We start from the raw sequence: 60,948 nt of genomic DNA, 5'->3' as shown, positions 1-60,948 counted from the left end.
CATCCCGGATGTGCTGGTTAAACAGTATATAGTTAGTTTGGGAATGAGTGCTGTCCCCTTAAGGGAATGTCTCATGGGAAATGCAGTTAATGCCTCATGGGAGATGTAGTTCATGTCATGTGGTCACATCTGTAATCCTGATTGGTCACTGAATTGACCTCTGGTTGGGTTGGAGGGAGTTTTGGTCATTCTTGCCTGGACCCAGCATTGTGCTGGAGTCTTCCCTTGCTGTATCATTATGGGATGAAGATAACTATCTTTTCACACTATGAAGTCGACAATGCAAAGATTGGACATTAGATGAATCTCAGCATAACTGTGAGTTATACCTTGAGGATGCCTGATATAATCCAATAAAGTATCTTTGTATGGAAGGCTTTGTAGAGTTGGACTGCCTGTCTCTATATTCAGCCAGAAAATTAGAGACTTGACACCAGACATAAACTTTTTCAACTCCTACCCTCAAAATGATGCTATAGAGCACTGCACACAGAACAAGGACAGTTTTTCCCTGAACACCATCACTCTGCTAAACAAATAATTCTCTCAACACTATCCAATGATTTACAAAGTCTGCGCTACTATTACTATTCATCTTCTCATCACTCCTTATCACCCCTCCTCTCCCACTTATGACTATGACTGTAACTTTGTTGCTTGTATCCTTATGATTTGCATTGACTGTTTCCTAGTATGATTTGATTGCTTATTGTACCCAGTGACTATTATTAAATGTTGTACCTTATGATTCTTGACTCTTGATGAATGTATCTTTTCTTTTATGTACACTGAGAGCATTTGCACCAAGACAAATTCCTTGTGTGTCCAATCACACCTGACCAATAAAGAATTCTATTCTATTCTATTTCCACATGTTTCTATTTTGCACTACTACTTTGAGTATTTCTAGATCTGTCTGGTGCCAGCTTTGAAGGTGTCCAGCCACCGTGTTCTTTGTTGGCCTGTTTTCCTTTTACCATTAACTCTTCCAAACATAAATGCTTTATCCATGAGGTGCACTAATGAGTAAATGCACCAATTCCAGTTTGACCTTCATCACTGAGTGAAACCTATCATAGAGGGTAATTCAATTTTGACCATTGAAAAGCAATACCTTTGTGGGAGAACTTGGTAGGGTATGATATATGTACTATAAGTCATTTCGTGCACTTAGATTATCATTATCATTGATGCAAAGCAGGGAGGAGCAACAATTCATGTACACATGTTTTCCTCTTTACCTACTGGATTACTGCCTCAACACTCCTCCTTAGTTATTCAGAAAAGTAATCCTAGAACATTCGTGTATAAGAGAGCATTAGATTATAGGAAACTAGCAATTCAAGATGTGGTATTCAAGAAGGTATTCCTTTTGCTGTAACCTCATGGGATTTAGGGAGGCGGAAAATCTTGAAGACAGGTGGACTTCGTCCCAGCCAGTTCTAGCCTGACACCAAGGTTGTTGCATTCTGGGGATGAATTGTTATGAAGCTAATGCATCAAAGTTCTCAAATCACCTATGCAACACTGATATTGCACAAGCTGCACAAGGTTGCCAGTTTGCTTCCTGATCCAGTTCAAGGTTATCACCTTTAAACTCTTCACGGCATGGGTCCATATCTGAGGAACTGTCTCCCCAGAATGGGATTGGCTGACCCAATCCACACTGATAGAAGGTCCATGTTGCAGACCTGTTTGATCAAGGACTTCTAGCTGGCAGGATCCAGGAGAAGAGACTTCTTTGCTGTGTCTCTCACCCTCTGCAACATTGTGCCTCCTGAGGGGAGAACTGCACCCACCTTTTAGCCTTCCAAAAGGGCCTGAAGACCTGGTTCTTCCAATTGAATTGAGCTAGGCATCTTTTCAAGAAGATTTGGGTTTCAGAACATCACCTTCCAAAATTAGTTAATAGGTGTATTGCATCCATGTTATATGCAAATGATAAAGCATTTTTATCAGAAATGCAAATTAGACTTGGATGAGCTCTGAACATTTGGCTAGTTATTACTCAGAAGAAATTTTTGAAATCAAGGATAGTAAAATTGCAATGCCTTGCAATACAGTATACAAGCAGCACTCCCATCTGATCTCTATGGCTCACCTTTACAGATAGGATCTTATGTTTATTCATTTGTGGAACAGTGCCCTGTAAGGCACCTGAGATTCTAGCCTGGGCAATAGTTATATGTTATGTCTCCCCTTTAATTGCAGGTGAGCAAAACGAAACAAAGCAGTTCCAGAAATATCACAAACCAAAAAGCAAACTCTCACAAGAGGACTGCTGAAGTATTTTCAGTCCTCAGCAATAAATCCAAACTCTGTCCGGCAAACCTGACGTGGCTATAAATCCCAATGCCTCAAACAGTTCTCTTCATGTGTTCACTCCCACAAATCACTTTGCTTCTGGCAAAGCTCGCCAGCCAAGCTGTTTCCTTTTATCCTCTAAAGGGCGTGTTAATCTCCTTAATTAGTCACTGGCTCGATGCCTCCTTCCCAATTGAGATAGACGTCTCATTCTCCGTCTATTTCTTACATCTAACCAGGATCTTTCCAAATTCTCTTCTTTGCTGGAAAACTCTCGCATGTGTTCCTGGTTAGCTATTCCCGGCTATTGCTCAGCCAGAGGAGAAGAATCAGAGGAGGTTGAAGGTCCTGACATCTCTATTAAATCAGGTTTGTCTCTCCTAGTTAAATCCATTTCCTCATCCTGACTACTATCCAAATCACTCAGCAGTGCTGGCTCATAATTCACTGCCATATCCTCTTCACTCAGGCTCACATCTGCCAACGGAACAGATTCCAACTCCAGAGTCACAACAGTTATAGATACATCCTGCCCTGGAATATGAACTGACAACCTACCCAGGTGGTTCACATTTCTAGGAGTGCTCCAGTCCCACAACATAAACCCCCAACCAGTTCTCAATAATGCATGCATCAGGTCAGCCTGATTACATATTAAACTGGCATTGGGAATCAGCAAGAAAACATGGGGAAGCTAGGATGTAAAGTTTTGGGAGGAAGCAGAAGGGGCTGGAATGCAACAATGATACCAAATACCAAGGCAGCCTTCCTCAAGAATGACCTGCTGCTGTGTCTGACTATATCTTCCCATGTTTGTCATCACCATGATGTCACTGTGTGCCTTCTTCCCCTTAGAATACCCACTACCCCAAACCCTTGTCCTCACTCTCCCAATGCATCTATCGTTATTGTTCATGTATCTCTTGGAACCAACCCAGTCTCATCAATCTCTGCAGTTTATTTAGAAAAACATTTAGTGTTTTTGTGGTAAAGACTTTATTATCCAGAATATGTAATCAGATGGGTCACAATGCTAATTGACAAGTTGGGTCGTTCCTCCTGTTAGACAGCAATTACAACTGCTTTCCAAGAAAAAGGAAGTATTTGAATATTGCTGAATCTCATTTGTTACCTGAGTTAATATTTTGACCAGAATTTTCTGATTATATTCTTTCATATAATTTATAGGTTATTACCATTCATCTTCTAAACAACACATGAAATGAAGACAATACTGGATTCATTATTAAATTGTGCTTCTAAAAATGAAGGGAATTCAAGACTGAGAAAACAACTTCTTATAATTTTTTTGTGACAGATCAGCGTAACACAGCACAAGTCTTGTACAGCATGGGAGTGGAGGTAAGTCCAACAACAGGGGTCAGGTCCAGGTCATCTTTAGAAGTTCCTGGGGGTGGATGAAAGGTAAATTTCTGCAGAAGGCCAGTAAAGAAGAGGAAGAGCTCCATTTTGGCAAGGTTCTCACCTGCGCATACTCTCCGACCTGGAAGAAAGCATAGATGGCAAAAATGGAGAATTGTGTTTATTGGTTTCTTAAACTATTTCACAGGGTTTCCCAATATCCTATGGTCATGGCAAGACCAGTATATAGGCAAACAATAACAGACCAAAGATATGGAAAGCAGTAATAATGCAGTAAAGAAATGGAGACAGAGAATTTTTCCAACTAATAAATGGCAGCAGATTTCTGAATCAAAATAAAATCAAAAAATGAATGCCAACACCAGTAACGCCCTTCCTTTAACTATCTAAGTATCACACTTCATTAGCCCTGCAGATGGAAAACAGGTGCATGTATTATCCTTAAGATTTCTGATTCCAGAAGAGAACAAATAAAATATTGTAAGGCAGGGTGCTAGCTCAGATATTTATGGAGCCAAGATATGTGTTGGGATGAGTGGGTTATTACTCAATTGGACATAATCCAAAAATAACTTCATGGGGAAGATTTTAGGCCTCTCCAGGACAACCCTTCTACTAAACTAATTGTCTGCTCTTTGGGGGGGGGGGATTTATTCTTGGAATAGAACACAGAAAGGCTTTTTGAAAAGGATTCTAATAAATATCCAATTGTGGTACAGTCATCTATATTTTCATCCTGGTGCCATTGCTGGTAATCTCCAATTTACAAAAGTTCATTAAGTGACCCTTCGATTTACAATGTTAGTGAAAATATTGACTCATGACCACTTTTCACACTTAACAATTGTTGCAGCACCTCCATGGTCATGTGATCAAAATTCAAATGCTTGGCAATTGACTCATATTTATGATGGTTGCAGTGTCCTTGTGTCACCTTTTGAGACCTTGTGACAAAGAAAGGCAACAGGGAAGCCAGATTCACTTAACAACCAGTTCTAACTTAACAACTGCAATGATTCACTTAACAACTTGGCAAGAAAAGTTGCAAAATGGGGCAAAATTCACTTAAATAAATGTATCAATTAGGAACAGAAATTTTGGGCTCAATTGAAGTTGGAAGTCAAGGACTACCTATAGTATAAAAACTCTGAAGCCTCTCCTAGAATCTTATGAATATCATCAATGCCACACTGTGCAGTTTGCTGACGCCTCATTGGCAGGAGAGCATGGCTTTGGCATTGCTTGAAGGGAGGTTTGGTAAGGGCCCTGTTGAGCAGCATCTCTGTCCCTCTGTAGTCTGTCAAGTCATTACTTCCTCTGTCCTCTACTGCACAGCTTACAATGAAATCAGGGCCAACCTACAGTCAATAGGGGAGCTCAGGGGCTTCTTTCTCAAATGACTGGATTTGATTCTTATGGTGTATTTGAAAGCATTAGAAATCAAGATGCTAATTTTGCTTTGTTGTCATTTAAACTTAGAAATAAAAATTTAAATGTACTTAATTGAAGCCCTAGTTTAATTTTAATCCAGTCCCTTCTCTCTAATATTTTTTAATTTTTTTAATAAAAAAATATTAATTTTCAATAAACAAACATACACAAACAAAACACAAAACATGAAAACATAAAACTTCTTTTTGGAAAGCGGCTTAGTCCGGGGTTACATCTTTTTGTATAGACATAAATCAAATTCATGCTCACTTTGTATACCATTTCGTATCTTATTTACCATTCTATATTTTCTATATGGCTTCTCCCCTCTTTTCACTCTCTTAATTCTATTTTATATATTTCATCTCAATTTAAATCATTATTCTTGTATCTTTTGTCCGTTCTATAATTAGCTACTTATCTCTTCTCTTTAACACTTAATTTCTCCTGCAATCACTGATTGAAGTATGACGCTTTTATATCTTTCCCCTAAATTTAACACTTAAAATAATATATAATTTTCATTCTGATTCTGCTTAGTACATTCTAAAGCTACATACTACATTTTAAAATAAGAAAATAGTAAGTTTATAATATAATTAAAACAATAATCCATAGCAAATTAAACTCTATCATTAAATCTTAAGCATTTTACACATTCCCTTTAATATTTTATTAAATCATATAATATTCCAGTTTTCTAACTTTATTTCAAATACAAATACAACAATACAGTTATGTACTTTTGCAGAATCTCTTTTTTAATTATGTTTTTACCCTTTATCTCTGAAAAAAAACTGTTTCTTTACATCTTGTTTCAAACCTTTGTAACTTCTCTTCCCTTTTTCCCTTCCTTTCTTCTCCAATCTGGCCTTTTTACACACACACACCCGTCTCTTGATCTCCACCCTCTTAATCTCCATCCTCTTCTGTATTCCTCTTTTCTGTTGCTTTCTGACATTATATCAATTTTTCACCTTATTTTTCCCTTTTTTGGTTGTTCTTTTAAGTCTTAAATTCTCCATTCTCCATTCTCTTTCCCCTCTTTCCTTTCCCAGCTAAAGTTGTTTGTTCATTAAAGATAGCTTCTTCTTCTTCATCCCAGTCTTCTTGTTCTTGTAATTCCTGGTAGGTAGAAATTGCCATTTCTAAGAAGTGAAAAACAGATCCAGAAGAGCCCTTCCCTTCTTGTTCCTCTTTTTTTAGCTTTTAAATTCCATTTTCAATTCTTCAACAGATAATGCCATTGTGAACATTTTTTAAACAACCCAAATGTTTTTAATCTTTCAAATAATAATTTTCAAAAGTCCCAAAGTTACCAAGTAATCCAAATAAACACAAGCTGTTTTAGCACTTTCTTCTTTTTGTACTTTCTCTTCCTGGGGTACAGTTCTATTGCAAAAGTTCCAAAATGTATCTTTTAGAAGTCTTGTTACAGTTTAACTCTGATCTTATAAGCTCCAAGCAGCCTCCTCCAGCAAGGTATTTAATTCTTTACCTCTCCCTTCCCACTTATAGCAAAAAAAAGAATTTTTTTTAATACCAATGTTCAGAAATCTTTAATGTCCCCTTGGCTTTTAGTTTACAAATTTAATTACATGTTGATGCCAAAACGGGTTTTTCAGAAAGCTTCTTTGTGGCGGCCATTGCTGACTGCCACTCCACCGCTTTTGGAAAAGGGAGTTAAACCAGCTGAGGAGGGGGGTTGCGTTTCCCCCGGACCCCTGCTGAATCTCCCCTGTCTTCAGTCACCTCTATGGGGTAACTATTAGCCCCCAAATCTAGCTGGATTGGGGCACTCCAGCAGCAAGCGCAACAGGAACCGTGCACGATCGCGGATTCCTGCTGCTGCCGAAGCTTGCAAACTGGAAGTGGCCCCTTCTCTCTAATATTTTTAACCATTTTATTGTATTTTGCTTTTTTGCATTTTATGCTCTGCTACATTGCTGTAACCTAAGAAGAAAAGCTTAAGAAAAGCTAATAAAAGTTTGTTAGAGCAGGGTTACTAGTTTAATTTTAATCCAGTCCCTTCTCTCTAATATTTTTAACCATTTTATTGTATTTTGCTTTTTTGCATTTTATGCTCTGCTACATTGCTGTGACCTAAGAAGAAAAGCTTAAGAAAAGCTAATAAAAGTTTGTTAGAGCAGGGTTACAAGAAACTAGAGAAAGAACTACAAAGATATCCACAAAAAAAGCATATTAAAAGTCAAATGGAAATAGTCAACCACAAAATGGGGTTCATGGAAAATTGGTACAAAAAATCAGGAGAGCTAAACAGAACTTTTTCAAAAATGCAAACAAACCAGGTAGATGGTTAACATATAAATTGAAAATGGAGAGAGAAACAAAAAGGATAACACAATTAATAGATGAACATGGAACAATTTGTTATGGAAATGAAGAAGAAGAAAAAGAAATAGTACAGAAGTACTATGAGAAATTATATGATCAAGAGAATATTGAAGAAGGAAAAGTTAAACAAATTTGCAAAAAGCAGAACTACCACAAATATCTGAGGAAACTAAGATAATGTTAGGAGGGAAAATAACAAAGATGGAACTCGATAAATAGACAAAATACTGGAAAGGCCCCAGGCCCAGATGGACTACCAATAGAATTCTATAAAACTTTGCAGGAATCTCTAAACATTACAATGCTTGAAGTAATGAATGAGGTTTTGTCAAAAACCAAAATACTTAATTCATGGACAGAGGCTTACATTACTCTTATACCAAAAGAGGATACTGACTTACAACAAATAAAAAACTATAGACTTATATCCCTGCTGAATGCAGACTACAAAATATTTGCCTCAATAATAGCAGAAAGACTTAAATGATATTTGAATCACTTTATACATTCTGATCAAAATGGTTTTCTTCCTAAGAGGCAATAAAAAATAATATGAGAATAATTTTGAATACCTTGGAATATTATGAAACACACCCAGAGAAGCAAATGGCCTTGGTATTTTTAGATGCGCAAAAAGCCTTTGACAATGTAACTTGGCAATTTATGTTATTGCAAATGGAAGAGATGGACTTTGGAGAAAGATTCATTAAAGTAATTGAGGCAATATATCATAAACAATCTGCAAAAGTAATGATAAATGGAGATATGACAGGCAATATTAATATTAAAAAAGGAACTAGATAAGGATGCCCTCTGTTGCCATTGTTATTTGTACTGACTTTGGAAGTATCAAACAGAAATATTAGGGAAAATAGAGAAATAAAGGGAATGAAAATAAAAAGAAGGAATATAAATTACAAGCATTTGCAGATTATTTGGTCTTCATATTGGAAGACCCATTGGAGACAGAGTCCAAACTGATAGAAAAGATCGAAGAATATGGATAGGTGGCAGGATTGAAAATAAATAAAGACAAAACTAAAATCTTAGTTAAGAATACGATGTAAAAACAAAGAAAAGAATTGACAAACAGATTGAATATCCAGATCACAAACCAAGTAAATTACTTGGGAATACAACTAACAGCAAGATGTGGAACATTAAAGGAAGATAATTATTATAAATTAAAATAACAGATTGCAACAGATTGAAAAAATGGGAAAATCTACAACTATCTGTAGTAGAGAGAATATCTACAATCAAAATGAACATACTACCAAGGATATTATAATTGTTTCAGATGATTCCAATTAAATTAGGTAAAGAATATTTTGAGGACTTGAACAAAATAATGTTAATATATATATAGCAGGGAAAGAAGACAAGAATTAAATTAAAATTCTTACAGGATACTAGATTGAGGGGAAGTTTTGGGCTACCCAATTGAGAATTATATTACCAGGCTGTAACATGGATGTAGGTGAAAGAATGGATTGTTTTGAGAAATACTAGGTTGTTAACATTGGAAGGCCATGATTTACAATTGGGATGGCATGCATTTTTATGATATAAGGAAAGTAAAGCACATGGGTATTTTAGGAGACACTATATTCAAATGCTTTATTATCAACATGGGAGAAAATAAGGAAACAACATTATATGAAAATACCAGTCTGGCTATCAACTATAGAGGCATTCATGTATCCAATTCTTTTTAAAATGGAACACATAGTTAGATATAGTGAAATCTTAAATGAAAAGGGTGAACACAAAACAAAGCAAGAATTAGATGAACAAGAGAAAAAGATGAATTGGTATAGATATATGCAAATACATTCTAGATATGTTAAAGACAGTAAAATGGAAGGGTTTTATAAAGAACTTCAAGAATTAGATAAAATCTTAACGGGTACTGGTGAGAGAATGATTAAAAAATTATATGGTTATATATTAGGAATGAAATTAGTACAAGAACAAGTTAAAGAAACAATGATTGCATGGGGGGGCGATTTTGGATATGGAATAGATCTAGATAAATAGCAGAAACTATGGACTACAAACTATAAATAACAATGTGAACAGCATATAAAGAGAATTTGTGTAAGATGTTTTACAGCTGACATTTACCTCCAGCAAGAATAGCAAGAATGTTCAAGGATAAATCGGCGAAGTGTTGGAAATGTCATCAGATACCTGGATCACATTACCATATGTGATGGATGTGTGCGGAAGCCAAAAGATACTGGACTAAAATACACACATGACTGGAAAAAATGACAAAACAGCATATAGATTTGGAACCAGAGATATTTTTATTGGGAATTTTACCTGAAGGTTATAATAGAGAATTGACATATTTGATTATTAATGTTTTAACTGCAGGTAGAATTGTATTTGCTGAAAATTGGAAAAATGAGAAAATTCCGATAGAAGAAGGGGCGATTAAGAAAATAATGAAATGTGTAAAAATGAGTAGATTAACATTAGCAATTAGAGAGCAAGAAGAAAAAGAATATTTTAAGATATTGGATTTATTTACCAACGGCTTTACCATTTACCAATAGAAAAGTGGAAAATTGAAGTTAGCAGTAATGGTATGTTATAACTGATTATTATAGAATGACTTTTAATATGAATTAAAACTGGTAAGAACTGAGATATATTCTAAAGGATACTGTGGATTTGAAAGTAAAATCTAATAATGGTGTAATAATAATATAATATGACATGGAAATTTGATCAATGTAATATGAAAGTAAATTTAAATTCAAGAGGGAAAGACTATACATATTGTGCACAAAAATTATGTACCAACCAACACACTATACAATTGAACGATGGTTTTTTGTTTTGTTTTATGTTTGTATTTGTCTATGTTTGTTGTTAAAAATAAAAAAACTTTTTATAAATAAAAATTTAAATGTACTTAATTGAAGCCCCAGTTTAATTTTAATCCAGTCCCTTCTCTCTAATACTTTTTTTAACTATCTTATTGTATTTTGCTTTTTTGCATTTTATGCTCTGCTACATTGCTGTGACCTAAGAATAAAAGCTTAAGAAAAGCTAATAAACGTTTTGTATTTCTTTTCTTTTAAGAAAACCCAAAGTCTGTGTGTGTCTGAAGGCTCCAATCAGCCAAGAAGGCTGAAAGACAAGAATCATCCTGGATTGCCAAAATGCAGAGGTGCTGATACTGAGTGCAGCAGGAATAACAGTAACTCATGCACACGGTTGATGATTGTCCAGACAGACTTTGGAATCAACTAAATCCCTGAATGAGCCTGGCCACACATGTTGTCCATGAGGCCTAAACTCTGTCAAAATAAGATTTCTGAGATCAAACTTTTATCAGTTCAAAAAAGATAATTAAGGGTTGCCTTTTATAGAACATAATCTATGACGTCAGAGAAACTCACCTGCAGAAAATGGCATGAATGCATCCCTCTTCACAAATTTTCCTTTAGAATCAAGAAAATGCTCAGGATAGAATTCATGAGGTTTCTCCCACTGAGATTCATCACGGAGCACAGAAGTCAGCAAGGGAAGTACGTACATGCCCTAAAAATTGAAAGGATTAAAGAAAACTATATGAAAAGGAGTATGTCCTCTTAGTACATGGCTATATTATATATCATTACGGTGATTTTTAAAATATTATTGGGTCTGGAGCAACATTCAATTTTAAAATATTAAAATTATATTTTAAAAATTGTATTGCAAATATATATACTGATTTAATTATTGTGTTTGGACATGTTCAAAAAATTTAAACATCAGGCAAATTATCTTAAGCTGTATTTTACTATATTGAAACATTGTACCTTGAACTTGTGGACTTAGAATGCAGGATCCAAAACAAATAATAAAGGCTTACTGAAAGGAAGCAGTGGATATAAAGCAAGCAACCAACAGGAGGGCAAAACAAAAACAAAACAAGAGGGGAAACATACTCCATAAATCAAGAGGTGGGGGCAGTTTGGGAATGCCACATACCAAAGAAAAACATTGCCTTTGGCACTTTGAGAGAAGCATCTATGAGGGTAAGAGGCTATGTGGCTTTTTAGCTCTATAGATCAACTTGATTTAGTCCATTTCATTCATTTAAGGACTGATTCTTCTACCACACTGTACATTATAAATTAGATCTTATGCAATGCAGTGATTTTAGACTGGTTACTTTGGGGATGAGGAAGCCTTTGAAAGTTATGTCCATGGTTGTTGCATGTGACAAATCAGATGGAGCAATGTCAGTAAACCTTTGAACTTCATCACTGTAAGCAGGGGTGGGATTCTACCAGTTCGGAATGGTTTGGGCGAACCCCTTGCTCCAAAGATCAGCTGGCAGAGAACTGGTTTGCGGTGACTGGCATGGGGCCTGTCCACTCCTGCTCTTTCCTATGCTATATTCTCTTTTGTGAGAGCACAGCTGATTCGCAGGGCAGAGTGGTTTGCCATGCCTCAGCTATTCTAGTCACAGGGACTGCAGAAGAAGGTAAGTATGAAAGCTTTTTTGAAATGCGGAGCACTCACGTGGAGTGTGTGTTTGGCACGAACATGCACGATGACCAAACCGGTTGTTATACCGGTGGAATCCCACCCTTGAATGTAAGGCATTTTGTTTGGTGGTCTGTCTACAGCTGAGAAACTCCAATTTCTGTTGCAATTATTTTTTTCTGTTGTATTTTTTCACTTACTTTTTTAACCTCTTGTGTATTTTTATATTGCATGTTTTTCTTTTGTTATTTTTCTTTTTCTCTTATTATTTTAAAAAATAAAAATAAGTAATAAAAAGCTATACTTTATTGTACTAGAATTCTATCTTGTATATTTTAAAAAAGCTAGGCCTTGTCTAATGCAGTGATTTCAGACTAATCACCTTGGGAATGAAGAAGCCTTTGAAAGTTACATCCATGGTGGTTGCATGGGGCAAATTGGTGGGGACAACATCAGCAAACCTTTGAACTTCATGAATTACGGCATCAGTATAAGGCATTTTTGCTCGAAAGTCAGTCCTTGGCTCACGATCACCAATCTCTTTTGCAATTTCCTCTTGGACTTTACCTGTGAGAACAAAATGACAAATATGACTCCTTGTTTAAATTTTGTTTTAAATGGGAGTTTATACATTCTAAATTTTGAATGATACAGTAGTCACTGACTGTGATGCATGTATCATGGTCCTTCAGATAGTCTCTCATGTATCAGTCATTTCATGAATGGACTATTGTAATCTGTTATACATGTGACTTTCTTGAAGGTCACTCAGAGATTATACCTAGCCCAGTATATGGCAGCAAAGATAATGTTTGGGCGCCTCATTGTACCCATGTGAGCCTATTGGACTAGCTGTAGTAGACTTCAGAGTGCAATTAAACTACTGGTAAATTTGGGTAAATAGACACAGTTTGGGTCCATAAATGGTAGGACTCTAGGAAACGTGCCTTCTCAGAACCAGTGCCTGACTTTGGAAGGATATCCACTCAGGGATCCAGACAGTTGGCATTCTGATGACATTCAGAAAACTATTAAAGACCTGGCTATTCCCCTAGATTTGTGATAGGTTGAAGCTGGAGCCCTGGTTAGATGGTTTTTGTAGATCTTAAAGCCATTTATAAATGTATGTAACTGTAAGCAACTTAGAATCACCAGGAATCAAGTGGTCTCCAAATTGATAAATAAAAGCAAATTTAAAAATAAATCTTTGGAGAACTGGTACTAAAGCATGAAGGAATTTTATCACACATTGGAAAACCAAAAGAAATCCATATGAGGGAAATAATTTTAAAAGTGATATTATTTGTGGTGTTCATAATTTGCTTAGGTACATCCAGAAATATTTCATCTGCACTATTAGAAGATAAGGTCATGAAGCCAACTATGCCTGTTCTGCAAAACTTATGATATTAATCTGTGATCTCATGTGTTAGCACTTTTCCACTTCTTTCTCCTTCTTTTAATAATATTTCCATTTAGAGAAGAGATAAAGTAATGATGGTATGTCATGGATAATGATGGTATGTGATGGTGATAGGAGACTCACTACTCAAAGTGACTGAATCAGCAACTTGTAAACCAGACAATCTATCTAGGGAGGTTTCCTGTCTCCCAGGAGCAAAGATCAAAGATGTCATAGAAAGGATTACTTAAATAATTAAGCCCACAAATTGTTATTACCTTCTCCTCTTTCATATGGGGATGAATATAATAAAGAGCCTGAAAACAACATCAAGAGACCAGGAGCAACTAGGCAAGAAAGCAAAAGTGATGGGTGCACAGGTGAGGTTTTCATCTGTACACCCAATAAAAGATAAACATCTAATGAGTAAATGGTGAATTTTTGAACTAAATCACTTCTTTAAAGGATAGTGCTATGAAGAGAACTTTAAATTCCTAGACCATAACTGGATTCCTGTTAAACAGGCAACAAGTGGTAAAAATTGAGAGCATCCTATCAAATTCTGTATCTGTCAACAGTAGTGTCCCCCAAGGCAGCGTTCTAGGGCCAACTCTCTTCATACTCTACATAAATGACCTCTGTGATCATATTAAGAGCAACTGTGTTCTCTTTGCTGATGATGTAAAGCTATTCAACACCACCAGGGTAGCAGTATTGCTACCCTTCAAAAAGACCTTGACTATGTATCAGAATGGTCAAACAAATGGCAACTTCAAATCTCAACAAATAAATGCTCTGTCTTACATATTGACAAAAAGAATCAGAAAATAAAATACTAGCTGAATAGTCAAGACCTTGTTGATGATCCAAACTCTGTCAAGGACCTTAGAGTACTCATCTCTAATGATCTAAGTGCTAGAGCCCACTGTAAATACATAGCCAAAAAAGCATTAAGAGTTGTTAACTTAATCTTGCATAGCTTTTTCTCTGGTAATATCACACTACTAACTAGAGCATACAAAACATTTGCTAGACCAATACTTGAATATAACTGGAACCCACATTATATATCTGATATTAATACAGTTGAGAAAGTCCAGAAATATTTCACAAGAAGAGTTCTCCACTCTTCTACTGGTTGCAGAATACCTTATGCCACCAGACTTGAAATTCTAGAACTAGAAAGCCTAGAACTATGCCGCCATCGGTCTGATCTAAGTATAGTACATAAAATTATATGTTGCAATATCCTACCTGTCAATGAATACTTCAGCTTCAACCATAACAATACAAGAGCTCGCAATAGATACAAACTCAAGGTTAATCACACCAAACTTAATTGCAGGACTCTGTGGTTTCTTCCCCAAACTTCAAAAACTTTAACCTTAGACTGTCTACTATTGACCTCACTCCTTTCCTAAGAGGTCTGTAGGGGGTGTGCATAAGTGTACCAACATGCCTACCATCCATTTCCTATTGTTTCTTTTTTATTTTTCTTATATGTATCCATTTCATGTGTTCATAACTATGTTTATATTTATACCTGTTACCTTATAATCACTTGACAAAATAAAATAAATAAATAAATAAAATACCTATCTGAAGGATTACTGGCTGGGGATAGACTACACAGAAACTGGGAAGAAGGTTTTTTGAAAAACAGCTGGGTTGGATTATCTGAAGGGCTTTAAACTAAAACTGGAGGAGGGAGAAAGACAATTTTTAGGACTTCCGGTTTGAAGGGCTTTGGCAACAGACAGAAATCCACGATCGTGCACGGTTTCTGTCTGGGCTCGCCGCTGGAGCGCCCCGAGCCGGCTAAGCCACCCCATAGAGGTGGTGAAGAAGGGGGAGACTGCCAGCAGGGTCGAGGAGAGCTGCATATCTCCTCCTCCATGACTTTGAATTGGAAGCTCCCTAGGAGGCAGTTGAGTGCTGTATTCCATTCATGTCCCTCTCTGATGTGGATTTGATTGTATGCTTCTCTGTGGTCTAATTTGGTAAAGACCTTCCCTTTGGCCAGGTGGGATAGCATGTCCTTCATGAGTGGGAGGGGATACAGATTGTGTACACACAGTCCAGTGATCCCTCTAAAGTCCACACATAACCTCATAGTCCCATCTTTTTTTTCTTTGAATAGGACTGGGGCTGTGACCCATGGTGTGGTGGCTTGTCGGCAGCCAGTGCAGCCAACAGTGGAGTTGGACAGTGAGGAAGAAAGGAGACCAGTGAGGGAGTCTGGAGAGGACTTGGATGAGGGTCCTGCGTCTAATGCAGGGATGGTGCCAGGACCGTCTGGGAATGGAATGCTGCCTTTGGAGCCTTCGGAGTCTGGTAGCAGCGAAGCAGAGGACCCATGGGAGCCTGTTCCCAGTGCGCATGTGCACAGAGCGGCTAGGCAAAAGCAGCTGAAGCAGGAGGGGTGACTCGGGAGTAAGGCTGGGAGGTGATTGCCCCTCCCATAAGGGATAAAAGTCAGACTTCAATGATGAAACCTTTGCAGGAAGCAAAGTAATTTGATAGATTCTGAGTCCTTCTTGAAACTCTGTGAACTCTGGTTGGTTTCTTCTGGTACTTCAGTTGGTTTCTGTTATAATTAATTGGATACTTCTGTTTTTGGCAGCATTTAAAGCCCTTCATGGCTTGGGTCCAGGTTATCTAAGGAAACATCTCTTGGCAGTCACATCCACCTGACCCATTAGAGCGAGGAGGCAGGGAATGTTGCAGGTCTCACCCCTGAGGGAGATACACCTGGTGGGACCCAGAAGAAGGGCCTTCTCCATGGTAGCTCCGTCTCTCTGGAACATCTTTCCCCCAGAGATTAGAATGGCCCCCTCACTAATACTCTTCCAAAAGGCACTGAAGACCTGGTTTTGCCAGCAGGCCTGGGGAACCCAGAGAGGGATGGAGGCCATCAGGTGACTAGTGTGATCTGCTGTCATCAGGGAGGGGGATCAAAGTTGCTTTTTGCTTTTGGGTTTTTTTTAAATTTTGTTCTGTTTTGTTTTTCTGTTTTTCCAAATTTTGTTCTGTTGTACTTTACTACTTTATTTGATTCTTTTTGTTAGTTTTTATTGTTTTTATTTTTATTTTTTTTGTTTTAAATATGGTTTTACATTGTGAAAGCTGCCATGGGCAAATAGGCAGCAATATAAATTAAATAAATAAATAAGTAAGTAAGTAAGTGTGTGTTTAATTATGTTTGATGAACCCGGGGTCAGAGCATGTGGCTTGCCGGCTCGATGAACCCTCTTGCTAGGTTTTTGTCTATATATTTGCACATTTCTTGCATTTCTCAGGGTGTCGTGGCATACATTTGGAGCTTTGGTAATTTTGTCCCAGGAATGATTTCTATGGTGCATCCTGTCTCATGATGGGCGGGTAGGATGTCACACACAATCTCACTGAATACTTCAGCAAGGGTCCTGATATTCTCTTGGGATCTGTTTGGCCTCTGGGGTTCTGTCGGAGGTGGCTGACAGTTGTTCTGGTGAACTCTCGGAGGGAGATCTCTGCATTGGTGATGCTTCTATTCAATGGTGAGGAAAGGATTGAGGTCCCTTTGCTATCCTCAATCTGTCACTGCCCTCCTGCCACCAAATGGTTGGGCCCTACTTGTCTACCCAGGAAAGTCCCAGTATGACTGCATCAGTCATTTTGGGAGCCACTACAAATTGAATTATCTCCCAGTGTTCCGCTAGCTCTAGTCTCCCTGGTTTGGTTAAGTGAGTGGCATAGGCTCCTCCCAGCAGGGAGCCATCTACTTGTTCAAACTGGATCAGGTGGGCTAGCTTTTTCTCTCTGATTCCCAGGTCTAGGACCATGCTCAGATTTTTTTCCTGACCTGCACATTTATTTATTATTTTATTTTATTTTATTTTATTTTATTTTATTTTATTTTATTTTATTTTATTTTATTTTATTTTATTTTATTTTATTTTATTTTATTTTATTTATCAATTGCTTACAAGGTATAAGTAAAAACATAGTTATGAATACATGGAGACATATAAGAAAAATAAAAGAAACAATAGGACAGGGACGGTAGGCACGTTGGTGCACTTATGCACGCCCCCTATAGACCTCTTAGGAAAGAGGTGAGGTCAATAGTAGACAGTCTAAGGTTAAAGTTTTTGGGGTTTGGGGAAAAAAACCACAGAGTCAGGTAGAGTATTCCAGACATTGACCACTCTGTTGCTGAAGTCATATTTCCTGCAATTAAGTTTGGTGTGATTAACCTTGAGTTTGTATCTACTGTGAGCTCTTGTGTTGTTATGGCTGAAGCTGAAGTATTCATTGACAGGTAGGACATTGCAACATATATATTTCTAGACTTTCTCAACTGTGTTAATATCAGATACATAATGTGGGTTCCAGACTGATGAGCTGTATTCAAGTATTGGTCTACCAAATGTTTTGTATGCTCTAGTTATTAGTGTAATATTACCAGAGAAAAAGCTACGTATGATTATGTTAACAACTCTTAACGCCTTTTTGGCTATGTAGTTACAGTGGGCTCTAGCACTTAGATCATTTGAGATGAGTACTCCAAGATTCTTGATCATCAACAAGGTCTTGACTATTCAGCCTGTGTTTTATTTTCTGATTTATTCTTTTTGCCTATATGTAGGACAGAGCAGTTGTTTGTTGAGATTTGAAGTTGCCATTTGCTGGACCATTCTGACACATAGTCGAGGTCTTTTTGTTTTGTTTTTTTTTAAACAAACTTTATTGATTATAGAAATAAAATATCAAACAAACACATACACAACACAGAGAAAAAAGAAAGAAAGAAAAAGGAAAAAAGAAAATGATTAAAAACTAACAATTCTACTATCGACAATCTATGGTTCCTTGTTTGTTATCAATATTGGTGATATATTTACAAATACATCTTATTGCAAATATATAATTACTAACTCTTTTACATTTTATGTTGTTTACTAATATATTTTCTATTTTTGTTCTATCCAATCATACCAGCATTCCCAGCTTCTATAATATTCTGATGTTTCTTTTTCCTTAAGTGCTAAGGTTAACTTATCCATCTCTGCACAGGCTGTTATCTTCTGAATAACCATTTCCTCTGTTGGAATATCTTGCCTTTAAGTTTCCCATCTCTTCTTTTAGTTCATTTGTGTCAGCTCCTGTTTCGGTTCACCATTATTTCCTGAAGCTTCAGCATGGACTCTTGTAAAGTAAGAAGGGTCGATTGAACATTGGCATTTGTGATGGTAGGTTGTTTTTCTCCAGGTAGAGTTTCTTCAATTGTCTTTTGTGCCATCACTGAGGTTGATGGCATTGGAGTTGTTTGTATTGAAGAAGTCTTCTTTCCAGTTTTAAGCGTTGTGTTAGTGACAGAGGTCATTTCTTGTAAAATTTGTTTTTGTTTTTGTATTATATTAAATATGTTGTCTCAAATTAACATTCACTATTGAGAAGTATCAACTATAAATGGCTACTACACTAATTAATATGATATGTTACAGGATTAACCTCTCTTATCAATATATATATTCTCCAAAACACTTTTACAGCTAATTTCTAAATCAAATATCTGGATTTGTAGATCTTAATAATATATAAAATTTCTCTATTTAAATTTAAATACTATTGGCCTGTATATCTATAAGTGCTACAGAATCCCAAATCTCAAAATAGTGTTATGAAATAATATTTCAAATACTTACCAATCTAAATAAAGATATATCAACCTTACTATACAATAATTAATTAGTTAATCTATAGTAATCACAATTAATCACAATTAATTATTTAATTCAATCTAATCAATGTCTATAATCAAATATCTATACCTAAATAATTAATTAATTATCACCTCCCTTTTTTGTGTGTGTTATAACCAAATATAAACTTCAAAATTCACTAATGTATCAATTAAATAATATATAAATTACATTTACCACATTCAAAAATCAGTTGGGTTGATGTCAAGAAATAATTATTGCAATCCGCAAATTTAAAAGCTTAAAGTGTCTTAATATAATTGTTCAGTTCTTCAAGATTCCTTCATCGAGTGCGCTGGAAGCACAGAATTGCGGAGTAATGTCTCTGATTTCACTATCTCACCACACTTTTTGCTGTAGCCATTTCTCCTTTCGTTTAAAAGTTTTTCAAGTCAATTTTTAGATTCAAATAGTCTCTTTCTTTAATAAATCTTCTCCACTTACTACAGCTCCTGTCCAATAATCCAAAAGGAGACCAGTAAACTATACAGTTTCATTCGTGGAATATTTAAAGTTGTAATTTAATTCCTTACTTCAAGTCTCCCCCCATCTCAAGATCGTCCTTCCAATTTCCCCCAAAGTCCACAATTCAAATCCTTCAAGGTTCCCTTAAATTAAATTGTTGTTCTTTCTTTTTCTTTTTTTTCTCCCCCAATTATTATCAGTCTCTCAGATCCCTCAGATTCTTTTTACCCATTATCTCTGAATAAATCCTGTTTCTTTACATCTTGTTTCAAACCTTTGTAACTTCTCTTCCCTTTTTCCCTTCCTTCTCCAATCTGGCCTTTTTACAACCCCCCCCCCCCGGCTCTTGATCTCCACCCTCTTAATCTCCATCCTCCTCTGTATTCCTCTTTTCTGTTGCTTTCTGACATTGTATCGATTTTTCACCTTATTTTCCCCCTTTTTAGTTGTTTTTTTAAGTCTTAAATTCTCCATTCTCTTTCCCCTCTTTCCCTTTTCTTCCCCAGCTAAAGTTGTTTGTTCATTAAAGATGGCTTCTTCTTCTTCATCCCAACCTTCTTGTTCTTGTAATTTCTGATAGGTAGAATTCGCCATTTCTAAAAAATGAAAAACAGATCCAGAAGAGCCCTTCCCTCCTTGTTCCTCTTCTTTTAGCTTTTTGAATTCCATTTCAGTTCATATATAAATAATGCCATTGTGAAAAAAAAAATTAAACAACCCAAATGTTTTTAGTCTTTCAAATAATAATTTCCAAAGGTCCCAAAGTCACCAAGCAAGCCAAATAGACACAAATTGTTCCATTTAGCACTTTCTTCTTTTTATACTTTCTCTTCCTGGGGTACAGTTCAATTGCAAAGTTCCAAAGTATATCTTTTAGAAGTCTTGTTACAATTTAACTCTTTAAGTTCGAAGCAGCCTCCTCCAGCAAAATCTTATTATTAATTCTTTTCCTCTCCCTTCCCACTTATAGCAAAAAAAATAATAATAATAATTCCAATGTTCAGAAAGCTTTAATGTCCCCTTAATTTTCAAATTTAATTACCTGCTGGTGCCAAAGCAGGTTTTTCTGATTTCCATCTGCTATCACCGTAAGGAAGGAGAGTGAGAAAAAACAAACTTTCCCTTTTAACTTTCATCCACCGCTTTTTGCGATCTTCGTTGGGAACAAAGTATCTTTAATGAAATTAAAATTCCAGGGTATTTAAATGTTACTTGTTATCCCGGTTCAGCCAAAAACTTTTACTTTCTCAGCTTCCTCCTGCACATTCTTGTCTGGATGAAAGCTTCTTTGTGGCGGCCACTGCTGACCGCCACTCCACCACTTTTGGAAAAGGGAGTTGAGCCAGCTGAGGAGGGGGGTTGCAATTCCCCTGGACCCCTGCTGGGTCTCCCCTGTCTTCAGTTACCTCTACGGGGTAACTATTAGCCCCCAAATCTGGCTGGATCGGGGGCACTCCAGCGGTGAGCGCAGCAAGAACCACGCACAATTGCGGATTCCTGCCACCGCTGAAGCCTTGCAAACCGGAAGTCCCAGGCCCAGTATTCTTCAATATCTTAATTAACGACTTAGATGAGGGAATAGAAAGGGAACTTACCAAATTTGCAGATGATACAAAGCTGGCAGGAATAGTTAACACCCAAGAAGATAGGCTCAAGATCCAGATGGACCTTGACAGACTAGAACACTATCTAATAAAATGAAATTCAATATAGAGAAAAGTCCTACACTTAGGCAAGAAAAACCAAAAGTATACATATAGACTGGGTGAAACCAGGCTCAATAGCAGTAACTGTGAGAGGGATCTTGGAGTCTTAGTGGATAACCAGCTAAATATGAGCCAGCAGTGTGTAGCAGCAGCCCAAAAAGCTAATGCAATCCTAAGTTGTATTAACAGAGGGATACAGTCAAGATCAAGGGAAGTACTAATACCACTCTATCAAGCCTTAGTAAGACCACACCTAGACTACTGTATCCAGTTTTGGTCACCACATTATAAAAAGGATGTTGAGACTCTAGAAAAAGTATAGAGAAGAGCAACCAGAATGATTAGGGGACTGGAGGCTAAAACATACAATGAACAGTTGCAGGAACTGGGTTTGGTTAGTCTAGTAAAGAGAAGGACCAGGGGAGACATGAAAGCAGTCTTCCAATATCTGAGGGGCTGCCACAAGGAGAAAGGGGTCAAGCTATTTTCTAAAGCTCCTGTAGGCCAGACAAGGAATAATGGATGGAAACTGAACAAGGAGAGATTTAACCTGGAAACAAGGAGAAACTTTCTGACAGTGAGAACAATCAACCAATGGAACAGCTTGCCCTTGGAAGTTGTGGGAGCACCATCAGTTGAGACTTTCAAGAAGAGATTGGACTGCCATTGGTCAGAAATGGTGTAGGGTCTCCCGCTTGGGCGGGCGGTTGGACTAGATGACCTACAAGGTCTCTTCCAACTCTGATTATCTGAATCTGTATCTTCAATGGGACACATCCATAGCCAAGAGTCATCAATCATGCTCTATAGTAATAATCTTCCGCACCAACAGCTTAGGCTGCCGAGCAATTATCTGAAGCATTTGAGGAAAGTACTTCTTTCCCCTCTCCCTTTCTGTTGGCAACTACAAAGACCAAAGAAGTGTTTTTTAGTTGACACAGTTATTTAAGGAAGCACATACAATAGTAATGGGAGAATTTAACTACCTGGACATCAACCGGGAGATAAACTGTGCATCAAGTGACAAACTTGAACACTGGGCCCTATCCAACAGTGTGGTGAGAAAAGTAAAGTTTTATACTTAGGCAAGAAAAGTAGTGAGCATGAAACGAGGATGACCCTCATCTTCCCTGCTGTTTATATGGGTGCTAGAACTTTCGAATTAGGCAAGATGAGAAAATAACAGAAAGCTTATAAATTGAGAGCATTTGTTGACATTTTAATTGTCTTTTTACAAGACCCTAAACTAATGTAGCATATTTGATGAAAAAAATTAATGTGTTTGGAGTTTTAGCAGGCTTTAAAATAAATAAACAGAAAACAACAATGCTTGTTAAAAATATGACTTCTCAGGATTATGAAATATTGACTAAAAAGTTGGTTTAAGATGGAGAAAAAAGTAAAAGTAACCTGGGAGTTATATTAGTACATACAAATGCTAAACTGTTTCAAAATAACTTTATGTCTCTTTGGAATGATATTAAAAAAAGACTTATTAAGATGTGATAGATTGCAACTATCATTATTGATAGAATCTCTGTAATTAAGATAAATGCTTGACCAAATACGCCTTTTCTGTTTCAGACTTTATGAATATTAATAACTGATACTCCATTTAAACAATGGCAGATGGACACCCCTAAGTTTATATAGCGGGAGGGGGGGAACAAGAATTAAATGTAAATTACTCCAAGAGGCTAAAAAAAAGGAGGTTTGGGTTTACCAGATTTGAAATTGTACATTGATACCTATTGTTTGGTCTGGCTAAAAAAGTGGGTGACTCTCCAAAGTAAGAGGTCGCTTGAACTGGAGGATTGTGAATTAAGATTTGGATGGCATTGCTATTTATGCTATGATTAGGTTAAAGTAAGTGTTGGTTTCAATAATTACTTTATGCCAGCCTAAGAGTTTGGAATAGGTTCTCTGAGAAGATGCCTGTTTGGATGTTGCTCCAGGAAAGTTTTTTTCAGAAAAGAAATGGTAGGAGGGAAGTTTGGTGGATTTCTCTTAGACTTTAATGGATAAAGAACTTGGGGGTTGGGGGGAGAAGTTTGATGTTATATATGTTGTACAGAGAATAGTTTATGCACAAAAATGAAAGGATACTTTGATTCTTACAATGGATGAATGGCTGCAAAAATTAGGAAGTTGGCAAATATGGCTGAATTGACTGCTTTGGTTAAAGAAAAGAACATAATTTTGTTTCTACTTGAAAACTGCTTTTGGACTTTGAGTAGAAAAAACGCTTGAGGTAGAAAAAAATGAAACTTTGATTTAGGGTTTTGCTGATTAGATAGTTATATCTAATTGTTATATAAATGGTTAGTGTTTATTGCTATATATGGGGTGGCTTTGGGGGATGGGAGTGGGAGGCCTTGTGCTGTCCTGGTTCACTTCCTTCTGTCCTGGAGGGGAGAGATCCAGCCCTCACCCATCGCTTTATGGAGTTCCGCAGGGCTCAGTACTCTCTCCACTCCTGTTCAACATTTATATGAAGCCACTGGGTGAGATCATCCGTCACCATGGACTGAGGTATCACCAATATGCTGATGATACTCAGCTGTATGTGTCGGCCTGTGGTGAGTTAAGTGATGCCGTGTCCTCCCTCTTGCAGTGCCTGGAGGTTGTTAGGGGCTGGATGCAGAGCAATGGGTTGAAACTAAACCCTTGCAAGACTGAGTAGCTCTGGGTTTGGGGTTCATTGGCTCGGGGAGAATTGCTACCTTTGGTCTTGGATGGAATGGCATTATCCCAAACAGACCCTGTGCATAATCTAGTCATTTCCTGGACTCACGACTCCTGCTCAAAGTGCGGGTGGCAGTCATGGCCAGGAGGGCCTTTGCACACCAGTTGGGGCCTTTGTGGGTTGTGCACCAGTTACACCCTTTTCTGGACCAACAGGTCCTACTCACAGTCACTCACGCCTTGGTCACTTCCCGTCTTGACTATTGCTGCACACTCTACATGGGGCTGCCCTTGAAGTGCATCTGGAAGCTCCAGTTGGTGCAGACTGCAGTGGCCCACATGGTTTTGCGCAGACCCCAACGTGCACATGTATCATCTCTCATGCGGCAGCTTCATTGGTTGCTGGTTTGCTTCCAGATTTGCTTTTGTCAATTCAAGGTGCTGGTTGTCACCTTTAAAGCCCTTCGTGGCTTGGGACCAGGTTATCTGAGGGACTGTCTCTTGCTGGTCCCATACCCGAGGGAGATACATACACCTGGTGGGACCCAGAAGAAGGGCCTTCTCTGTAATGGCTCCCTCTCTCTGGAACATCCCCTAGAGATTAGAAAGGCCCCCACTCTATTATGCTTCTGGAAGGTGCTGAAGAACTGGTTCTGCCAGTGAGCCTGGGGAACCCAGATCAGGACGGAGCCCATTAAATGGTTTGTGTGATCTGCTGCCACCGGGGTGGGGGTTGGGAGTAGGGGAGTGATTTTGTTATATTGTACTATATTAATTGATTTGATTATTTTTGTTAGTTTTTATTGTTTTAAATGTGGTTTTATATTCTGTAAGCCGCCTTGAGTCTCCATGGGTCAATAGGGAGCAATATTAAATAAATAAATAAATAAATATAAAAGTAAACAGTTGAGGTTTTATGTTATTAATTTGTTCTTCTACACCAGGGGTGTCCAACCTTTCACCTTCCCTGGGCCACATTAGAAGATGAAAATTTGGTTTGGGCCGCACATAAAATAAAATAACAGTAACGATACCTGATCATCCCAAAAAACCATAGAAAACATAGTTAACATATTAAATTTATTTGGAAATGAAGTTAGTGAGATGTTTTTATTATTTATTATTTATTATTTATTAAAAATTATTTATTTTTATCACGGTTTTTTATCACAGTTTTTTGTCACGGTTTATTTTCCAGCCAAATTTTGCGGGGGGAGCTCGCCGCCTCCGCCTACCTCTCCTCCTGCAAATGGCCTGGCTGGATGAGGCAGGACTGGAAGGCAGAAGCCTTCCCCGCCTCCGCTGCTGCTTCTGCCCCCGCCGCTGCCCCCCACCGCCACCGCTTCTTCCCCGCCACCTCTGCTGCTTCTGCCCCGCTGCCGCTGCCCCCCGTCGCTGCCGCTTCTTCCCCCCACCACCGCTGCTGCTTCTGCCCCGCCGCTGCTGCCCCGCCACCGCCACTTCTTCCGGTGGCAGTGGAAGCGGCGGCGGGTGGCGGGGCAGAAGCGGCAGCGATGGCGGGAGAAGAAGCGTGTGGTGGCGGGGGCAGCAGCAGCAGCGACATCGGGGGCAGAAGCGGCAGCAGGGGCAGAAGCGGCGGAGGGGAAGAAGCGGCAGCGGCGGGGAAGAAGTGGCGGGGGCAGCGCTGCAGCGGCGGCAGGAAAAAAGCGGCGGTGGGGGCAGAAGCAGCAGCGGTGGGGGCAGAAGCAGCAGCGGGGCAGAAGCAGCAGCGGTGGCGGGGAAGAAGCGGCGGCGACGGCGGCAGGGGCAGCAGTGGCAGTGACAGCAGGGGCAGAAGCGGCAGCAGGGCGGCACCGGCAACAGCAGGAGGTGGCGCTCTGACGGCACCCGCCTTTTCTCTTGCTGCTTGGCCTGGCGCTCACCTCGCCCCGCCTCGCGCCTGCCTCTCCTCCTCCTCCTCGCTGGCTCTGGCACGAAGGTTGGGGTGGGCACTGGGCCGCATTACGAGGCGACCTGGGACGCATGCGGCCCATGGGCCGCAGGTTGGACAAGCCTGTTCTACACCGAAAGGAGTCAGAAGTCAATGCTTTTCTTTTTCTTTTCCCCTTTACCCTACTTTTTTTTCTCTATTACCTTTCCACCCTTATTTTTCCATTATTTTCATTTTTCTTTATACTTCTATATTTTACATTTTGATAACCTAATAAAATATTTGAATGGATAAAAAGAAAAGCAGGGACCATGTGAGAGAACTAGGTCTCCCAGTGAACTACCACTTAAGAATGAGTCAGCTGTATGCTGCAGCTGCCAAAAAAGCCAATACAGTCAATAGAGGGACAGTATGAAGGCCACATGAATTGTTAGTACTACTTTATAATGCACTGGTAAGACCATACTTGAAATACTACATCCAGTTTTGGTCACCAAAATACAAAAAATATATTGACACTCTAGAGCACAGGTGTCAAACTCGCCGCATCAGGTTGCCACTATGTGATGTTTCACATGTTTTTCTCCTTCGTGGAGCTGGGATGGGCGTAGCCTGTAGTATTCTACCAGTTTGGCCCAGTTCGGCCTAACTAGAAGTTATGAAGATCATCTGTGAGTGAACCGTTCGCTCCGACAATCAGCTGCTGGGCCCTCCCACCCACCCCGTCTCTATACCGACCTTTATTTCCTGCTTTTTAACCTCAGTTGCTTCGTGCAGCACAGCCAATTGCCACATATCAGCTCTTTTACACACAGGGCTTGCAGCAGAAGGTGAATTGCAAATGCTGCGCGCACGTAACTCACACCGAACCAGTAGGAAAAGGTTTTAAAACCAACCACTGGCTGCGCATGACTCATCCGGCCCACAGGCCATCAGTTTGATACCCCTGTTCTAGAGAAAATGCAGAGAAGAGCAACAAAGGGGATTAGGAGTCTAGAGTCTAAAGCAGGCTTGTCCAACCTGCGGCCCATGGGCCGCATGCGTCCCAGGTCGCCTCGTAATGCGGCGCAGTGCCCACCCCAACCTTCGTGCCAGAGCCAGCGAGGAGGAGGAGGAGAGGCAGGCGCGAGGCGGGGCGAGGCGAGCGCCAGGCCAAGCAGCAAGAGAAAAGGCGGGTGCCGTCAGAGCGCCACCTCCTGCTGTTGCCGCTGCCGCCCCTGCTGCCGCTTCTGCCCCTGCTGTCACTGCCACTGCTGCCCCCGCCGCCGTCGCCGCCGCTTCTTCCCCCGCCACTGCTGCTGCTTCTGCCCCCGCTGCCGCTTCTGCCCCCTCTACCGCTGCTGCTTCTGCCCCCGCCACCGCTTCTTCCCCTGCCGCCGCTGCCGCGCTGCCCCGCCACTTCTTCCCCGCCGCTGCCGCTTCTTCCCGCCGCCGCTTCTGCCCCTGCCACCACTGCTGCTTCTGCCCCTGCCGCTTCTGCCCCAATGTCGCTGCGCTGCTGCCCCGCCACCGCCACTTCTTCTCCGCCATCACTGCCGCTTCTGCGCCCTTGCCACCCGCCACTGCTTCTTCCACTGCCATCGGAAGAAGTGGCGGTGGCGGGGCAACAGCGGCGGGGCAGAAGCAGCAGCGGTGGGGGAAGAAGCGGCAGCGACGGGGGCAGCAGCAGCGGGGCAGAAGCAGCAGCAGTGGCAGGGGAAGAAGCGATGGCGACGGGGGCAGTGGCGGCGGGGCAGAAGCAACAGCGGAGGCGGGGAAGGCTTCTGCCTTCCAGTCCTGCCTCATCCAGCCAGGCCATTTGCAGGAGGAGAGGTAGGCGTGAGGCGGCGAGCCCCCGCAAAATTTGGCTGGAAAATAAACCGTGACAAAAAAACTGTGATAAAAAAAACCGTGATAAAAAATAAATAATTTTTAATAAATAATTAATAATAATTAATAAAAACATCTCACTAACGTCATTTCCAAATAAATTTAATATGTTAACTATGTTTTCTATGGTTTTTTGGGATGATCAGGTATCGTTACTGTTATTTTATTTTATGTGCGGCCCAAACCAAATTTTCATCTTCTAATGTGGCCCAGGGAAGGTGAAAGGTTGGACACCCCTGGTCTAAAGCATACACTGAATGGTTGCAAGTTTTTCAGTTATTACATTCTGTTAATCTTGGATGTAAGAGTTTGCTCCATTACTGTTTGCTGTTATCATTTTTCCTTTTGTTCTTTTTCCTGATATGATGTCATAAAATTCTCTGTTTTGTTTGGATTTCCAAACTGATTTTGTTTTACACATATTCATCTTCTTTTTGAAATAATATGCCCATATCACAGAGGAAATCTGTACTTCTTTGACAGATGGTGTGACAGCCTTAGAGATCAAACACATATGAATTCTTGAGTGTACTTTGTGTTTACAGGAACATAATCTCTATCAGAGCTTCCAATATTTTTCCCTAGTGGATTTTCAAATTCCAGACATTGGTCAAATATCCATATCATGAAAATACTTTCTTGGAAACTATTTTTTTCTTCTTCTACAAATGATGTGACCAAGCTCAGGTCTAGCACTTCACCCATATTTCTATGATAACTTACTTCTCTGCAATTCATTATTAACATCTGGAAGGAGCGTCCCTACAATTGTTCCATATCAATATTGGGAGCATTCATGGATGGCAGTGTCAAAAATTTTCCTTCTTTTTTTAATTTCAAGATTAATGTTCTTCCTTCTTTATCTTTTAATTGTTAATAAACTACTATTTCATTTGTTGTTTTGTTTTTCCTAATGTTATACGTTCCTTGCCTAATTTTCAATGTTTCAGCAAGATGACAGGGTTTTCTTTTTTTGTGTTGTTTCTTGTAGATTAATACGCTCAGCTTTAAATGTCTTGAGTTTATTAAAGCTCATTTTCATTTGGGAGGTAAGTTTAGTCTGTTTGCCTTTAATGAGACCAATGTTGCCTGGTCTATTTGAAAGGCAACTTAATTCTTGGTTCATCTCTTTCACTTCGTTCAAGTAACATTCCAAATGCCAACAATTCTTCTTCAATTCTTTTTATAGTTTTATTGGAAGTCAATAAAATGAAAGTACTTACTCTGAATTTCTGGATACTTCATCATTAGGAGTATGGCCCAGCACAGAGTGTTTGCCATTGTTTCTGTTCCAGCACCAAATAAGTCATCCACAAGACCTAGAAGGTTTTCATTATGGAAATATCCATCATTTTTTGTATTCTTATTCTCCTGAAGTATATAAACAAAATTCAAGTAAGGAAACAGAACCTACTCACATGAACAACATTCCTAAAAAAATAATTACACACACATATAAAATAACTAGCTCAATACCTGTGCTTTGCTATGAAATCATGTGGTTGGGCTTAGTTTTGGGGGGAGGAAAATAAGGAGGAAAAATTTTTGCCTCTGCCTACCAACATCCATTGGTATTCATCCGGCTAGTGTCCTGTCAGTGTGTGAGAGAGTTGAGGGCTGTTTGGAAACCGAAACAGTATTTGCTGTGTGAGCAAGAAGGAGAGCCTGGGCATGGCTTAGCTCAACTGTTCTGTACTAAAGCTGGTTGCTGATGTGAAAGTAAAACTAAAACTGAAACTCATCTTCTCTACTTGTGTCTTACATTTGGAACAGATTTATTTTCAAGTGGGGAGGGGGAGTAAAACTCCTTAGCATCAGTTCCGGCAATCTGGTAGCAAGAAGGGTGGTGGAGCAGGTAGCGACTTCTGGCTGGCCACGCCCCCAAACCGGTACGGTCACCCGATGGTCGCTTGCCCCTTTTGGATGCTCGATCATCTTTTCCGGCCGTTCAATGCTCGTCCCACCCCTCCACCCCCCACCCTATATATATATCTTGCCTTCGCCACATGGCCCAGCTAATTGCCTCGCCAGTTGCCTTGTTGATGCCTGGTCAGCTTAGCTCACCAAAGATAAGCAATGCATGCCCCACGCAGAGCCTTCTCCTTGGGTCGGGGGCAGGAGCCCCAGGGATGTGTGCTATTCCCTGAGGCCCTGGAACCGCCAGCTGCCTTGGCTGGGTCAGGGAATGTGTGATTCCCCGGCTCCAGTCTTGCCCCGGAGCCACCGCCCACTTGCCACCCACTCTCCCTTAGGTGCATTGTGTCACCTATTTTCCCCTTCTTCAGAGGTCCTGGCCTGGCCCTTAACCTCCTCACTTCCTCCTCTACGACTGCCTCTTTCATCATCCATGGCCGCGACCTTGCCTTCTCCTAGCGGCTGGCTGCCAGGGAAGGCAAGCCAGGACTGAAAGCTGCTGGGCTCCCCGCCAGCAGCTGCTGCCTCTTTTTTTTTGGTGCAAGAAGTCTCCCAATTGATGCCTCTTTGCTAGCCAGAACTGAGCCGGTAGTCCACATGCTGTCCCCTAGCAGAAAGTCTTGGGACCTCACATTTGCACACATGAGGCTGGGACTTTCTGCAAAGAGAAGGCACATGGGCAAGTCCCTCTGGTGCAGCGGGCTCAATGGGGTGGACCTGCATGCTGGGCTGGCACTTCTGTTCCCCTTAATCTCTTCTAGGTTCCAGTGCATCAGCCAGCCTGCCACCACTGCAGCAGTTCACACATGCAGCCGTGCCTCTCCAAAAGAGCAGCAGCGAGAGATGGGTGAGAACTGCTCTTGGTAGTGGCAGGAGCATCTGGCAGGACAGCGTTTGTTGGTGGGGCATCAAATGCCCCGTATCCAAGCTGGCCAGTGTGCCGGAACCTGTAATAGCAAGGAGAGCAGAGCTGCTAGCCAGAACGGGCAACCTGGAGCTTTCCTTCCTCCCCATCCAAGCAAGCTATTTGCTGCTCTTCTGGGAAGGCAGGGCTGTGCAGGAGCTGACTCCACGTGGGAGGAATATCTGTTTGACCCTGTGGTAAGAGGTGCTCCAAAAGGGAGGGTGGGGACTCCCGGGGCTGCCTCCTGTAGCAGCACCGCCACACCTGTAGCTGCTTGCTTTCTGCCTTCTCTCAGGGTACAAAATGAACAAAGCGACCATCCATGGGGGCTGCATGCACTGGCCGCTTTCTGCCTCTTCCCAGGGGATGCTCCACTTCCATCTCATCCTGGCCAGCAGGTGGGAGTGTGGCCCTTGAGGGGCATCTCCACTGCACTGAGGCTGAGGGGGCAGTGGAGGTGCACACATGCAGCAGTGGCAGCCCCGGTACATCTTCCAGCCCCACCCCCTCTCGGAATACTGCCAGTGCCACCACTGCCGTAACTGCTGAGAAACGAAATAAACAAAGTGACTCCAGCTGCTGCCCCACCGCTCACTTTCTGCCTTTTTGCACCATCCCAGTCCGACCAGGTGTGTGTGCATGTGTGAGAGCAAGGGAGAGAAAGAGAGAGAGAGATAGAGAGAGGAAGGGAGAGAAAGAAAAAGAAAAATCAGAAAGAAAGAGAGAGAGAGAAAGAAATGAAAGAAAGAAAAAATAGGAAGAGAATGAGGTGTGTGCGTGTGTGAGAGAGTGGGGGGGCTGGAGTGGGGCAGCAGAGATCTTTGAGAGAGCGCGCCGCCCCACTGCTGACTAGAGTTGCTTGTGAGTTTATTCAGTTCTTCCCAGAGTGGATTGTTTATAGTTGCTTTTGAAGGATGGTCTGTTTGGAATTGCTCCAAGGAAAAAATGTTTGAAAGGGTTTTTCTTTTGTGCAGCTTCATTCTATTTCAGTGGAGCAATTCTTTAAGGAAGACGGTGCTCTCAGACTGCTCTGCCACTTAACATGCAAGCTGATTGGGGTTGGAAGCTCTTGGAGCATTTGTAGAAACTCTTATTCTTGCAATAAGGCAAAAGGCTGTCTCCACAGGTCACATGGCAGAAGAGATCCAAATAACAGTTCAATAAGCCCCGTCCTCCCCCTCGCGACGAAAACCCTGTCCTCTGTGGAGCTGCTTCCCCTCCATCCTCTGCGCACGGCGAGGGGAGATTACCTGCATGGCCTCGCCTGACTGATCAGAGGGATTTGTGTGCTCCCTGTGAATCTTAGACTGACCTTTGTCTGATCCATCAGATCTTTTCTTATCTCCTTAAAATAGAATTTGCAAAGAGATACTATTTGCAATTAGGAGCTGTTGTAGAGCGATGGTAAGGAAGAGGCATGAGACCAGAGCGTACAACTAACAGGCTTTATTGCAAAGAATAAAGGGTTGTTAAGGCGTCTGCTTGCTAACTTGCAGACCAGCGGGCGACACGGCTGGCTCTGCTCGACAGCCGGCTTATATAGCCGACTGTCAAACGGAGCCAACCAATGGGAGCTGCTGGTGCTCCGCTCAAACAGCGGACCTGGTTGGGGACCCCAACCAGTTCCACAGACATAACACCCCTTTCCCCAGCTGGGGACATGCGTAGTCCTGTAGATATGAGGGTTGTCTTCGCTCAATGACCAGAACGTCGCAGTTCGGGTGAACTGTCGGCCGGTGTCAAGTCCTGGTCTTTGAACGTGCCTCAGCGGTCGCCGGGCGTGGGTTTGCCCGGCGTAGTGTCCTGTGGTGCTGATGAAAACCCCTGCTCTGGTTGGCTCGGCTGAGTCTCGAGGTCCGGCTGGTCAACTGGGTCGCTCGGTGGCTGGAGTGGTGACTCTGGCCGAAACTCGTGTTCTCCCGCCAGTCCTCTCGCTCGTCAGGGAAGACCAGGTTCCGCAGGGGATCCGCCAGGCACTGGTGAGGCGTCGTTGGCGCTGGCAGGTTGGCATGGGTTGGTATCTGTCGCGCCCTTCCGCCGCCTTCTGAGTTGATCTATGTGTCTCCGCCACAAACGTCCATCCTCTAGGAGGATCCTGTAGGACCTGGGACCTGTGACTGACACGACTTGTCCTGGCACCCACAACGGATCCCCGCGTGAAGTTCCTGGCGTATACCAGGTCTTGTGGGGCAAAGTCTCTGACCAGACTGTCGGACCCTAAGGGGTGTCTGGGCAGTAGTGGGGGTGTAGCCTGTCCAGGGTGGTTCTACATGCGTCTCCCCATTAGAAGTTCGGCAGGAGATTTGTTGGTGGTGGTGCACGCTGACCCCGAATTGGAGGTGCCTACACTTGAATGCCCCCCTGTGCGTGACTATGGTTTGTAATTCCGCTGTCTGCTCATCGACAGGGAACTGTTGGTATGCCTGTGACATGTCTAACTTGGCGAAAATGGTGCCGGGTTCGAAAGTGTGTAACAGATGCTGAATAACGGGGACAGGGTATGCGCTGACCTGCAGATAGCGGTTGAGCGTGGTTTTGTAATCCGCACAGATTCTCAAACTGCCATCTTTCTTAAGTGGGGTGACTATGGGGGTCTCCCATTTAGCGAAATCAGTGGGTTCTAGCACCCCTTGCTTAAGTAGTTTGTCTAGTTCTGCGTCTAATTTGGGACGGATGGCAAAAGGTACCCTATGTGGTTTTAAACGAAGAGGGGTTGCCTGGGGGGTCTACTGAAAATGATATGGGGTGCCCGAATAGCAACCCAGCTCATTGCTAAATACATCGGAAAAATCAAAAAATAGTGTATCTACATCAGAAGTTGAGACAGCATGGATCCCGGTTACACTAAGGCCGAGAGAAGGAAACCAATCAAGTCCCAATAGACTAGGGAGGGTACCATTAACAACCACTAGAGGCAGATGGCCCTTAAAGGCTTGGAATTGAACAAGGAACTTGCCTTTCCCGAGGACAGGAATGTTCTTGCCCTGGTAGTCCCGCAGCGTCAAGTGGCATCTTTGTAGCTGTTTCCTTGACAGTCTGGGCTGGATCCTCTTCAGGGTATCCCAGGAGATGATTGAGAGCGCGGATCCCGTGTCCACCTCCATCCTGCAGGGTTTACCTTCTAGGAAAACAGAAATTTTAATTTTATCAGGGGTTTGAGAAGTATGGTTAGCGTGGTAGCAGGTATAGCAGTCCTCCACTTGCCTTTGGGAGTTAGGAGGTGGTGGAGGCCTTTGAGGTAAAGATCGCCCTGCTTGGCAGACTCTAGCGATGTGACCCTTCTTTTGGCAGTTCAGGCAGATGGCGTTTCTGAACCTGCAGGATGCCCTAGGGTGGGAGCCTCCACAGGTTAGGCACATGGGAGGTTGTTTGGGGTGAAGCTGTTTCTTTGCCCCGCTCCTACCTGTGAAGGCTTCTGATGTTTAAGGCGGTTAATGTCAGATGCGTCTGTGGGGTCATCTTCGCTGATTACTTCTTCAGAATGGACAGTTGGCGTGCTGGGTTTAGATTGAGTGCCCTGAATTTCAGCTGCTGACTGGGCCGAGAGCTCAGCAGCCAGGGCTTCCTCCATGGCTAAGGCTAGAGTCAAGTCCTTTTTGCCAGTAAACGCCTCTGGAGTCTTAGGTCTCTCACCCCACAGACGATCTGGTCCAACAGCATGTCTTCCAAATATTCTTTGAATCCGCACTGTAAAGCGGCTGTTCTCAGGGTGGCCATGTATTCATTGATCGACTCCCCTCTGCCTGTTTCCTAACCCTGAAGGCATACCTTCTGGCTATTTGGGATGGTTTGGGCGAATAGTGATTTGAAAGTATTTCCTGTAGCTCGTCCCATGGGACGCTCTGATGGCGCGGGGTGCAACTAACGCTGTAGCGGTGTCGAAGACTGCGGCTCCGCAGTAACTCAGGAAATAGGACTTCTTCCTATGCTCTGCAGCGTCGGCTAAACCGATGTCGTCAAGAAAATGGCTGAGTCGATTTTTGTAGGAGTCCCATGTTTCCTCGTTTGGTTTGAATGGAGGGAATGCTGAATTAGTACTCATCGTGGAGAAAAGAACAGGTTCGTCTTCTTCAATCGCTATTTGAATTTGCGCCTTAAAAGAACGCGGCTGTGGCTGTCTCTCTGGGCTGCGTAGCTCTTTTTGAAAATCGCGCTCTTGGTGAGCGTGGCGGCCTCGCTGCGGCGCCTGTGGCTCATTTCAGCGAATCAGCTCAAACAATATCAGTTTGAATTTCGCGCTCTTTGCAGCGTGGGCGGCTGCAGCTACAGCGCCCGTGGCTTCTCTCCGTGACTTACAGCTCTTTGAATAAACGCGTCTGGTTAGCCTTCACCATCCCATCCTTGCCGCCAGTGTTGTAGAGCGATGGTAAGGAAGAGGCATGAGACCAGAGCGTATAACTAACAGGCTTTATTGCAAAGAATAAAGGGTTGTCGCGCCTGCTTGCTAACTTGCAGACCAGCGGGGCGACAACGGCTGGCTCTGCTCGACAGCCGGCTTATATAGCCGACTGTCAAACGGAGCCAACCAATGGGAGCTGCTGGTGCTCCCGCTCAAACAGCGGACCTGGTTGGGGACCCCAACCAGTTCCACAGACATAACAGGAGCCATTCTTGACACCTAAACACTGATGACCAATTGATCAGCAATCGGTGTGGTTGGAGAGTAGAGCAGCTTCCTGGGGTGCCTCTTCCTAGAAACCTAGAAGTCCGTCCCCCCACTTATTCACCCCATTCCTGGGCCTGGATGAACAGGGGTGTGTGTGTGAGTGTGTGTGTGTGTGTGTGTGTGAGAGAGAGAGAGAGAGAGAGAGAGAGAGAGAGAGAGAGAGAGAGAGAGAGAGAGAGAAGAAACAGAAATAGGAAGGTAGAGAAAGAGGGAAAACTCTGTGCTATTATTTTCAATTGTTCCATTATTTATCATGTATTAATATTTTACACTGTCCCTACATCTAGAGTGATTTTACTGCCTTTTTTTGCCCAGGGCTACCACATATTTTTTCAGGGATTTACATGCATTTAATGTCTAGTCCAGAGCATAAATATGTGTTTGTTTATTTTATACATCAGGTTGCATAAGTCCAGCTTAATATGCTCCTCCTAGTATGTGATGTTTTGTATTGAAGGGAATAGTAATAATAAATAAAGAAGCATGTGAGCCATTTCCTCCTTCCAGTGGCCCATGAAAATATATCTGTAGTATGTAGATAATAAGGTCAAAACAGGTGAACAATATTTTTACAGAAGTATAGATACGTTGAGGCTGGGTGTGACAAGGAATGGCTGAGAGGGGAGGGGCCAGGCAAGGCACCCTTTGATGTGAGTGACATTGAGTTGACCACGCCCACCCAGTCACAAGACCACCAAGCCACACCCACCCAGTCACATGACCACCAAGCTATGCCCACCAAATAAGCCACACCCACAGAACCAGTAGTGTGTGTGTGTGTGTGTGTGTGTGTGTGTGTGTGTGTGTATTTACCTCTCTTTGCCGAACAAGAAATGATTCGATCAAATTCCTCTGGTCATTTTCATCAAGGTCTTGGGAATATTCCATCAAGATTGTCTGTATGAAATCATGGATCTCACTTTGATTCTTTTTCATTAATATAGGAGTGAGCAAAAGGAACCACAACTTGGGAAACATATTGTATAGCTGAAAGAATGATAGAGGAAAACACATATTACGGAATACTTAGAATTTCTCAGGTGGACATCTTAAACATGTTAATGTTCCCCAAGTCTACAAAAAAAAGGAATACCCAGACTTCCGGTTTGGGCTTCTTCAGCATCGGACCGAAATCGTGATCATCCGCGGTTTTGATCCGTGCTCACTGCTGGAGCACCTCGAGCTGCCCGGATTCAGGGCTGAAGCCACCCCATAGGGGTGGTGAAGAAGGGGGAGCCATCAGCGGGGTTGAGGAGAGCTGCATCTCTCCTCCTCGGCTGCCATTACTTCCTTTCCAAAAGGCGGTTGCAGCAGTTGTCAGAAATGGCCATCTCAAAGAAGAACCCGACCAGACAAGATTGTGCAGGAGGAAGTTTAAAGAAGAAAGTTTGACTGACTGGGTTGAATGGAGAACATCTATTTAAGGTACCTGGAACCTGATTTTTAAAGACTAATACTACTCCTAAAAAAGATTTTAAACTGCGAAAGAGAAAGGGAAAGAAAACAGAACTGGCTTTTTTTCCTCTAACAGTATCAACAGTTTTCACTGACTTGGAACATAAAGAAGAGATTTGAATAAAAAATTGATACTAATCCACTTTGACATTAATAGGCTATTTCTAGCTGAAATAAAGTGTCAAAGGGATAAAGATTCTTGGATAATTTAAAAACTTTCTTTTAAAAAAAAGAAAGAAAGCAGCAGAGGGAAAAAGGAAAAAAGAGGGTGGAATCTGGAAAATGGAGGAGGCCACCTGGAACTTAAAAAAAATTGATAGTGGAATTTTAACAAGGCTTGCAAAAGATACATTGTAGCTGAAACTTTGTTACAAGAGAACAAAGCCCCTGGAAAGAGAAAGTGAGAAAAGAAGGAAGAAACAGTTTTGGATTATTGGATGATTCCTGGAACTTTGGATAGAGGATCCTAATGAAATAAAATAAAATCTATTGGGGGTTGTTTAAATTTTTTTAAAATGGCATCACTCCTTGAAGAGTTAAAAATGAGACTTAAAGAACAAAAAGAAGAAGAACAAGATGGAAGAGGATCTTTTGGCTTCATATTTCAATTTTTAGAAATGGAGATCTTGAACTATGAAAAACAACAAGAAATGCTGGCAGAACAAGAAGAGCGGGACAACGACGAAGCCATCTTCAATGACCAAGTAATTTTAAGTGGGGTAAAAAAGGGAAAGGGGGGAAAGGGAGTTAAAAACTTAAGTACTGAAGCAACAACCAAAAAAAAGAGTAATTTGAAAAGTAATCATAATATCGGGAAGAAGCAAAAGGGAGGATCACAGAGGAAGAATCAGATAGAAAAGGGAATAAAAAGGGGAGAGAGAAGAAGAGAGGGAAGAGGGAAAGGAAAAGAAGCTACAAAAGACAGAAACAAGATATAGAGGTACAGGAAAAATGTACAAGAATTAAAGGTATAAACCTGTTTAAAAGACACAGAGACAATGGTTAAAATTTAACTTAAGGAGAGGATTCTGCAAAGATGCATGGGATAGCATTGTTCTATAATATGTTTAAATGATTAAAGTGATTTTAGAAAAAATTTCTATTGATGTGTAATGGAATATTTGTTTGTAAAGAGAATAAATCTCTCAATGATTTAAAAAGAACGTTTAAAAAAATGAAAAGAAACATGGAAGATTTTTATCAGTTGATAAGGTGAACCTGAATAATAATAATAACTTTATTGACTACTGTTAATAACTATTGTTTGGTTTTTTATTTAAAGACAGTAATAAATAAAACATGAAATATAGATGATTAAAGTTAAAGACAACTGATATTACTAGGAAATGTTTGTTAAAACAAATAGAAATGTAAAAGATTGTTATTAATATTAATGGCAGAGCTGTACTTTAATAGAATAATTATTAATTTACTATTGTTATACATATATACACAGATATATGTACATATATACCTTTTTCTTTTAAGAATTTAGTGTGTATTTTAAGGGAGTGTACCAAGCAGAATTCGGTTGAAAATAGGTATGTGTTATAAATAGAGGTTAGAAAATGAACGTTATAACTGTAAGGATGTAACTTAAATTTTTAAATAAGATTTGAAAAAAGATACAAAGTTGTTGCACTCCAGTCTCGTAATTACAGGGGGAAATTTGTTTTATGAGAAAAGATAATATGAAATTGTAAACAGGGCAGACAAAAGTATAAAAACATTCATTAGAAAGATTTTAAAAATTAGAAAAAGATATGTAATTAAATTAAGAAAGAAATGAGTTAATTTAAAATAAGGCTATCGGAAGTAAAGAAAGGGAAAAGCTATTGAAAAAAATGTGAAAATAGTTATAAAATATGGATTAGAATGTATAAGATAAATATGTATTGAGTTTATGTCTGTATGGAGAAGTGATAACCTGGGGCCACGCTGTTCTCAAAAAAAGATATTTTATTTGTATTTGTATGTTCTGTGAAAACTTAAATAAAACTTTTATTAAAAAAAAGAACACCCAATAATAAGCAAGATCACATAACTGAATGAGCTTTGGATAGTCAATATTGCCAATTCACTAAGCCCCAAATTCTATGGCCTAAACCTCCACACTCTTTTGGAAGAGGGTGTGCTTATTTTCTACTATATTATTGAATGAGTTCCTGTGGTCACATTTTATTGATTTCCAAACAAGCAATGTGTTCTCCACTCCTCTACTCGTTGCAGAATACCTTATGCCACCAGACTCGAAATTCTAGATCTAGAAAATCTAGAACTATGTCACCTTCGGTCCAATCTAAGTATAGTATATTAAATCATACATTGCAATGTCCTACCTGTCAATGAATATTTCAGCTTCAACCATAACAACACAAGAGCAAACAATAGATACAAATTCAAGGTTAATTGCACAAAACTTGATTGCAAGAAATACGACTTCAGCAACAGAGTGGTCAGTGTCTGGAATACTCTACCTGACTGTGATTTCTTCCCCAAACCCCAAATACTTTAACCTTAGACTGTCTACTATTGACCTCACCCCTTTTCTAAGAGGTCTGTAGTGGGTGTTCATAAGCGCATCAATTTGCCTACCGTCCCTGTCCTATTGTTTCTTTTATTTTTCTTATATGTATCCATGTATTCATAGCTGTGTTTTTACTTATACCTATTATCTTGTAAGTAATTGACAAAACTAAATAAAAATAAATAAAAAGTCCTAGTCAAGGGAGCAGATTAGTACATGCATAAAGTACTGTATAAAGAAAAGGAAAGATGGAAAGATATTTGCAATGAAGGCTCTTGCTTTTCACAAATCTTTGCAAGGAAGGGAGAGGAAATCATGAAATTTATGATGTTAAAAAGGATTTTCCAGACTTGCATGAAACTACATGAGGTTAGGATTGAAATTCCAATATCATCATCTTGCTATAGATACACAGGAGAAGCAACATGCTTTTGCTTCTCAATAAAGCTTGAGAATCAATCAATCAATCAGAATAGAGCTAGAAGAGATTTTGGAGGTCATCTAGTTCAACCCCCTGCTCAGGCAAGAGACTTTATGTTAGGAATGTAAGTGAATACACAGTACTGTATACAGACAGCTGTTTACTATTTAATTGTGGTTTACTATCCTGGTAAAGATGGCACAAGACACTTCAACAAGTCTATCACTGATAACCCGGTTGGATGGAACAAACTATGTTTCCTGGTCTATGAAGTGCAGTCTACTTCTGCGTAGAGAAGGTTTATGGAATGTAGTTCAAAATCTACTGGATGTAAATGCTTGGGATGATGCCAAGAAGCTAGTTGACTTTAAAAAGAACAATGAACGAGCTCTTTGTATAATTGGACTAACACTGACTGACCAGCAGCTAGTCCATATTCATGGAGAAGAGTCTGCTGCTAAGTGTTGGGAGAATTTGAAGAGGATTTATGTTCATGACAGTGTAGGTGCACACATACATCTTACACATAAACTGTTTAGAGTATGTCTTCTGAAAGGTGATATGTTAGCTCATTTGAATTTCATGAAAATAATTTTTCAAGAGCTACATGAAAAAAAACCTGATATTTTCAGAGCTGCATCAAGTTTACATCATTCTTTCCTCATTGGATGAAAGTTATGATGATTATGTATCTTCACTGGAAGTCCTGCCCAGAGATAAACTGACATTGACTGACATAACTGGAAGGTTGTTAGAAGAAGCCAGAAGATGACTGAATAGAGACCAACTGAGAAGGAACAACCAGAAGAAGAGGATTTATCTTCAACTGCCTATACTGTTAGGAAATGTTTTTCTTGTGGGGCTAGGGGGCATATAGCTAGATTCTGTAAGAAGGGAAAACAGAATACTGATAATCACCAGAAGGCCAAGAAGAATGTTAGTTTAGCTATGTCTAGCAATTCAACTGTAAACCATGATTTGTGGGTTGTTGATAGTGGAGCATCATAATGCATTACTAAAGATAGAGAAAGGTTTGTAAAGTTGTCTATGAGTAAACAACATGTATCATTGGCAAATGGATGGAAGATTAAGGCATCAGGTGAAGGTACTGCATATTGTTCTTGTATAAATGAACATTTAACTATGTTATATGTACCTAAAACTGAAATTTAATTTGCTATCAGTAAGGGCTTTAATTAATATTGGTTATATAGTAACCTTTAGGGGAGATAACTTTATAATAGAGAAAGAGGGTAAAAGTGTTACTGCTAATCTAGAGAATGATTTATATGTGATACATGATGACAAGTTGAAGATGGCTAACTCAGTTTATAACAATGTTAAGCCACATGATGAATGTATACATTTATTACATAGATGTCTGGGGCACATAAATTTCAAATTGCTCAAACAAACCGTTAAATTGTCAGAGGGAGTAAAATGGAAACCCTGTAGCAAGTATTTAAACTGTAATGCTTGTAGCCAGGAGAAAAGTAAGGTTACTCCAGCAAACAGACTTAATGGGTTTAAGACTAAAGAACCTTTAGAGGTTGTGTTTGCTGATATAATTGGTCCTAAGAAACCAAGTTTAGGAGGTGCCTGCTATATTTTGAGTATTATGGACCATTATTCATGATACGGTTTGTACTATCTTATGAAAAATAAAACAGAAACATTCCAACATTTCTTTAATTGGCTAAGGTTTGCTGGGAAAAAAATGAAAAGTAAAGTAATTACATTAGTTACTGATAATGAGACTGAGTTTGTTAACAAAAGATTCCAAACAATGTTGAAATTGGCTTGTTTTGAGCACCTTACAGACCACAATATAACTCATTTGTAGAACTAAGAAGGCAAACATTACAAGCCATGGCTCACACTATGTTATCTGACTCAGGTTTACCTGAAACACTGTGGGGTGAAGCCATAATGTGTAGTAATCATGTTTTAAACAATGTAGTAAATACAACAACTGGAGAATTGCCATTCACTCATTGGCATGGCAGAAAGCCAAATTTAAGTTACCTACACACATTTGGAGCTCCAGCATGGGTGAATATTCCCTCACAAGTAAGAATGAAAGGGCAACATAGAGCTAAGAAGTTATTTTTTGTGGGTTATGAGGCCAACCGTAGATCATTTAGTTCTGGGATCAAGGCATAGCTCATGTTTATTGTAGTGCTAGTGCAAAATTTCTTGAGCACGTTGGGTGGGATAGACTGGAACAGGAATCCAGAAATGATATCATTATTCACACCCAAATAGTCCCTAAAGATAAAATCAGTAAACCACAAATAGCCATTAAAGAGGAAGAACAGGAAGAAATAGGGGAACAGGAGCAGGTGGCACAGGTGAGTCCACCAGTAAGCCCTGTATTACCAAGATGTTCAACATGAGTAACATGACCACCTGATAGATATCAGGCTAGTGTTGTATGCCAAGTGAATACAGTTCCAAGTAATTATAGTGAACTAAAACTGTATCCTGCTAAGGATCAGGCTTCTTGGCAGAAAGCAATGGATAAGGAACTGGAATCATTAAAAAAAAACTGGAGGTATATGAAAATGTTAAGTTACCACCAGGTAAACATGACATAGCATGTAAATGGGTTTATAAACTAAAGACAGGTTAGATGGGACTGTTACCCCTAAAGCCAGGTTAATAGCACAAGGATTCAATCAGACAGCAAATAACTACAATGAGATGTTTGCACCTTGTCTGAATTAGTGTGGGCAGCTAAGGAGAAATACATTATAAATCATTTGGATGTAGAGACAGCATATCTGCATGCACCATTGCAACATATATATTTAAAGAAACCTTTAGGTCTCAAAAATGATAATACAACTGATTTCTGGAGATTGAAAAAGAGTCTTTATGGTTTGAAGCAATCAGAATATGAGTGGAACCAGTGTATAGTTAAAGAATTAACTAAAATAGGTTTTGTAGCTGGCATGGCTGATCCATGTTTGTTTAAAAGATGAAGTAATGGTGTAACTTCATTGTTGTTATTATTTACTGATGACATAGCATTAATCACCAAAACTGAACAAGAAGCTACTAAAATAATCTCACTGTTAGAGAAGAAATTTAAAATAAAACAATTAGGAGAAGTCAAACAATATCTTGGTTTAAAGATAGATAGAACTAGGGGAGGATACAAGATCTCACAGGCAGATAAAATTAACCAATTACTATTTTTTAAAAAAATGGAACTTTGTAAACTGGCTAAAACACTGATGAGCCAGGAGTTTAGCCGTAGTGATGTTCAAAGTCCTATTTGATAAGAACATTTATCAGTCCTTTACTGGTAGTTTATCTTATCTCAGTAATTGGTCAAGGCCAGATATTGCATACTGTATTAATCAATTAGTGATATTTAATGCTGAGCCAACTGAAAGGCACTAGCAAGCTGCTAAATGTGTGTTAAGATATCTAAAACAAACAATGCATTATGCATTGTATTTGGAGCCTAAAGATGAACTGAATTTAACTGCATATGCTGATGCAAGTTTTGCTACAGACATAAATACACGAAAATCTACATTGGGTACTGTAGTATTATTGGGAAAAGCATTGATTGGATGGAGGTCTATTAGACAGAAACATCTAAATTTGCCAACAATGGAGGCTGAATTCTCATGTTTATCTTTATTATGAACAGATTTAGTTTTGTATAAGCAACTACTAATTGACATGGGAATTGATGTAACAGATTCTATTGTTGTTTACGAAGATAACCAATCAACAATACAGATGGCTTCAAACATTTCTGTTAAGACAAGAACAAAACATAGAGATTTAAGATATTTAAATGTGAGACAATGTATGTAAAGTAAAATGATTAAGCTGGAATACCATATGTCAGAAAATAACATAGCAGATCATTTTACAAAAGCCCAAGGCTCTGTAAAGCATAAAGCTTACTGTGAGGATTATGGACTTAGAATGTATGGTTGTATATATTGTTCTACCCAAAGGGGAGAATGTTAGGAATGTAAGTCACCTAACAGCTATTTGGGTTGGAAATATATAAACCAGGATAGACATTTTAATACTGTCTCTTTAAGAATGCAAAAAATTGTAATTGGGTGTGGTTTCTCAAACAGCCATAGGATGGAGCCAGAAACCTATCTTAGTCTCAGAAGAAGTCTCAGTGAGTCTCTGTTTCCTTCTGTTGGAGAGTTTTTGCCGTTCCTCCTAATTGACTGATATTCCTGGATTTGATATAAGTCTGATACTGAACTGTTTTTGACACTGGACTTTGTTATTGGATTATCCCTGCACTGATCTTTTCTGTGAATGACTTTGGACTGCTTATTTTGAACTTTGCTTAAACCTTTATGGAAAGTAAAAACCTACATTTACTGTAGAGTGTATCTGTGTGCTGTGTGTGTATTATTCAAACACTACTCTCAATACGTCTCCCTGTATGTGCTCATTTTCCTAATGGGGAATTACCTCAACACTTTATACCATTTCAGAAAAGTGGCTGTCATCTTAAAAACCTCCTGTAATGAAGCACTTACAACTTCTGAAGGCAAGCTGTTCCACTGGTCAATTGTTCTCACTGTTGGAAAGTTTCCCCTTAATTCCAGATTCCTTCGCTCCTTAATTAATTTCCATCCATCGTTTCTTGCCTTGCCTTCAGATGCTTTGGAAAATAAATTGACCCCCCTTTTCTTTGTGCCAACTGCTCAAATACTGCTATCATGTCACTCCCTATTACATTTTTTCTCTAGACTAGCCATAACCAATTCTTGCAACCGTCCTCCATATGTTTTTCTCTTCAGGTCTTTAATCCTGTTAGTTGCTCTTCTTTGTACTTTTTCCAAAGTCTCAGCAACTTTTTTTGTAATGTAATGACCAAAACTGAATGCAGTATTCCAGGTGTGGTCTTACTATGGTTTAAAAAGTGGTACTAATACTTCATTTGATTTTGATTCTGTGCCTCTGTTTATGCAACCAAGAATTGTATTCACTTTTTTGGCTGCTGCCACACACTGCTGGCTCATATTTAAGTGATTATCTACTAGGACTCCAAGATCCCTCTCACAGTTACCATTTCTGAGTCAGGTTTCACCTAATCTTACTTGTACCTTTGGTTTTTTCTGCCTAGGTGTAAAACTTTGCTTTTCTCCACATTAAATTTTATGTTACAACCCACTGTTCAATTGTGTCAAGATCTTTTTGGATCCTTAACTTGTCCTTTGGGGTGTTGGCTACTCCTGCCAGCTTAGTGTCACCTACAAATTTGATGAATCCCCTTTCTATTCCCTCATCTAAGTCATTGTGCTGTCTGTTTTTCATAACATTTTTTAAAATTTTAAAAAATAGATTACCCATATAGCAGGGCTTCCTGAAAGCCGAAAATTTTCACTGTTGTTCTTCAGTAGTCGCTGAAATTGGTTATCTTTATATTCATAGCGTTTCCCAAATAGGATAAAAACTATGATGTTGGAAACAGCAGCAGTAAGAATTGTTGTGATATCAAAGGGTTTTCCTAGGAAAAAACAATAGATCAAAAAGAAAAACCACGATTAAATATGTGTTTTACTGCATTTATACTCAAAATCAGCATAAAGGGAGCATTTATTATAGAAGGCCATAACTAGAGCTGATGACATTGGAACTATTTAGATTAAAAATATGCAAAAGTATTTAAAGGGTAATTCATTGTCCCAGAGGAAAAATTGCAGTATCTTATCATACATCAATAATGATTTCTTTGAACTCTTTGAGAATAAAATACTTGGTAAAGTTATTGTGATGCTTCCTCATTAAATGGTTGCAGTTTTAAAAATCAAACAGCTACTGAGCTTCATAAAATGAAGGAAAGAAAAGGAGATATGTTATATGGGAGGAAATTATAATAGATCTCAATAAAAATGCTTATGGTTGTATGTAACCAATAATTACCAAAAGGCAGGACAGAATGAATAAAATGACACTGCAGCCACTTCCCAATCTCAAATTTGAAAACAGAACAGCCAAAATACTATTTACTCAGAATGTTAGAAGGGAAAGACTAGAATTTAAACCCTGGAAGGCAAATACCTATATAGACTTTTATTCATATGTAATGCTTCAAAAACTAGATATTGCATTTTGATGATCTCATGCCTTCCTTTATTGCAACACTGAGTTTATAGATATGTAGGTATGCTACACAAATGGAAACTCATTTGGCAATTAGACAAAGAACTTTTAGTTTTCTCGGTTATTTTTATATCACATATCCCTCTTATTTCTTTTTCCTGAAGACAATTTTATCCATATCATTTCTGGGTTGCAAAAATGCAAATGATGAGAACTTTGTATATCCTTCTGCAATCCCATAATTATCCAGGTCTTTGCAACCCAGATGCAGTGTGCTAGGCACATTTGACATTGTAGGGCTTTAACAACTAATATTTTGGAAAATAAGAGATTCCTTCTATGTTAGTTACCTGTGAAGTGTGCTGCTGAGTAGGTGCACCACCTGCATCTTGATCTTTATGACTATGCCAAAAATAAGGGTGGTGGTGGTGGTTTGTTTACATACTGATAATTCAAAGATAATACTTCTGCTGGAGAACATGGGTAAATATGTTTTCTCTAGATCACTTAATAAATTTAGATTATATCTTTCTGTTCTTTGAAAAACTGCCATTTGGTTATATTTGACCCAAAGCAGAAAGGAGAATTAACTCCAATTTTCCTGCTCAGATGAAGGACTTGCAACCTGCTGTAAATAAAGGATCTAGAGGAGTCTGTACAGAAGAGTAAATGTTATTTATGAAAGATTGTTGTATTATACTGAATTAACTATTCAGGTCCTCTGGAACCATTTTGCCATCCATAAGTCACATTTCTGTAAATATACTTAGCAAAAACTGGACAATTTTTAGGGAGAAAACAATTATGCTCCAGTAGAGATTAAGAGGAAATCCAAACCCACCTGCATAAGTCTCAATTGTTTTTATTAAGATACTGCACTCTTCTGTGATTTTGTCTTCGATGATCCTTTTGCCCATTCCGTACATCCGTAAAGTGGATTATAAACCGTCGCATCACTTTCCAGTTCTCACCATGAGCAAAAACAAGACCTGAAAAGAAAAGGGGCTAGATTGTGAAATATAATTTTAAAATTCTTTTCAGCTTATTCTTGTTTCACGGCTTCAATAAGCCATGCTCCATCAATTTAATCAAGTATTTCATACTCTCTGTCCAAAAACTTGCAGTAAATATTAGGATTTCATTAATAATTCTGTTTGTATTAATGGTAGTTATCTTGGTGCCTTTCCCAATAGTACTCTTCTTAGTATCCAGTTTGTAAATGTTTAAATTAATTGTTCCTTGTTCAAGCCACACACTTCCAACACTGCACTGTACCATGGTGGTACAGTGGTTAGAGTACAGTACTGCAGGCTACTTCTGCTGACTGCCGGTTGCCTGAAATCTGGCAGTTCAAATCTCCTAAAATATCAGGACTTTTCCCCCTTTTGTTAAATTGGGTGTGTATATGGCCAGCATGTGACACATCTGGCCTGCAGGCTGGGAGATTGATTGCCCTGACATAGAATAATAAATATATAGATTTGTAATGGCTTCTATATTTGTAATGGCTTCTGTAGTGGCAGGGTATTTCTGTGCAGTGCATCATATAAATGTTATGATGGAATGCTCCATGAGTGATGGAAAAAATGTATATTAAGGGAGAGGCACTGGCAAAACATTACAAAAAGAAAAGGTTTTTATCTCCAGTTCCCTTCATTGGCACTGAGGGTTTTAAGTTACAGTGGCACAAGAAAGATTTCAGGACTTCCAGTAGCACTACTGTTGAAGACGGACTGAAGACCATGATCGTGTGCAGCTTCGATCCGTGCTTATCATGTTGGATGATCCTTACGGGACCAGATCCATCTGACTTTGGAGGGGTGGGGAAAGAGGGAGAGACTGCCAACTGGGTTGAGGGGAGCCACAGCTCCCCTCCCTGGCTAGATATACTCCCCTGGAAGACAGGGAGAAGCAGCAGTTTTAATGGCTGCCCTGAAGATGGGAAGCTGACGGGACAGCTGGAGCAGTGAAGTGGTGAGCGGTGTGTAACCAGATAAAAGAACTTGAACCTTTTTTTATAACTCCAAGAAGTAGAAAGAAAGAGCCCTTGCTTAAGAATATGACAGTGGGCTTATGGTTTTGAGCTTCCCCGAAGACAGATCACTGACCGTGATTGTGCATGGCTTTGGTCCGTGCTTTGGCATCAGAGAGCCCTGATTGTCTAGATTTGGTAGGGGTGGCAGAGGAAGGGGAGACCATCAGCCAGGTTGAAGGGAGTTGCAAATCCCCTCCCCGGCTTGGCAATTGCTCCCCATAGAAGATGCCTGAAGCAGTGGTCTAAAATGGCCACCCTGAAGGGGAGGATTAAATTGGAATAAGATTGTGCAGGAGAGAGAGAAAGAAGCAAACAGCAGGCGGAATGGGATGATATAATTAAATAGAAAGTACCCTCTGGATTAACTTTTTAAAGAATTTTTAAGAAAGGATTTAAAGTGGTGAATTGAAAGAGTGCAAAAAAGGTGTGAATTGTCTTTGACAGCAATGGAGTTTTGGACTGAGAGAGGTAGAAGCTGGAGGAGGAATTATTTAATCAACTTGGATAAGTATATTTTGATTTTATATAGGCACTAATAAAGCTGAGCTATAGATTTTTAAAGAGAAAATTTATATCAATTGGATTTGACCTTTTTGGAAGATTGTGATTTAAAAAGCTCTGAATAATTGGGAAGGAAAAGAAAGGAGGAGGTGTGGATTTGTTAGAACAAAGAGTGCCATCTGAGTTAAAGTTAACTTGTTTTTTTAAAGACTCTGTTTCTTAAAAATACAAGGAAAATTGATATAATAAAACCAGCACTTTGAAAAATTGAAACATTGAAGCAAAGAAAGATACATGAAGATTCTGCCCTTGGACTAATTGTTGATTCTGACATGGACTTGGCATCGGATTAGCTGAGGATTAAAACTTGAGAGGAAGAAAACAAAAGCGGACTGTTGAGAATTAATTTTAAAGATATTATTTGGACTAATTTGAAAACTGTAAAATGGCGATATCTCTTCAGGCATTAAAAATGGAACTTAGAAACATAAAAGAAACTTCACAAGACAGAGGTGAAACTTTGGGCTTTGTTTTCAAATTTTTTGAAGAGACAATTGCAGAGTATGAACAACAAAGACAAAGGACAGAAGAGGAGAGGAGCAAATCTTAGAAGGGGCCATTTTTAACTATCATTGAGAACAAAGGAAATTGGAAAGAAAGAGAAAAAGAGTTGGAAATATATACCAGAGGTTTGGGAAATTGAATAAAGAGGGATACATCTGAAAAATTAATAAAGGAGAAAAGAATCAGCAGAAATTTGAAGGGCAGAAGGGGGTTATAAATAGAGAGGGGGTTAAAAACTGGAGTGAAATAAAAAAGGGAGAAATGTTAGGGGAAAGAAGGGAAAAGAAACAGGATTTGGGAACAAAGAAATATGTGGTTTTTTTAAAAAATGGGGGAAACTGTTTAACTAGACACAGAGATAATGATATTTGGAAAGGATCTTCTGCAAGGTGCTGAGGAATAATATAAATAAATTTGTAGTTGTGAAGTAGGGACATATAGATTGATAAAATGGAAAATGGAATTGTTATTTTTTGGTAATGCTCTTTTCCTTTATTATAAGAGATAAATGCAATAAATATATGGAATATATTTATTGAATATATTGACATTTTTTTAGGATTGGAATGCTTATTTTTTCTTTTTGTTTAAATATGAATGGAATACTTAATAGAATATGTGCATTAAATATATTGAAATAAATGAAATGATATAGGAGGAGAGCTGAAATGGTTAACTTCAAGGTTTCAGATTAAATGAGTAGATTATATGTCCTTTTGTTTTTTTTGTTTTTTGAATTTGCAGATTAAACTTTATGGAACTTAAAGGGGAAACCATGCAGAATCTGATTTACATATGTGATGTAGTTTTAAATGGGATTATTAATTTTTAATGTAATAAGTATGAAATGAAATGTTAACATTTAATGGGATTTAAAAGGGGAAATAATTAATGAATATGTGTTATGTAAATGTAAATAACATAGTTGAGTTGACAATATATAAACTACAAATACTGTTTGTAGCTTTAAGGAAAAATACTGTAATGTATTATGTTCACTGGAATGCATTATTCACTGGATGCAATACTGTTGAAGATCATTACAACATATTCTTACTTGAAGTCAAAAGAGTCATCAAACTATATGTACCAACAACAACTCCCAAAACAAAACAAAAAACAGATTACCCATAACAATAAAAAAACCTTCAATCCAAAAAGAGATCACTCTGGCAGAAAAACAAAACCGATACAAAAATTTATGCCACCAGATAAAGACTGAATGCACCAGGTATCACATTAAACAAGAGGAAACCCTTCTACGCACCAATTCCACCCGCACTTTTTATAATTTTGTAAACAACAAACTAAAAGACTCAAGGTCCATCCCACCCCTAATAGGACCTCATGGTAAAGACTGCAACAATGACACCATTAAAGCCAACATCTTTAACACATTCTTTGGCTCAGTATTTGTAAACAGCAATGGATCATGCCCAGTATTTCCTAGCCGAACCACAGATAACTACAATGATCTAATACATATCGATTTTACAGAAGATAATGTTGAAAAAGCACTTCGCAATCTAAAACCATCTCTATCTATTGGACTGGATGGAATATGTGCCTACTTCTTAAAAAAGCTATCCACTGCCATAGCTAAACCTCTAAGCATAATCTTTGAAAAATCTTTCAGGACCAGTTCCTTACCTAACCTATGGTCACAAGCCACGGTCATCCCCATCTTCAAAAAGGGAGACCCCAGCCTAGTTGAAAATTACATACCAATCTCCTTATGCTGTGTCACCTGTAAAGTCATGGAATCAATTATTAACCAATCCATCATCCTCCACTTAGAGACAAAGAACCTACTCTCCAATAAACAATTTGGTTTCAGAAAAAAACTATCCTGTAATCTGCAACTCTTACACTGCAAAAACATATGGACGACACAACTCAATCAGGGCAAAGCAATAGACGCAATCTACATAGACTTCTGTAAAGCCTTTGATTCAGTGGTACATGACAAACTACTCCTAAAAATAAAATCCTATGGTATCTCTGGACAACTGCATAACTGGATAGAAGCATTCCTGTCAAACAGACAACAAATGGTCAAAATTGGGAGCGTCCTATCAAATTCTGTACCTGTCAATAGTGGTGTCCCCCAAGGCAGTGTTCTAGGACCATCTCTCTTCATACTCTACATAAATAACCTCTGTGATCATATTAAGAGCAACTGCGTTCTTTTTGATGATGATGTAAAGCTGTTCAATACCACAGACAATACTGCTACCCTTCAAAAAGATCTTGACTATGTATCAGAATGGTCAAACAAATGGCAACTTCAAATCTCAACAAATAAATGCTCTGTCTTACATATTGGCAAAAAAATCAGAAAATAAAATACAAGCTGAATAGTCAAGATCTTGTTGATGATCCAAGCTCTGTAAAGGACCTTGGAATACTCACTTCTAATGATCTAAGTGCTAGAGCCCACTGCAACTACATAGCCAAAAAGGCATTAAGAGTTGTTAACCTAATCCTACGTAGCTTTTTCTCTGGTAATATCACACTACTAACTAGAGCATACAAAACATTTGCTAGACCAATACTTGAATACAGCTCATCAGTCTGGAACCCACATCACGTATCTGATATTAGCACAATTGAGAAAGTCCAGAAATATTTCACAAGAAGAGTTCTCCACTCCTCTACTCGTTGTAGAATACCTTATGCCACCAGACTTGAAATTCTAGAACTAGAAAACCTTGAATTACGCCGTCTTTGGTCTGATTTAAGCATGGTATATAAAATCATACATTGCAATGTCCTACCTGTCAATGAATACTTCAGCTTCAACCATAACAACACAAGAGCACACAATAGATACAAACTCAAGGTTAACCGCACTAAGCTTGATTGCAGGAAATACGACTTCAGCAACAGAGTGATCAATGTCTGGAATACTCTACCTGACTCTGTAGTTTCTTCCCCAAACCCCCAAAACTTTAACCTTAGACTGTTACTATTGACCTCACCCCTTTCCTAAGAGGTCTCTAGGGGGCGTGCATAAGTGCACCAATGTGCCTACCGTCCCTGTCCTATTGTTTCTTTTATTTTTATTTTATTTTTATTATATGTACCCATTTCATGTATTCAAAACTATGTATTAACATATACTTATTATCTTGTAAACAATTGACAAATCAAATAAATAAAATAAATAAATAAATAAATAAATGTTGTGTTCTGGTTGGTTAATTATGCTACAAGTTGCCATAAGAGGGAGCTATAGATCATGGTTTAATTCTCTTTCTTTTTCTCTTTTTCACTGATGATCTCTCTTGAGATACTGACTGACTACGGACCAATACTGACTAACCCTGTTTACTTTGATATTATGTTGATATCAAAGGTTATTTGTTGTATTATGGTTTGATATTTGTTTGCTGTAAAAGACATGGAACCGGTAAGAAGACTTTATAACTGGATATTTCTGGACTGTTAAAAATGTGTATGACATGGACTGTTTATTGGACTGTGCTATTTCTTCAAATAAACATTAATACAACTTGTTCAACTCTGTGTGGCTGTATATTTCTTCATAACTGTTCTCATAAACCATTTTCCGTGTGCATATCCTTTTTATACAAGGGTTACTCTGCACATATCCTAACATTGGTTATGGGCACAGTGAGATATTGAGAACCAGTGTGAATATACAGTTTCATATTCAGACAGCTAATTGTGGTTTATTGTTACAATGGCACAAGAACAGTCAACCAGTCTATCCCTGATAACCCGGTTGGATGGAACAAACTATGTTTCCTGGTCTATGAAGTGTAGCCTACTTCTGTGTAAAGAAGGATTATGGACTGTAGTGAATAATCCATGGGATGTAATAACTTTGGTTTCATCAAATGATGAAAGTAATACATTACAGTATTTTTCCTTAAAGCTACAAACATATATATTCTAAAATATGCAATTGGTTATCTAAATGATATTAGAAAAACAGAGAATATGGCAAACTGGGGGAAAATATGGTATTATGATTAAAAAGGGTGAATTATATAAACTCTAGAGGTTAAAATTGGCTAAAGGGAAGCAAAAGGGGAAATTTAATCTTCTGTTTTTCTTTTCTTTGTTTGGTGTACACAGGAAATAGAAAATGTAATTGATTATATAAAGGATATGAGGAAATAGAAAATATGATAAATTAGAAGGGATTATATTGAAATGTAAAGTATTTATAATAAGAGTGTCATATCATGATTAAAAGTAGGAAAATTAAAATTTATTAAAATTACATAGGTAAATTTTGGCTAAGTGGAAATAAAGAAGAAATATGAAATGGTTATATAAATATTTCTGGAATAAATATAAGATATATTGTAGATTAGGGGATATACCACATGGATCCTAAATATATTAGTTTTATTTTATTTTTACTCTTTTTTGGTTGTTTATTATATATTGGTCTTGAGAAAGTTAATGAAGATAAAAATTTATAATGTAAAATGAAATAGGTGGTAAGCTGAAAATGGAAATAATAGGGGATAAAGAACTGAAAGTATATATGAAGATGAAATAACTTTGATATTGAATTAATGAATTGAAATATGTAATGAAAAATTATTTAAAGATTATGGAATGGATAATGACTTAATGTGATATTGGATAAGAAAGTTGAAAATGTAATTATGATTATGTATAAATGTTGTAGTCTGGAATCATGTTGCTCATGTGAAGAGATGTGTAAAAAATAAAAAAACTTTTATTAAAAAAAAAAGAAAGATTTCAGTTGGATTTTCATCCTGTTTGGGCTTGCAAAAGCTGCCTGACTCATCTGAGGCTTTGCTGGTGAAAAGCTAGGGGAATATTTCCTTGTGATACTGATCATAAAGGATTGTTGACAATGATACAGAATGAAATAACTCACAAAATCCTTTCATTGCTTCTTCAAAAAAGTGGGGTGGTAGGTCTCCCTGCAAATGCATCAGCCTGGTTCTCTACAGCAGAAAAAATATGTATCTGAGGATACAGATACTGAAAAATGCATACAAAATGCCAGGACCTTCTACACCCTAAATCTGCAAACTAAACAGAACCAAACCTGTTGTGGATTTGTTTTTATTGGAAGGCTGCCCTGTATTTTTATTCTCTAGCTTCCCCTCGTAATGACTAGATGTAGTCAAACTTGTTAAAGAAAGATTTTATCTGGGTCACTCTCTGGATTGGATTTCCACAAGCTTCCTAGACCTTTTGTGTTACTACCTATGAAAATGCTTCTATGGCAGTGATTGCATATTGAATGCCAGCTACAATCCAAAATGAAACAACTCACCAAAACCCTTTGCAACATCCTCAAAAAAGGGGATAGAGGCTCTCTCTGCAAATGCATCTCCCTGGTTCACTAAAGCCTCTACAACCGTCTCATAGCCAGTCAGTACCACCATCTCCTGGAATCCCAATTTGATGCGAAAAATGGGACCATATTCTTTTGACCACTGGAATTCAGCAGAAAGGAAACAAGATACCATTTTGATCAATAATTATACTTAAATATGTAGAAGATTGTTAGAAGAAACTATGAGTCAAAATTCAAGGGTGGAGATGATGGTATTTCCTTTTTTTCTTCAATTGAAAATTGTGATAGTATAGTCTTCTTTACAATTTTTAATTTCCATACAATCTAATTTAATATAAATTAAAAATTATTATGTAATAAAAGATTCTCACACACTAGACATTATATGTCAAACAGGAAAATAGATTCATTTGTGCAGGACATACTATGAAGATGTAACCTGCACAAGGGATACAGGTGCCTTGACCATGTATTAGTAAAATATATAGTAGAATTTCATAAAAAAGAACCTGATAATATATCTCTCCCGCCGTCTCTCTCTACACATGTACACATTCACACTAACTTAATTTAACATCAGCATACTAGCACATTTTTCCTCCATTGTACAACCACTCAAATGCTTGCATGAACAATTCCACAAACAAATTTCACTCCATGCTTTCTTCAGGCAGAATAATTATTATTACTGCATTATTATTATTTCAGGGAATTTTGATAAGCCAATGAGCTCCACTTTCCAAAATCTTTTTGAATAAGGTCTTTTTGTTTATTGTTAGAAGGTTTCCCACCCTCCATGCCTTTAAAATAACTCAACCTTCACATATGCACACAAACCACATTCTACATAAGCAACATTAAATGTCATTTTCAGACATGTGGAGGTTTGTCATTTAAGTTTCCACTTTAAAAAAAATTAATTTACGATTTATTTGAAACATTTCAATTAACAAGGATTCCCTTCTGAGAAATAAACCTGAAACAAAAACTTACATTAATTTTTATAATTTGCACAACAAAGAAACTTCTGATTGGTAACGAAAAACTGATTGGAAAATCATCTGCCCAATTACATCATGAAAAATTAGACTTCCAATATTATGTAAGCATAATGATTGAAAAGAGCGTTGTATAAAAGTAAAACATTTGCAAGGAGGGAAATGTCAGGATGGGCATAGATAAGATACATCCACAGCACTTTTCCAACTAATACTTGGTTTGTTCATTAGCTGAACACTGAAACTTTCTTTCTTTCTTTCTTTCTTTCTTTCTTTCTTTCTTTCTTTCTTTCTTTCTTTCTTTCTTTTTCTTTTAAGCACTTCCGCAAAATCCCAGTTTCTAAAAGAAAGTTTTTTTCCGTGCTTTTGGTAGGCTGGGCTTATGGCCAATTATTAACAATACATTTAAAACAGGGAGAAAAGGAGAAATAAGGCATATTAAAGGGAAAAAAACCTATTTTAGTAAGCTAGTGCTACACTGCTACAAAACACATATTGCAAGTATTAGAAAGTCTATTCTATGTGGCTCTCACCCCAGCCCAGACTTACCTGAACAAAATTCCAAGTTTTCATCCCATCCCAACAAGTTGTTGCAAAAAATATTCATGTTTATTAATCATCAGGCTTTACCTCTATCATTGTTTTTAAAGGCTTCTTCAGATCCATCATATGTAGATTTCCCAAGAGGGGTATGGTCCTGGGCCCCGGAGGGAGATTGCGGGAGTTGTTATTCCAGGAACTGCCTTTTTTCAAAAGGAACATAGTTGCAAGAATAAATAGTAGTAATGTCAAAATTGCTCCAGTCCAATCCATTTCCTTTTAGTAAGCACTTTTAAGCAAAAATTATAAGGAATTTTGTAGGCTGAAATGACTCCAGTATATTTTAAAGCAACTGATCAGAACATTCTAAGGTCATTTTTGACTCTGATGTCTATTTACTACCGTGTACTTTGATCAATCCTTGCATAAGTGCTATGACAACTTGGCAAACCAGTTTCACATCTTTGTGCTGCACAGACAAAAATCCACCTATTAAGACAGATGCATAGAAATAATCTCTAGGAGGAATTGTGAAATCTTTATGCCTGTAAAAATATCAAGCAGAACCTTCAGGAATAAATATTTTACTATAAATATGACTGAAAAACAAATACATAGATACATAAATAAATGGAATCAAAATAATTACTATGAAATGAATAGCTGTTCAGCTCAATGTTTCCCCATGAGTAACAGAATTGAAGGGATCTTGGAGGACTTTTGGTCCAAACCCCTGCTTAGGAGACCCTATACCATTCTGGGCAAATGGTTGTCCAATCTCTTCTTTTTTTCAATTTTTTTATTGTTTTTTAAGACAAACATAGACAAACAAAACATAAAAACATCAAGCCATCTTCCATATATATACATATAGTGTGTCGGTTGGTTTACAAATTGTTTTGTGCTTCCATTTCGTAGTCTTCAATTACAATTACATTGTATATATTCTCATATTTTCAATCAAATATTAAATACATTAATATCATTGTTAATCAATCATTTGACTATACTATTATTCATTCATGTTTTACAAAATAATTCATATTTTACTTAATTTGTTTTATGACAGTTCATATTATCATCTCAAATCTATCCTACAATCATTTTATGGATATAATAAGAAAAAAATACATCTTTATATATTTATTATTTTCTAAAGATCTACATATTTCATTACCATGTTTTATTGTTTAACCATTGATAGAATAGAACCCAAATTTTATAAAATTGTTTGTCATCTTGTTCTCTGATTTCAAATGTCAATCTACTCATTTCAGCACATTCCAATATTTTCTTAATAATTTCCTCCTGTGATGGTATTTTCTCACTTTTCCAGTTTTTGGCAAATACAATCCTAGCCACTGTTAATACATTTACAATCAGATATTTCAATTCTTTACTATATATTTCAGGTAAAATTCCCAATAAAAATATCTCTGGTTTCAAGTCTATATGCCTTTTTGTCATTTTTTCCAACCACGTGTGGATTTTAGTCCAATATTTTTTAGCATCTGCACAAGTCCACCACATATGGTAATATGAGCCAGGTATCTGATGACATTTCCAACATTTTTTAAGATTTGTTCTTGGACATTCTTGCTATTCTTGTTGGGGGGAAATGCCACCTGTAAAACATCTTATACAAATTTTCTTTGTATGCTGTTGACATTGTCATTTTATAATTTTGAGACCACAATTTTTGCCATTTCTCCAAATCAATCCCATATCCAAAATTCTTCCCCCAAGCAATCATAGTTTCTTAAACTTGTTCTTCTTCTGGTTTAATTTCTAATACATATCCATACAATTTTTAATCACCTTTTCATCAGTACCTGTCAAAATCTTATCTAAATCAGTCAGTTTATCATAGAAGCCTTCTGTTTTAGAATCTTTGTCATACCTTGAATGTATTTGCACATATGAAAACCAATTCATCTTTACACCTTTTTCCTCTAAATTTTGCATAGATTCACCCTTTTCATTCAATATTTCACCATATCTAGCTGTTTGTTCCTTTTTATATATTATAGGATAAGAAAATGCTTCAATAGTCGATAGCCAGACTGGAATTTTCAAATAACATTGCCTTTTAGTCTTCTCCCAGTTTAACCACAGAGACTCCTGTATATAATGTCTTCTAAAATACCCCTGTGTTTTAGTTCCTTTATACCATAGAAAAGCATGCCACCCCAACAACAGATCATGTCCTTCTAATGTCAACTATCTAGTATTTCTTAATGTTACCCATTCTGTCGTATATCTCATACGAACAAAGGACGCGAGTCGGTGACTTGGTTCAGCTCATTTATTGGGGTAAAACACAAGTGGGGAGAGTGGAGAAGAAGCGCGGCTTAAAAGCACTTTCTGCCGAGTGCTGCGGCCAATCGGGTCGTTTTGAATCGCCCGCAATCGGCTCAGCCAATCGCGGTCGATTCCGAACGACCAATCAGTGCCGCGCACTCAGCCAATCCGGTGGCCGTGCGCTTTAGCCAATCCGGGCTGCCGGATTTCGAGTATGCAAATGTCTGTACAGAACACCCCTCCCCTCTTGGTTTGGTCCTACGTGACGTAGTCCCGTAAGTAGGCGGGGCTCCGTATTTTCCGACTGGACTTGCGCTGGTCAGTTGTCTCCTGGCTGTCGGCCGGTTCGGGTGGGACTCCTGTCGCTCTCCGCCTCGTTGATGGAACCGCCTGGAAGGGTGAGTCAGGCCTCTCGCCGCGGCTCCCTCCTGGCTTCCCCGGGTTGGTCGAGCTGCTGGCTTCGCTGCTCCCGCTCGGCTTTTCCGGGCTGGTTGAGCTGGCTTGGCTGCTCCCGCTCGGGCTTCCGGGGCCGGTTGAGCTGGCTCGGCTGCTCCTTCCAGGTGAGGCTTCGAGTGGGTCGCTCTCCTGTTCTTCAGGTGGTGAGTACTGCTGGTTTCTTTTTGGGTGGGTTTGTTCTTTTTGTTCTTTGGGGCCTTCCCTCCCCTCTTGGTTGGTGTTTTGCCGGTTCCTTTCAGTGTCTGGTGTTTGCGTGTCGGTTGTATTTCCCGCGGTGGTTCTTGATCTCAATTGGTCGATGTGGCGTTTCCATGCTCGTCCGTCGGTAGTTTGAAGGCGGTACGAGTGTGGGCCTGTTGCTTGGGTGATCTTTGCCGGTATCCAGAGGGGGTCCCCGGTAAGTTTTTTTGCGTAGACCTTGTCTCCCGGTGCGAATGTTCTGCGTTTGCTGGTGGAGTCAGGGGGTCTTTCCGGGTTGTATGTGGGGTGCAGGCGGTCGAGCGGTGATCGCAGTTTCCTCCCCATTAGTAGCTCCGCTGGGCTCTTGTTCGTCGTAGTGCTCGGGGTTATGTGCTGAATTAGTAGCATCCGGTTTATTTTGTCTTGCATGTCCCCGGTTTCGATCTTTTGGATGGTCTTTTTTGTGAATTGGACCATTTTCTCCGCCCTTCCGTTCGCCGCCGGGTGCGCCGGTGCCGTTAACGCGTGCCGGATCCCTCATTCCGCCAAGAATTTCTCGAAGGGTAGCGCGGTGAACTGGGGCCCGTTGTCTGACACGATGACATCGGGAAAGCCGTGGGTTGCGAAGAGCTTACTGAGTTCTCTGATGACGGCGTCTGTGGTAGTTGTCTTCATGTTGCTTACCTCCAGCCAGTTGGAGTAAGCGTCTACGGTTACCAGGAAGGTGTGTCCTCTGGTTGGTCCCGCGAAATCTACGTGGATTCGGGACCATGGCCCCTGGGGGGTTTCCCATTCCAGGATCGGGGCGGCGGGGGGGTTTGGTCTTGATTCCTGGCACTGCTTGCAGGAGGCCACCCAGGCTTCGATCTCCTTGTCCATCCCTGGCCACCAGGCGTGACTTCTGGCCAGGGCTTTTGTCCTAACGATGCCGGGGTGCCCTTCGTGCAGCATGCTCAGGACTTCTTTTTGCAATTTTTCTGGAACTATGACTCTGTCCCCCCACAGTAGACAGCCTTTTTGCGTTGATAGCTCTGTTTGTCGGCTCCGGTAAGCTTTGAACTCATTGTCCACGTCCTTCTCCGGCCACCCTTTTCCCACCCATCTTAGGACCTGCGCCAGACGTTTGTCTTTATTGGTTGCTAGGGCAATGTCTGACGCGGTCAGGGGTAGGTTGGGTAAGGTCTCGATGCTCAGGGTGGATGTGGTGGGTGCTGGGTCAGCGTCCAGGGTGGGCAATGGTGTGCGGCTGAGGGCTTCCGCGTGCGGGATTGACTTACCGGGGCGGTGGATTAGCTGGTAATTGTAGGCGGCGAGAAATTCGGACCACCTTGTCATCCTTGGGGAGAGGATGATTGGGGTGGCCCGGTCTCCCGCCAGTATTCCCAGCAGCGGTTTATGGTCCGTGATTATGGAGAAAGTCCTGCCGTAAAGGTATTCGTGGAATTTCTTTACGGCTGCAACGATTGCTAGAGCCTCTTTGTCCAATTGGCTGTAGTTTCTTTCGGGTTTTGAAAGGGTCCTTGAGAAAAAGGCGATGGGTGCTTCTTTTCTGTCGGCGAGGGTGTGGCTGAGGACGGCTCCTACGCCGAAGGGTGATGCGTCGCACGTTACCGTGATGGGGAGTGTCTCGCTGTACTGGATGAGGACAGCGTCCGATGTGAGAAGGTCCTTGGTTTTGTTGAAAGCGCCCTCTTCTCGTCTCCCCACGTCCAGGTGGCTGCCTTGTTAAGCAGCCTATGCAACGGTTCTGCCACGGTCGCCTTTTGGGGCAGGAAAACATTGTAGAAATTAATCAACCCCAGGAACGCTTGTAACTCAGTTTTGTTTCTGGGTTTCGGGGCTTCTTTGACGGCTTTTATTTTGCCCTCGGTGGGGTGGATTCGTGCTGATCTAGTAGGTACCCCAGGAATTCGACCCGTGCCGTGCGCAGTTGGCATTTCTCCCTCTTAACTTTTAGTCCTGCACTTTGGAATCTTTGCAGTACTTCCCTTAGGCGGCCCTCCAATTGTTTCTGGTCGGCTCCGGCTACCAACACGTCGTCAAAATAGGGCACTACCCCTTTTATGCCCCGGAGGAGCCTCTCCATTAGGCTTTGAAATACCCCCGGGGCTACGCTGACTCCGAATTGGAGCCTCTTGCAGCGGAATGCCCCTCGGTGTGTGACTATAGTCTGCGCTTCTGCGGTTGCCTCGTCGACCGGCAGTTGCTGATAGGCTTGGGTCAGGTCGAGTTTGGCAAAAACCCTGCCCCCCCCCAGTGAGTGTAGAAGGTGTTGCACTACTGGGACGGGGTAGGCGCTTTGTTGTAGCGCATGGTTCAGGGTGGCCTTATAGTCCCCGCA

General features: G+C 39.6%; 1 protein-coding gene and 2 pseudogenes across 2 annotated transcripts; 1 reads left to right on the top strand and 2 right to left on the bottom strand.

Annotated features, from left to right (window-relative positions):
• Positions 1-3,276: 3,276 nt before the first annotated feature.
• LOC148127885 (cytochrome P450 2K6-like) lies at positions 3,277-45,095 on the bottom strand. The gene is made up of 6 exons (XM_087919369.1): positions 44,962-45,095; positions 36,030-36,203; positions 28,956-29,103; positions 12,350-12,534; positions 10,890-11,031; positions 3,277-3,808 (listed from the first exon to the last, which is right to left on the bottom strand). The coding sequence occupies exons 2-6, from the start codon at positions 36,192-36,194 to the stop codon at positions 3,624-3,626; spliced, it is 825 nt and encodes a 274-aa protein (XP_087775495.1). The 5' UTR covers positions 36,195-36,203; positions 44,962-45,095; the 3' UTR covers positions 3,277-3,623.
• On the top strand, positions 23,779-28,728 carry LOC148127886 (uncharacterized; annotated as a pseudogene).
• Positions 44,938-56,113, bottom strand: LOC113444223 (cytochrome P450 2K4-like; annotated as a pseudogene). The gene is made up of 4 exons (XR_015741243.1): positions 55,761-56,113; positions 54,109-54,271; positions 46,560-46,707; positions 44,938-45,122 (listed from the first exon to the last, which is right to left on the bottom strand). The product of XR_015741243.1 is annotated as a cytochrome P450 2K4-like (transcript).
• Positions 56,114-60,948: the final 4,835 nt, after the last annotated feature.

This window comes from Pseudonaja textilis, chromosome 1, assembly GCF_049901715.1.
Source record: "Pseudonaja textilis isolate UNSWEBS1 chromosome 1, rPseTex1.2, whole genome shotgun sequence".
In the NCBI taxonomy this organism is placed as follows: Eukaryota; Metazoa; Chordata; class Lepidosauria; order Squamata; family Elapidae; genus Pseudonaja; species Pseudonaja textilis.
The sequence above is the reverse complement of the archived record's forward strand: the minus strand, read 5'-3'. Positions and strand labels throughout refer to the sequence as shown.

Bases quoted from the DNA above. Each gene is read 5' to 3' on its own strand.
- LOC148127885 (XM_087919369.1), bottom strand. From the start codon at position 36,194: ATGTTTCCCAAGTTGTGGTTCCTTTTGCTCACTCCTATATTAATGAAA. The intron at 12,535-28,955 runs GTAAGTACTTTC...TTGTTCTCACAG, and splicing joins GAAGTATCCAGAAATTCAGA to GTAAAGTCCAAGAGGAAATT. The intron at 11,032-12,349 runs GTGATTAGTCTG...TTCAATTTTTAG, and splicing joins AAGGCTTCTTCATTCCCAAG to GGCATGTACGTACTTCCCTT.